Source organism: Mytilus trossulus, chromosome 5, assembly GCF_036588685.1.
Source record: "Mytilus trossulus isolate FHL-02 chromosome 5, PNRI_Mtr1.1.1.hap1, whole genome shotgun sequence".
NCBI classification, from domain to species: domain Eukaryota; kingdom Metazoa; phylum Mollusca; class Bivalvia; order Mytilida; family Mytilidae; genus Mytilus; species Mytilus trossulus.
Window position 1 is genome coordinate 22193754 of NC_086377.1, and position 72089 is coordinate 22265842.

Sequence of the window (72089 nt, forward strand, 5' to 3'; positions counted from 1 at the left end):
CGGTCATCGGGGTGATCTTACACTGACACACCACGTCATCCTGGGATAATTTTTGATAGTCTTTTTTTGGTTATAAATATTCACTTAACGCTGCTCAGTTTTTTGTAACAATATCATATAATTGGTGTTTAAAAATACATACTTGTGTGCTGATATAACACTAGTTTAATGTTAAAAATATTATGAGGCAAATGCTGTAGTTGTGGGTTTTTTTTTTTGTTTTCTTTTTGTTGACTGTTGGAAACACGATGTCTTCATATCATGTAATATGCAAACAGTTTATTTTATGCATCTTGAAGGCATTGGGAACCAAAAATTTGTATATATCATCATTAAAGAACTCTAATGAGAAAGCGACAGACATTTTTATTTTAATCTTCGTTTTTTTTTTAATGTCAAATACTTAGTGATAAGTAATGAACCGTCTTTTATTATTATTCGAAGATGATAATTCAGAGTATTGGATATTTTTAATTTGAAGATTATTTCTTTGAATACATTTATAATCTGTATTATTAAATGATATGAGCAAATAAGCCCTAATACGGATAAATCAGCATGTGCAATACTAAAAACGTTCCACTGTCGATATAAATCAAGATTTAATATTGCTCTTCAAACAGGGTCAATACGGAAAAAACAGGGCCAATACAGAAAAAAGCGGGAAAAAAGCCGTATTAGCCCTAGGGCTCATACAGGACGTTCACTTCCGGTTTTCAATTTTCTCACGCCATTACTTAACTTTGGAAGTACTATCGTTATGCATAAAAACATTTGAATAATATTTTTTAAATTAAAGTCATAAAATAAACAGGTTAAATGATGTGCAATGTTTTGTAACGTCTTAAAGTTTTGAAACGGAAAAAACAGGGCCAATACAGAAAAAAGCGGGAAAAAAGCTGTATTGGCCCATGGGCTAATACAGGACGTTCACTTCCGGTTTTTAATTCTCTTATAATCATTTAATAAAAGTGTTATGAACTGGCTGTTTCTGTATTGGCACTGGTATAGATTCTCGGTCAGCTGTATTGGCCCTCGACCCTACGGGTCTCGATGCCAATACAGCAAACCTTGAATCTATACCAGTGCCAATACAGAAACAGCCAGTTAATAACACTATATTATCTCCAGCTTTTCATAATCATATTATCATATTATGTTCTGTAATGCCAGTGTGCGGGTTTATTATATTTCTTTACAGTAATTAGCAACACATCTGTCAGTTAAAATGAAAACAAATAGTGTTGAGACTAATTAGCCGTCTTTTTACTGTTACAAAATATCATAGTCTCCCGTATCCTGTGGTTATCATCCTAGTTTTTATTATACTTTATATATTCATGGCTTTCTAAGTAATATTTTAAAACGTAGATACAAAACTAATTACGTGTTCTTGTATGTCCGTTAAAACTTGTACAAGAAAAATCAGGTGAACATTATCGTTTGATTAAATTATCTAGTGTTTTTTGCGGAAGTTTAATTATTTTAGTTTTAAAAATATAGGGGTCATTACAGGTTTGGCTAGTAAAAGTTAAATATCAAATGGCAATATTTTATGAACAAAAAATAAATCAGAAATTATTTTCATTTCCAAATAAACGTTGACACTTAATTTGTAGAACTAACTTTTCTGGGTTTTAAAACAAAATTATTAAAATATAAGGAATTTAAACATAGCACTTTTAAATAACATGTGTTCACTATTTATTTTAAATGTAAAATATCTAACATATAAAGTCACATATAACTGAAAACACAATCCCTTATATAGGCACTTTAACCTCAAGGCTGACTGGTAAAGGATAACCTGATTATAGAAATAAAATCTCTTTTATTCTGCATCCGACCATAAGTGCAAAATGGCTTTAATATATATTCACATCGCTGCATTCTTTTTTCAGACAAAATGCAATTAGAAATAAATAATATTCCGCAAAAAGTTTAGTAGACTGATTTGACGCTTGTAGATTTATTTTTGTATGCATCCTGTCTAGAAGATAATACTATTTAGTTCTGTTGCGATATTAGACAAATTAAATAACTGGAAAATGACACAGAAATTGGTTATAGGTCAGCTAATTTTATTTATATTACACTAAAGGCTGCACCACATTAAGTGTCTGTCAACAGTAATGCCATATAGTTATAATTGATTGACATTGGAAGGAATTCTAAATAAATCAGATTTTTATTCGGCGTCAATTGATTTTAGATAGTGACTTCTTCGTAAATCTTATGGTAGGTCAGTTATAATACCTTATTTAAACTAATCTTCTTATTCGGCGTCAATTGATTTTAGATAGTGAATTCTTCGTTAATCTTAAGGTAGCTCATTTAATATTCCTTATCTAAATTTATCGTCTTATTCGGCGTCAATGGATTTTAGATAGTGGCTTCTTCGTTAATCTTTTGGTAGCTCAGTTAATATTCCTTATATAAACTAATTTTCTTTTCGGCGTCAATCGATTTTAAATAGTGACTTCTTCGTTAATCTACTGGTAGCTCTGTTATAATTCCTTATCTAAACTAATCTTCTTATTCAGCGTCAATCGATTTTAGATATAGTGACTTCTACGATAATCTTATGGTAGCTCAGTTGATATTCTTTATCTTAACTTATCTTCTTGTTCTGCGTCAATTGATTTTAGATAGTGTCTTCGTCGTTAATCTTATGGTAGCTCAGTTAATATTCCTTATCTTAACTAATCCTGTTATTCGGCGTCAATTGATTTTAGATAGTGACTTCTTAGTTAATCTTATGGTAGCTCAGTTAATATTCCTTATCTAAACTAATCTCCTTATTCGGCGTCAACTGATTTTAGACAGTGACTTCTTTGTTAATCTGATGGTATCTCTGTTAATATTTTGTATCTAAACTTATCGTTTTTTTCGGCGTCTATTGATTTTAGATAGTGACTTTTTCGTCAATCGTATGATGATTATTTAAACCACTGGGTCGATGCTACTGCTGGTGGACGTTTCGTCCCCGAGGGTATCACCAGCCCAGTAGTCAACATTTCGGTGTTGACATGAATATCAAAAATGTGGTAATTTTTATAAATTTCCTGTTTACAAAACATTGATTATTTCGAAAAACTAAGGATTTCCTTATTCCAGGCATAGATTACCTTAGCCGTATTTGGCACAAATTTTTGGAATTCTGAATCCTCAATGCTCTTCAACTTTGTACTTGTTTGGCTTTTAATATTTCGATATGAGCGTCACTGATGAGTCCTATGTAGACGAAACGCGCGTCTGGCGTACTAAATTATAAATCTGGTACCTCTGATAACTATTATGATAGCTAAGTTAATGTTCCTTATCTAAACTATTCGTGAACATATAAGATATTTAGAAGCAAAGAAGAGAGTTGCAAATAAAAAAAACCAGAAAGACTGGTTCGTCTAACAGTAGCATTGATACACATTACTCTAAAATCAACATTAGTAAAAGAAAACAATTGCATATATGTACATATGTACTTTATGATATATTCTGGGTTTAGCTTGAGCTGTTCGTAAACAGTATTGTTTAATTTTCTTGCAAAGGTGTAATACCACCTGTTTTCTCTATTAGTCTTTATTAAATTTGCTGTGTTTATAAAACTTTACAGAAGTCATCTCTGTTTTAAATAAGGAGATACTTTGCATGACTTAAGTGTTATCCTGTCCAGTACTATGGAAACAAATTAACATATAGTTTCTTTACAAATAAGAAAATAACCATCACCTATACAATTTCTACTTCTTTTAACTTTTGTACCAGCTTTAGTAACCATGTAACCTCAAGCTACTGAAACATTACATAACAAACCCAAGTAAAACAATAATAAAACATGTGTAATGCATTTTTTAGTAACTTAATTAATTTTTTGAAAAGCACTGAATACTTTTTATGCGTTTAATATTAAATTCGCTTCAGTTTCTAGACATAAAACCTTATACAATGACATTTACAGTTACTTCATTTTTTGTATCTCATAAACAAATTTTATTTAAACAAAACAAGAATCATCTATCTTTTAACCCACACGAAATATTTTAATGCAATTTTTCGTAACTTAAAACAAATAAAACAGCCCTTAATAGTTTTCACGCGTTTCAAATTAAAGACATTTTAGTTTTCCAGACATATCAAATCTTTTAAAAGGACAATTACAGTTATTCCATCTATTTGATATCAAAAACAAATGTCGTTAAAAAATCCAATTTGAAGCCATTGGTATGTGGAAGCTTTCAAAAATGATATATTAAAATAGATAAAAAGTTCCGCCTAACTTTAGCATTGATATGACTTCTTGTTCATAGAATAATAGTACATAATTTTACTCATAATTTGATATCAATTTAAGTTAATTTGAGATCAAATGTTTCACGTTTTCTAATCATGCTCGTTACACGTATAATTTTCAATTTGCCAAAAAAAAGAAGGAAGACAGTAAAATGAATACTTTTGGCTAGTAATGTAAATGACAGCATCTGTTTCCATTAGCTTTTCTTTTCTTTATTTTCATTTGCACTCCTAATGTTAATTTTGTATAATGTGCTGTTGTCAAATCTTTAGTAAACTACTTCACTTAATACAAATAAAGTTGTAGGAAGAATGACAGCTCGATAAATGATATATACCTTTGTCTATTGTTGAAAATGACTAGTTGATGATATATTCATATGTTTAGATTAGTACAGTCCTGTGATGAAATTGAGGTTTGTTAAACAATCGATGCCACTGTTGGTGGAGTCTAAATTCCCTGAGGGTATCACCATCTCAACAGTCAGCAATTATGTGCTAACATGATTTATCATTGATATATTCATACTGATAAAATAACTGTTTACGAAACTTTTCATTTTTTGAAAAACTAAGGCTTTTCTACCTCAGGAATAGATTACTTTAACTGTATTTGACAATTTTTTAGGAATTTTTGTCCTCAATGCTCTTCAAATCCGCATTTTTATTTGACCTTTTAAACTTTTTGGGATTCGATGGGTTTTTTGTAGACGAAACGCGCGTTTGGATAAGTATAAATTTAATCCTGGTATTACGAATGCGTTAATTTATTTCTTTTTTCTATCTTTTGTATCCTTTAAAGGTTTAAAAAATTATTTTATTCTATCTATGAAAAAGAATACTTATGCAATTTTAAAATATGCAGTAACAACATTTATCTCTTTATTCCTGTTACTTGAAGGGTGTTTTCTAGAAACCCAGAATTTGATAAAATAATCAGTGAAGAATTATAAAAATAGTCAATATTGCAAAAAACAGCTAGGCGCCATCATCAAATGTGAAACAATAAAATAATGACACAAAGGACGAATATTTTACAAGAAAATCTATTATCTTTACTGTTTTGCAAATTAATTGCTGTGTGATGTTTATGAATGATCATAACACGCACGTGTCGATTGCTATCCACAAACAATTATCACTGATTTATGGGCCTCAATACACAATATTGTAATGTTCAGTTTCAAAGAAACGTACGTATGTGTTATTTTGCTATTTCCCTATTAATTATCAATACGTAATGCAAACATTATTTACTTTAGTTTCGATGTTAATATTGTTGGTATTTTTTTTTTTTTTGTCTCCCTGGAAATTACCAATTCATAATTGTTCCAATATTGCATGCAACAGTCAGGGAGAATTACTATTGAAGTTATCACATAACCAGTATTATATAACCTCTATAAACAATTTAAAAAAGGGGTTTGGCTTTGTTGTAAATTGACTCGTAAATGCAGAAAGACCAGACATCTTTTAAATGTCCATTCTGGAGGCAGTAATCATATTTTCTTTCAAAGTCTGTATATCTAAATGATACATGAAATATTTCATGATATATTTTTGTGGTAGGGTTAGTGTTGCTGGATCTTTAGTTTTCAATGTTGTTTCGTGTGTACTATTATTTGTATGTTTGTCTCTTTCATTTTTAGCCATTGTTTTGTAAGTTTATTTTCGATTTTTGTATTTGACTGTTCCGCTGGTGTGTTTCGCCTCGCTTTCATTGCATTTTGTAATTGATCATTCTTGTAACTAAGAAAATAATGAAGGAAATGATTTAAACTGAAAAGGCATTCAGTCTAATTTCATTTGTGTGACTACTTTTTTAGATTGAGTTAAGCCATTCCAATTGATATTTTATAGTGTGTCTTTGTATGTTGTGATATGTTATACAATTGTTTCAGATAAGGAAGAATGTTTTGTTCAATTAAAACGTTTAATCCCGCTGCAATCGTTTGCACCTGTTCTTAGTCATGCATCTGATGTTCAGAAGATGTCGTTTGTCGATGTTGTTCATAAGTGTTTCTCGTTTCTCATTTTTTTATACAGATTATCCCATTGGATTTCCCGTTTGAATGGTTTTAGAATAATAGTTTTTAGATCCGTTAAAGCTTGCTATTCGGTGTGAACCAAGGCTCAGTGTTGAAGACCGTATCTTGACATGTAAAGGTTTAACTTTAAAAATTACGACATGGATTGAGAGTTGTCTCATTGGCACTTATGCCACATCTACCTATATCTATTTATATGTTGATGATTTAAGCAGACGTCCATATTCACTAAACAACTACAAATGTTTGGGTAGGGGCCAGCTAAATCATCTCCGGTTGTGGGATATTCCCACTGTTTTGAAACTGATTTGATTCTCCAATTTACAATTATAAATTGTATGGTGATATTTATCATTACATTAGATCACACATTCAAAAAGAATGTACTATTGTGGCTGTAAAGGTATTGATTACAATTACCACGCATCTGTATCAGACTAATCAGTAGTGCTGACAAAAATAAAAAGGGCAATATTGCCAAAAACAGCTGACAAATTCTAGGTCTGGCACTTATTATTAGGAATTTGAAAACTTCTTAGTTTATTACATGTATGCTTTGACAGACAAATTTTGATTATTCATGAAATAACAAAGCGCGGGGTACGCATACAACCCACTTACGATTTTGAAACTAGTAAATCATATTTGAAAAATTAGAACCTCATTTTTTTCAATTTTAAATTGTTCCACATTCCACTTAACGGGACTTTTCATAACGTTGTCTATTTGATGTAGGTCGTATAGTACATATACTTACTTACAATCATTTCATTTGAACTTTGGCGGTTACTGTTGTTTTGTTTTGTGCAAACAAGGCAAATTAATTACAAATACCGAGCGTTTTTAATATTTTAAATTTAACTGTAGAGAATGAATAAATAGTGTATTGCACGAGATTTGATGTTAAATCCGGACTTTTAGACGATAAACAAACAATCTTAAACCGTCTTTTCGAACGACATGCAACAATTATGTGTTCTTTCTACATGGCGTCATCAGGCATGGTCGCCTTTTTTCGTGACATCACAATTGGAATTTCAGAGGAAAATTAGAAAATTGAAAGTAATAATCGAATTTTAATCAATTGACAACTGAGATCAAACGAACCACACGTTGATTAAATAAAGATATTCAATAGGTCAGGAAAGTGATAAATCGAGTAGAATTAGAGAAGGTTTTTTTTAATCAATTTATACAAATCACACAAAAAATTAAGAAAAAAACAAAAGAGACACATAACAGATCTGGAAGTATTATATTTATATCACTAACATGTGATACATGGTTGGTACACAAATGTGACAACACAGTTTCGGTTCACTGCGTTAACTTAGTTAAACTATTCATAATAAACCTTCCCTTTGAACTTAAATATTCAAAAACTCATACATTGAGGATGTTAACATGCACTTGGAAATAACACATACCTTTTTAAAATAAGTGAATCTTTCATGCGTAAAATAAACTATAAAATCGAATAATTTAAGCAAGATCACTTACTATTAACGGTGTATTTGGTTAATGATTTTCCAACGCAGAAACAGGCACACAGAAACACTATAGTGCCTACATCATAAAAAAAATACATATAAGTATTTGTCTTTTAGAAAAAACAACAATTATTTACCAGATCAATCCTATCTTTCCCAAAGTTGATACTTCTTTTCTAAGCTAGAACGACGGTCCTCGATGCTAGAATCATTGGAACAAAAATCAATATGTTAAAACGTATACCAGTATTGAAATAAAATACCTATTTTTACAGGAAAGAGACCAAAAGCATGAACCATATACCCAAGAACCATATACCCAAGAACTAAACAAATTAGTAACACAAACAATTTTTGAACCAATGATATGGATTAAATATTTCACACGCCGTGAGCTGGCATACTGTTCATGAATGCTATAATAATTTAAAACAAACTAACCGGTATGTAATAACATAGATTAAAGATGTTTAAGAAATGCAGATTAGCTTTTTTTAACAAAAAAAGACAAAAAACAAAAACCATTTACCTTAGAATTGAAAAAAATATAGTTATACAAACAATATTTAAACAATTGATAAAATAAAATGAATGAAAGTATAAACATCAATTATAATGGGATATTCCTGTTCCATCGTTACTAGAACCATCGTTTTCTATTTGCAATTTGAAAGTAATTGTGTTGCAATGATTCATTACGTGCTTCCAGTGTGGTATTCTCTAGTAAATCGTACCATCACACAATCTAATGGACGCCAAATCTTTATGTTACACAAATTACCATTGATTAATCACGTGACAATCATACAAGCGTTTTAATACCAAACAAGATATATCAGCAATGAGATAAGGACAATTGCCAAACAAAACAATATGTACACTATATATGTGTTGGTTATTATATAATATGTCTTGTTTCACGCCTTTATATCGTGCAAAACACTTCGAAAAGATAAAATGAATTCAAAGTTAACATTTGTTAAGGTTATTTCTCTGATATTCCTTAATAAACACTTACATAGTGGAGCCTTCATTTTTAAAACTGTCGTTATAAGGTCAGTTAGACCAGACGTGATAAGATAACCACAGTTCAACAACGAGGTGTCATGTTTGAAATGGACATAAGGTCATAGTTTTGATAAAAGTTTATCAATTCCATTCTACAATAACGTTTTAGAGAGTCAGTTCTCTATTATATAAAAGAGTATTAAACAAATAAGCTTTGAAATATAAGAAAATAATTGTTTCAAACATTTTACAGCCACATAGCACTTCGACAAATTATGCTCCACCTCATGAAGACATTTGTAATAACTACATTGTTCATAGAGCGTTGCCTTTACTTCAAACAGATTTTCAAATATATTATAAAGAAAGTACAAATAACTTCATTCCTGGGAAATACTGACGCATAGGCCGGTAGATCACACAAACATGATTTAACAATGAAGCTTATTTAAAAAATTGCAAACTCAAAATATAAAAAAAAAATAAAAAATAAGAGAATTCAACCAAACATTTTGGGTGATCTTCTATGCTCAGAAAAGTTCCAATACTTTTTCAGAAACTATATAACTTATGATCGATTGTGTTTTTTTAATTTTGTTTGTTTTACTGTAAAAGAAACGTCTTTTGGGTGTAGTAAATTTTGTAGATTGCTGTTTTGCATGTTCTAATTTAGAACGAAAATAAGTCACGTGTTTCCAAAATTGACGTACGAAAGTCAACGAATACTTTATCAAATATTAGTATTTTATCATTGGTCTCAACACATTAAAACATACAGTCGTATTAAATATTGCAATTGTTTATTGCAACCTAGTATGTGTAAAATGTGAATATTAAGGTAATATGGAATATAAATAAAACCTCCATTCATTATTGTTATTTACATTGCGCCATCTGTAATATATATGGCTTTGTTACCATTTGTATAAGTTACAACTTGTAGTTTATTGCTTAAAGTTGCAATGATTTCTAAACTAATGTGAGTTTTTTTTTAACCTTGTTTCGTTTGCATGTCTATAAATAATTTAAATTATCAACAGTCAGTGCATTTCTTATTTTTATTTTATAAACCGTCTTGTATATGTATATGAAGATTCTATATATTTTGCAGCAGGAGTTTTTTTTTTCTTTTCTTGCAATTATGATATACATCACCATTTTAAAAGCATCAGCAAGCTAACAGATATGATGAATATCCATTTGGTTATGTGTGTATTTAAATTGATTTGATAATCACAATTAATTAGCTTTCGAAAATTACAACAAGTAACAACACCTGAACAAATTAATAACAAACACATTTTTTTTTTTTTTAAATTTCCAACATGTTGTCATTCCCTGTCAAGATTACAAAAAAACCCCGAGATAATGAAAAGTAGACTTATAAATTCAAAAACAATTAAACAAGTTCTTATGATATAATCATATCCATGCTATATACATAACAGATTAGAAAACAATTAAAGATATTATAATTTAATCTGTAAGTGAGCTTTATTGGCTTTCTAAATATGTAAAAGAATAGATTTTTATCAAACGTTTTTTTTCCCGTTTTTTGTTCTCTTTTAATACTTGCTGATAACGGCTAATATTATCATGTTGACAATGGTTCCATATACTTTTCTTTCTAAAACATGTTTTATAACAAAGATAAATAAATTGTATACGACTGCAATGGTTGTATGTCTAATCTAAAATTATTTTGAAATGTTGTATTTTCTTTAAATTTCACCTCAGATTGAAAATGTGAACAAAGTCAACAGGATATTGTCTGCTATTTACAAACATTAATTGTATTTACTGCAACATTACGTACTTCTATACTTTAAAGACACAGACCCCTTTTTCATGCAACTTAACATTCTGCGATGACAAGTTTTCATTTAAACGTAGACTAATTTGACTTACATTGTTATGTAATCGGTTGTTTTATCGTCTTGAAGGAAACGAAATTAGAAAATGTCTGACTATTAAGTGCATCAAATGTGTCACTATTTGTTTCAATTACCGAGCATGGTTTACGTATGGGCAGCTGACAACACAATTCGATTTGTTTCGTCTGTATTTTTAAATTAAATTATATCTGTCTGCAAATGACTATAATTGATTTTTGAAAGATTAAAGTTTTATTTTCAAATTGATTAGGTACTGCCACTTAACATGCGGTCAACATAGTCAAATATCATACTTTGTGTCTAAATAAAAAAACAGATAAAAACCACAGTTAAAGTAAAAAAAAATATGTACAGTATTTCTCTGATGATATGAAAAGGAAGATGTAGTAATGAGACAAATCTACAATTGAGACCAAGCAACACATAAATTAACAACTGTAGGTCACTATACGTTCTTTACTACCAATCAGTGAAGTTAATACCACATAGTCTGCTATTAAAGGCCCAGAAATGACATACCTCAAACAGTTTGAAATAGAAAACTGACAACCTCTTATAAGTAAAATGTCAAAAAATTGTTTTTTAAAGATCATTATACTAAAATTTAAGCAATTTTAACAGTAATGACGACTAATAAAGGTCCTATCTGTGCCTTTGTTCCTGGTGTCAGTGATATCTATTGAGTGTTTTGTCACACAGATGAGTAATTAGTGCATTGTATCTCTTCTATTTCTGCTTACTTTCACTTCATAACCACAAAAGATAAGCCAATGGCATTTTTCTCAGAATATCTTCAAATTGTAAACTTGATATCAATAGCGAAGACGGTTTTAAAGGGATATTTTTCTGCATGGCGCACCTTTTAACGGTTTGGATATATGCAGCGTAGTAATGATGCCTTATGAGCCTAAAGGCAATATTTTGTTTTCGTCTCCAACGTACTTTTCTGTAATTTTTATAATTGAAAAATGTATTTATAACCCTTAACTAAATCAAAAACCTCATGAACATGCGACGAATCAATAACATATGTTGAAACACAAAATGCTCATTAAATATTACTGTGGATTCATCATTATTCGATGGAGACAAGTGTTTGTGGGTTTTGTGGGGGAACTATGACTTCATATGTTTAAGAAATTACAAATTATCTATAGTCTTTGTATGCAGAGATTGTCTTCTCGATATTCGTCAATATATTTGATGATATTCATCAGGATTTTCACTTCATTTTGAGTATTTACCTTTTTAAATTCGAGCGTCAGTGACAAGTCTTTATTAGACACAAATCTAGTATGGCATGCTGCTAGTAAATAATAGGTAGATCGTTACTATTTAATGGTAAGCCTTTAAAGAGTTTGATGAACATATACACTCGAGAGAACATATGGACCAAGAAGGTGACAATATTTGTTTACATTGTCCATGAATGCTTTTATAAATTGTAGTTTGATGAAAATGTACAGTTGTGTTAATGTAGTGTTTTTTTTAAATAATTTCAACATTAAGGAAATACGAGAGATTGTTAAATTATTGAAAATGCATAGTATTGTTGTGTATATTGCCAACTAAAGTAAAACATTATTCAAATAAAGGCAACAGTAGTATAACGCTGTTCGAGACACATAAATCGATAAAAATCAAAACAAATCCGGGTTATAAACTAAAACTAACCGAGGGAAACGTATTACAGATACAAATATATATTTACCTTTAAATAAAATTAAGTAACTTGTTCAGCTGTATGATAGTTTAAACTTGGCAGAATGCATAAACGTTTGAATTAACATGCTGAATCAAAACTTGTTGCATCAATATTGTAACCGTTGTCTGCTTTTCCATAACGCAAGGTACATACATTTATTTGTTTGATAAATGTAAAAAAACACCAAAATTGTGGTTTAAGTTGGAACCACAGATTCAATTATGGACAAACTCAACAACAATCCATTAGGTTTATAAGTGTGCATATATCTTGGACTGTTTTGTTGTCACTTTGATTTAAGCGGGATTGTTTAACATTGCTATATAAGCGGAAGTTTCTGGTAGCCATATAACAATTTTCAAGTCATATATACGTTTCCTAAATCGATGTACAACTTTGAACAGAGATATGCTATTGTTACCTTTAATCAATGGATTTTTGATAAACATGTAGCATTTCATATACATTATATGTTGTATATACTTTTTGAATAACAATATGATTTGTGTTTCGTATTTTTTATTGCTTCAAAACAGTTAATGAAAATATTGACACAAAAGAAAGTATCAAATGTTATCAATTCTTAATTGAAGACCTTAAAAAAGATAATTACAACAAGGATAGTCAAACCTATCAAGACCTTCGGCAATTTCTTATTACACTTTCATTGTTCGTTATGTAATGTACTTTTGGAAGATGTCATTTCAGATTTGATAACACGATTGACTGAAACCAGACACATTGTAAATTAAGTTGCCGAAATCATTTCATCGTATTTCGCCATGAGAAGTTAAATAAATAAAAGATAAGTAGATACTTGATGGTATAAATCAATCCTAGTTATCATATACGATCCCAGTAATGGAAAATTAATGTAATATTCATTTGCTACATAAACATATGTTTTATATCAATTATCAATTACGTAAAACGGTGATGACTATTTTTCCTAAAACAACAATAGTGTTGCCAAATTTGGAGGGTTTTTTATTTGTAGACCGTGGATAACAACATTCACCAATCATCGAATGTGAACAAGTGTAACACGTGATAGTTAACAGAACATGATGGGATGGGATGTAAGGATCCTGTTCATATTCAATTAAGTTTAGAACAAATTATATCACAGGGATCCTTACGTGTATCACATGTGTACATTTCAAACTTGTAAACTTGTAGATAAAATGTGATCTACGTATTAGCGTAAAATTAAGTTCAACTGAATTGTACTTAGTGATTAATTATGTTATATCGTACTTGAATTAAATCTAAATTCATATGTGGTTTTCTTGATTTTGAAGTAAAGCAGCATTATCGATAGTTTTCAATAAAAAACAATCAGTTTTACATGAAATTTGAATTAAAACAAATTGAAAGGTTAATTGCGTTCCTTTTTTCAATATACAAGTTCTTTGTCAGCTTACATAAAGAAATATCCAAAGGTGATTGATAATTACTACTAAACATATTGATTGGGGTGTAACATGTGAATTCAAGCAATTTAACAGGTAGTCCGAGGGATCTGTATATGTTGTAATCAATATGAAATTTAATCATATCTGACGACTAAGGATATAACATGTATAAATATATATATTTGTCATACTGAAAATTAGTTGCAAGTATTGAAGGAAGTTTAGCCGTTTAAATAATTATGTAAATTAGCTAAATGACTAGTTTAAACCGTTCGAGGCTTTTACGGCAGAATAACATTCGTGTTAGGTTTGCATCTTTTTTATATTTAAGATTGACAAAATTTAGAAATTGCTAGTATTGTAAGATATACTATCGTGCATGGAAGACAAAAACATATGTGGTGAATATATATCATATTTTCAATATAATGTAAAGTACTGTTAAAAATGAAATATTAAGCTCTACGCCATACGTTCCTCTATCGCCGACGAAAAAAAGATCTCCATGGCGCATTAGTCCGTTTTTATATCTTTAATAGTCCAGCTCTTGATGCTTTTTCGTTTCTGTGTTTGTTAGCGTTTGTATTTGTTACACTTCAGTATTGTTTGTTTGTCCATTGTTTTTCTCTTATAGTTGAAATATTTCCCTCGACTTTTGTTTATAACCAAAATGTGTTTGTTATCAATTCACTTATGTCTTTTTAACAGTGTAATACTATTGTAGCCTTTGTGAATTCATAGGTAAGACCATTAGTTTTTCGAAAAACATCAGGAACTTGAGGACGTTACTTTACAATTAAAACTATAATAATTATTAACTTCATGTCAACACATAAATACCGATTACTCATAAATATTATCAATGATTTTAAAACACGTGTATTTTAATCGTGTACGCTTGAAAAGTAAAATACCAAAATACACTATTAAAAATATTGACAACTGTATAAGTATTGTATCAAGAAAAACGAAACCATTTTAATAGGAAATTGATTGATGAGATGAAATCACTGATTCATTCAATGATGTTAATTAAAAGCAGTAAATACGCTAACTGTAAAGAAATGTTTTATTGTTTGAATATTGCTGATTCAAAAAAGATAGATTTAGAGATTAAAGAGTGCACGTTTTTTGCAAAAATGAAAAAAAAGATGAGATGAATTATAACAGTTTTATGAAGTATTACCTACCGATTTATCGGATATTGCGATACTATAATTTTATATTTACCAATTCGTGCATTAAAGTGTATCACTAGTTTATATACCGTGAAAAGCGTCAGGTGTAATAAAACTACATTATGGATAGCAGCAAATATTTAACTTTGACAGTTTTTTAAATTGTCAGTTAACAAATTGCAAAATAAAAAAAAAAGAAAAACCTTTATCAAATAACTTAATCAAGAGCAGAAACACATCAAACGAATGAAACAAAATATGTTATATTCCTATCATGTGCAGGCATTTGTTCGTGTAGAAAAAGGGTGGCGTTTCATCGTTTTATTGCTAGTTAAAAATCGAATTTGTATGCCAATCATATCAATTGCGTTATATTGACAAAATAGGCAAAATGTCAATGATAAGGGCACAGCAGTCAATATTTTGTTGTAATCTTACTCACCATAATGTATATTCATAGTTCATCAACACCAGTATGATACAGTTTAAGGACATAAGAACGGGGACGGTCAAAATACTTAGAAATTATAAGTATTCTGTCTGCATTGATAAGGAAATGACATGTATCCATGGGCAAATTTTATCAAAATATAATTGTTTAATCTTATTTTCCATTATTTTGTCAATCATACGTTAAGATACATAAAAAAAAAATATATACCAGGGGATATTCAGTTAATAACCGTAGAAATTCACATCATAGTTGTACTTAATGTGAGTTTTAAGGAAGTGTTATTAAAACTTCACATTAGCGGTTGGTCAAGTCAAAATGATAATAATTTTTCTACATTATGATGTGTCCGTGGATGTAAACTTTTCGTTGTTGTTTCTGTTTCATATCAATTTTTTCCTATGTTGGTCTTATGAAATAGTGTGTGGGTGGCATTAATTTGTCAACATCTGTATCGTTCTATCTTATATAGGCTAGACATGGTGAGAGTTAAAGCTTGAGATATAATGATAATTCACCGTTATCTCCTTGAATAAAATTGAGAATGGAAATGGGGAATGTGTCAAAGAGACAACAACCCGACCAAATAAAAAACAACAGCAGAAGGTCACCAACAGGTCTTCAATGTAGCGAGAAATTCCCGCAGCCGGAGGCGTCCTTCAGCTGGCCCCTAAATTTTTATATTTTATATATTAAAACAAATTACTATTTAGCAGATTATAATCCAAAAGCATTATGGCAACGTATGAAAAACGGAATCACGAACACAATTATAGAGGTTACTTAATCCCGTCTGTAGTATATCTTGATCTTTAAAAATCGTTTTATCTAGTCTCTTTTGTTGGTTAAAGTTTTGTAATCAAATAATAACACAAATTAATCTGAACACGTGTCCCGAAGCAACATAGATAGTAAATATAGTGATAATGTATAATCGTTTTTTTTTATGTTTTCTGTTTAAAATATCATTTAACCGTATGGTTCATGTGTGTGCAGCAAATACTTCTCTCTCTAACAATTGCTATCATTTCAGATATTAATATAAAATCGTTGTAGCCGCTCATTGGATAACAAAAAAGACTCATCAGTGAAGCTCGAATCAAATAATGTTGCATGGCCAAATAAAGAACGAAGCTGAAGAGCATTGATGGCCAAATATTCCTTAAAGTTTTGCCATATACAGTTAAGGTAATCTAATCCTGAGGTAGAACAGCCTTAGTATTTACAAAAACTCAAAGTTTTGTTAACAGTTAATTTATAATTATGAACATACAATGTATCAATGATAACTCAAGTCAACACAAACGTGCTGACTACTGGGATGTTCATACCCTCGGAGAACTAAATCTCCATCAGCAGTGGCATCGACCAAGTGGTTGTACAAAAATCATCATTGATACCAGGAATAAAAGTGCTGACTACTCAGCTGGTGATACACTCGGGGATCCAAGATCATTCTTGACATTTTGCAGAGTTTTATTGCATTATACATTTATATTTTAAGTAGAGATAAAGATACAACAGATACAGTTTAGTCTCCCTTATATATTGACTTACATCTATAAATTATTAATGAGGGTTGGTCGAAAACTAAACTTTCCAAACAAATCTTTCCAAACTTTGAACTTTTCATGTTTATGAAGCAACAATCCATCAGCGCCTGCATGTGGAGTATGTATATTCCAATTGATACAATATGCTCGGGCTTGTTTCTTCTATCATGATTTCATGAAGAAAGCTTTTAAACCAAGTGTGACAAATAGTAAAGTTTAAAACATCTCTTTGTAAAGACGGACACCATCACGAGTTGGTTGACCGTAACGTACTATTTGTTTCACAGATGATATCTGATATGTTCCTATTGTCGTTCCTACAATCCTGTTCACTTTCCATGAATGCAACTTAGCGAAAAAATACTATTTACTGACTTTGTATTACCATGGGCAACAAGACGGGTGCCTCATGTGGAGCAGAATCTGCTTACCCTTCCGGAACAACTGATATCACCCCTTAGTCTTTGTTTTTTTTCTGTATTATGCACTGCTGTTTGTCTGCTTGTCATTTTTGTTTTTAGCCATGACGTTGTCAGATCATTTTTATCTATGAGTGTGAATGCCCTCTGGTATCTGTTTTTCCTTCTTTCTTGTTGCTAAGCTATTTGTTTGTCATATATTTAAAACAAGAACAACATTGATGAAGATTAATATTTTTTTACACTTAAAGAACTGATGCATTCGATTTGTTTCATCTGAAAGATCGTCTATATACCAGCAAATGTAACGTTTGATTCCTCTAAAAAAACATTCGATATATGATGTGATCGCAGTTACTCCATAAGAAGCAAGATCAGATTACTGTATTCATCATTAATAGCCTTTCGAATGCACACTCAAATTATAAAGGTAAAATTATAAAACTTCGGAAATCAAACAAACAGTTAAATTACGGAACAGACGAATATATTGGTGTCTAAAGTTCTATAAAAACCGTAAAAATATTTATAACAAATGATCTAATAAAGAAAGTTCTTGTAAGTTTTGAAGTCGACACACTCTAATATAAATAGAAAAGTCAGAAGAAAGAACTCACGAGTATGCACTGTGCAAAAAATACAATTTGCACATGATGAGAACGAATACTAGAGTAAATTACTCATAATGTGTTCCATCAAATGATTACCTTTTTGCAAACGTATTGCCGAATATAAAATGTACACGACTGGTTGTCTCGGTTTAAAATGTCTTATTGGTGTCGTCTTTCGATTTTTAAATTTTCCTCGTGACATTGATTGTGTAACAATTTGGATTTGTAATTATTCCAATGGAAAATTAAGTCTACACTTGATTGACAGGGTACGACGTATTTCATTTTTCTTTTGTGACTATTTAAAGAAATACGTACTCAAAAACAAACAGAAAATCAGACTTATCATTCGTTGAAGACTTTAACGAAGATATTAACTGTAAGTATAGCAAGACCTATCAAAATTTTCGACAACTATAAATATCTATAAATTCGTTACTGGAATATGAAATGTACTTTTTATAGATGTAATTATAGATTAGCAAATCAGACTGACAGAATTCGGAAAAAATGTAGATAAAGTTGTTGACATAATTTTATCGTATTAGTCTGAGGAATTAAGATAAATATAGAATCATTCGATAGTTAATGATATTCATCAATCTTAATTATTATAGAAACAAATTTAATACTAGATTCACAATAAACATAGACATTTATAAGAAGATCAATTATAATTTGTTGAATTGAAACGACTTCTTTCAAAATCATTATTAAATTGTCATCGAACCTTTTTTAAAGAGAACAAGCTGTATGATAAATTGACTTTGAAGTGCCGCACAATTAGGAAGAAACAATATACCACGCCCCTCATATTTATGATTACAAGGTGCTGTTTGTAACACGTAGCTAGAAATATATTTTAATTGACAATGGATTGATGTAATAAAATCACATATATATATAGTAATGATTAGTAGAAGAGAACAAGTTCTAAGTAGGTTGAATTCAAATATGTTATATAGATAAACCAGGGGATATTGAGGTTAATGACAAAAGAAAGTCATTGGTTTGATAAATGTGAATGTTCAGGTAGTATGATTATAATTCATCGACGATGTATATAAAGAAATGTAAAGATACTAGCAAATATCTGAAGAATACACATCGATCACACCATCGCTAATGGAGCATACATTTATCTCATTACAATGTGTCGGAAGGCAACCTTCCGCTTTATGACGTACTACAGTAAGTAAAGGTTGGTCTTCCCAGGTTTGTATGTACACACAATAAGTGTTGTTCCTTAAATAAAGCAATTTCGGAATATTATCAGATAAAAACCCAAATTCATACGTATCTAAACAAATAAAATAATTGATTTAACAGTGAGTATAATTTTCTACCATAATTGTTTTCGATCAGTAATTAATTCTTATTCTTTATCTGAATCTGGCTACTCTATAGTTTTAATGTTGGTTGTAACAGCTCTTCAACATTTTCATAAGTTTTACAATAAGTTATTCAATAGTTTTCGCCCAAGCATAACCGTAGAGAAAAAAGAACTGCCAAAGTGCACATTCCATGCGTACAGTCGAAGTAAACGAAGTACTATTGATATAAAAACTATGACCAGGTCAAAACATGTGCTTTCAGATTGTTCTTTAAAATCCTTAATCAAGACTTTTAGTACTTATATGAAAATACAGATTTCAGTTGGTTTTCATGTGCTGTTATGAATAAAAAAAAGATGAAATCAATTTGAATGAATTAACATTGGCGTCAGTAATCACTTAACATAAATTAACTTCCAATTCTTGCATCTGTAGTAGCAGTAAAAACGGATGCTGGTAACATTTAATATTCTCCGTCTTAACCTGAAAAGATACATGTCTGTATATAACACCGTAGTTAAAGTAACATTCAGAAAGTAAAATTATTTATGTGGTTAATACAAGTATTAACAAGATTTACATTTATAATTCCAATGTAAAGTTTTGTAAATGATACCATGAGAATTGTTTTCAATTAAACGATGACTCACTGATAAGTATTGGTATTTGATCAAATATAAAAACTAAATAATGTGTGCAGTGAGGTAATCTGCTACGTAAAAAGGAGGTATAAACAAGAATTATTTTTCAACTTCCAATTCCTAGTTATGTAAAGGACACCCGTCAATATATAAGAAATCACATTAGTGAGGAGGTACGCTTAAAAACAAAAAAAATAGGTTTTGTTCAACTAAGTTTATCTTTATATACAATTTAATACTGCTGTGTCTGCTGTTTTTGTTTTATATTTTTTGAGTGTATGCAATATGTAACTGGTATTTTGTTTCTATTAGATTAATAACAAATGATTTGTATATCATCAGAGTATTGTATGTTAATGTTTAAAAAAGGTGAACGAATAAATTTGTTCTCAATCATAAAAAACAAAATTATACTGCAATGTGATAATGAATATGAGCTATACACTGCTCAGGGTATTTTTGTAATGGGTATCACAATAGATAAAGATAATTGTTTAGGAAAAATGTTGATGTGAAATTCACGTAAATTGAGATACACGTAATTCGCGCGTGCAATTGTTATCTTTAATTTCACGCTTATAATTTTAATCAATTAATCATTTTAATTTATTTTTTAAGATTCATGTGAATTTAAAGTAAAGAAAAAAAATCATGTGATTTTCATGTCAAATTCACCTAAGTTTCATCTGAGATTGACGTGAAACTCAATTAAAATGATATCACGTGGGTTTGCCATACATGTATAAGCTTGTTTAAGGTAAAATTCACATGAATTTAGTGTGAGATTCACATGAATGTAAATTCATGCGAAATTGATCTGAGTGAAATGTTCCTGTGTTAATGAACTGCACTTTGTTAGTTTGTATGTTCTTTAAATCTTGTAGACGAATAATAAAGTCAACATGAGCGTTTGGTTCAATTTTCTAGTTGTTTTTTGGGAACTGCAACTATGTAACATTTCAAAATATAAAAGGTCATATTAGGTTTGACTGGTAAAAAGTTCAATAATAAATTGCGATGTTCTATAAAAAAAAAAGAAATTACGAAATTATTTTCTTTTTCAATATACATATTTGCACCTAATTTTGTAGAAACATACTACTTTCCATATATAAAAAGATGTGGTGTGAGTGGAATAAAAGTTATTTCACAAAATTACTGAACTCAGAGGAAAGTTTAAAATGGAAACTCTCTAATCAAATGGCATATTCGAAAGCTTAAAAAAAAGATGTGGTATGATTGCCAATGAGACCACTATCCAAAAAAGTAACACATCAAATAAATGGATAACAACTGTAATATTCCTGACTAGGTACAGAAATTTTCTAACGTCGAAAATGGTGGAATGAACTTGGCTTTAAAGCTAGTTAAACCTCTCACTTGTATAATACAACTCTCCATCTAAGTCAAAATTTGCAAATGTCAATCAGTATAGATACAAGTACTGACTTAAACGCGGCGCCTTTGCTCACACCGAACGGGAAGTGATAAGGAGCTCATAAAATTACTAGGGTTCCGTGAGAATAGAAATATTAATCCTTTTTATTCTACTTTCGCACAAAAGTGTAATGCTATGATAACTATTTGTAAACTATCAACGTCGTTGTAGTCTTTTGTCAGACAAAATGCAATTACAAATATAATTTATCCGGCTAAAAGGTCAGTAGAATGATTTGACACTTGTTGATTTATTCATGAATGCATCTTGTCTGGAAGATAATAATATTTAGATACACTAGTAACCCGAATTTAGCTTGAACGGACAAAAACGTGTTAACGCTATTTAAATGAGATTAATTGTTATTTGATAAAGATTGACAAAAATTAAAAAATATTTTTAATTCATTTCAATTCATTTCAATTCATTTTAACGCCAGTCAAATAGATTTCTTTGCGGTGAATCAATTGAAATCAAGTTGCTGGTAATGTACGTCAAACTATTAGGCCACGCCCCCGTTAAACTATTTCAAACAGGCATCAATTCGTTTTAAACATCGATGAGACCCGAGCTTTGTACAGGTAAATCACTCAAGCAAGACAAACTTTATTTATTTATCGTTTTTTTTTCATCAAATTTTATCGAATTCAGTTAAAGGTGTGTATTCTTAGTTAAGTCGCATGCTTCACAATTGTTAACAAATGAATGAACATTAGATGTGACATTTAAGAAATTTAAATAAAAACATTAAAATATTGATGCACGGTTTAAGAAATGTGAATCTGTTGAAAATAAAATAGTAAACTTGCAAACTTTCAATCCATTTGTTCTCATCGAGGTCCGCGTTCATGTTTCAATGCGATACGTAACATGAAAGTCCAATATGTTACAAATGTATAGACTCTACGATGTCCGAGTTCTGTCCGAAATAAATAATTGATAGCACTTATAAGACATAATGTTGGAATATTTGTCTTTTTTTGAAGTCGACACGTCTCCCGTTAGATGGCTTTCGGTTATTTCCGTAGTTCGGTTGCTGTCTCATTGGCGTATATCTTACATCTCTTTTTTTTTTTCGTGCATCGCTTATTTATCATGTTCACTGATGGCTGAAAAAAATCTGATCATATACCTCGATAGCACTGCCTGTCACGTTTCTTTTGCATCAAATAGAGCGGTTTGATTTGGATTTGACTGGGTTTTACTAAACGTCTAGTGGCAAATATTGCACCCATAATACAGCCAATATGTCAGTGGCACATCTGACGAAAATTCAAACCACAGATTACAAATGGTACTGCCTTATACTCTAATATCAGTTACCCATTCGTGAACGTAATGGACGTATGATAAATGAAGTTCCATGTTTTATCTTTTATATACAATTTAAAAGGTTTAACCGGGTTGAATTATTACATTTACAAAAAACACATTTTATTTTTTAAATAAATTCAACAACAATACAAGTATATTTTAAAAATTTAATTGACAGTTTATATTGACCATTATATACATATAAAGACCGATGTCGATAACTCCATTGATCTTTTTTATCGTTATATTTTTAGCACGAAATAAATACAGGAGTTAATTATATCATAGAAAAATATCAAACAACGTTAGTTAAGACACGATTGATAAAATCTAATGGTTTATATTTCAGTTTCGAATCAGATTTTTTTAGGCACCAGTGTTACTACTCATTTTGATAAACAGTGAGACGCTTACTTGTAATTCGGAATTGACGAAATAACGTAGCGAAATTACTTATAGATTATACTTTTGTTTTCCATCTTAATTGTATTGTCATTTTAGGGGCCGTTATAGCTTGCTGTTCAATGAGGACCAAAGCTCCGTGTTGAGGCCGTACTTTTGACCTCTAATTAAATTATACCATGTGACTTGACGGAGAGTTGTTTCATTGGCACACATACCACATCTTCTTATTTATATTAAACGGGAGCAGTTTATTACATTTTCATTAAGATAAAAAAAAATATAAAAATTCAGTGAATCAAATGAATTTGTAGCATATTGTTACATTCAAAAGTATTTAATTTTGATTGATAGTATACATTATTTTTATTGCATTGGTCCACAAATAATGCCCAGTGTCAAATATTACACATCGATGACCACTTAGATTAGTTACTTTAATTAAACTCATTTCCTTGGCTGGTAGTACACGCTTGTATTTTGTCCTTTAAAGTTAGTCTGTCAGATTATTCATGGGAGTAATATTAAATATTAATGAATCACAGTTTAGGGAGAATTCTTCGTCATTTGCAAATAGATAAAAAAAAATATGAAAATTTGCTTACGACTGAATTCAGGCCGAGAGAAATTTGTTTTGTTTTATTTCAGATTACGATTGAATTCAGGCCGAGAGAAATATGTTTTGTTTTGTTTCAGATTATTTAGTACATATACAAAAATATTCTTAATCTTTTACAATTTACAAATAAAATTTGATAGTGCTTTTTATGCACATGGTAGATGAAACCTGTATGATCTAATTTTTTTCAGAGGTCTGTGAAATATTGAAAATAGTACATTCCGGAAAACACAATTCGCTATATAAAATGCTTGTAAAATTCCGTTACATGTGGTACGCTCATATTTAAATACCTTCCTATAAGAAAGTGAAAAAAACAGTTTTTGAAATTCACCTAAAATGATTAAACGAATAGTTTAACTTATTTTTCAAATATCGAATACACAAATAAATCTCTAATTTATCCACGCTTGAAATTTGTTTTTTTTTCTGACAGGTGTCTGCTGGTATTCGATTGGACATCAGTATCAATGTAGGCGTAACAGCCTATCATATTTATCCAATCAGCTGTCTTGTATGCGATGACATACGGTCCACTTAGTTTAGTTTTCCTTGTAATGAATTATAAATTGATTGCAATAAAAATTATTCAATTCACTATAAAGCAAACAATGTCTAGCCCAAAAATGACTTACACGACGCTATACTATATATATATACACATATTATACTTAATAATTATTTACAAATTAAGACAGCATAAAAAATAAAATAATAACATTAATAATAATTACTATTTAACGGTAGAGCTCTAGATTTAACGGGGTCTATTGTGCTATTAGTATGATAGTCCCAGCAATTAAAAAAAAATGATCATAAAAAAACGGTTGTGCTATTGTGGGCAAGGGACTTGCCGGTACGTCTAAAACCCACCCAGGCCGCTTTGGTGCACTAAGCCCTAAGACATTTATGGAACACTACAGCGAACTTTCTAGACAAATTTGAAATTGTCAGATAAAAATAGCCAACGCTTATATTGAAGAATAAACAAGTCATGAAAAGAAATATTACTATACATTGTACGGACATTTTGACTAATTCACTAGCTTTGATACAGCGGAAGCAAAAACATCGAGCGTAGCCAAGATAAAAAAAATTAATAATGCTAAAATTATGTATTTTCAAATCAAAGGACAAAGCGTACGCAATGTCACCGGAATCCGAATCTGACTGACTAGCAAATTACTACAAAATTAAACCAAAAAAAAAGGAACAACGTATGTTAGAATCACAAAAAAAATGGATTTAGATTAGATTTGTGATCATTCGAATTTATTAAGACTTTTTAAAATATCTATTTCTAGGAACTTTTTTTTAGATCGAAATTAATAAAGTTCATATATAAGTATGAGGTACAGCTCACACCTTTCAATAATGAATTCTTATAAGCTGATTTTAAAGCTCACAATATAAGAGATATGGGATATAATTCAATTTGACGGCAACCAAACGACAAAAACACTATAGGTAAATCAAGACCGCATGTTTAGTCTTCAACAAGAAACATGTGTCTACACGAAATGCCAAGCTCTAAATCGTCATGAGTTTGTAGATACAATATTCAAAAAGTATAAATAATATAAATATTCATTATTCACACATATTCTAGATTTTCTAAATCGTTTGAGACACGTATGCAAAGCCCATGTATTTTCCGTTCACATAATGTTTTGACGGTTTTCCTTTTTTATTTATAACGTCCTACAAACATTGCTCAGACTAGACAGCATGAAAGACTAAAACACTTTTATAAGTCAGCGTATAGGTTTATTCCTTGAATGCCAACATCCTTTGATCTACCGACAATTTACCTATAAATAATGTTGGCTTTCGAGGAAAAGGTGCAAAAAGTTAGCACAACACAAGATAAAGAGCATGCTTATCAAAAATGGACATTTAGAGCTATAGGGGGAGGGTTGAGATCTCACAAACATGTTAAACCCCGCCGCATTTTTTGCCTGTCCCAAGTCAAGGAGCCTCTGGCCTTTTTAGTCTTGTATTATTTTAATTTTAGTTTCTTGTGTACAATTTGGAAATTAGTATGGCGTTCATTATCACTGAACTAGTATATATTTGTTTAGGAGCCAGCTGAAGGACGCCTCCGGGTGCGGGAATTTCTCGCTACATTGAAGACCTGTTGGTGACCTTCTGTTGTTGTTTTTTTTTATTTGGTCGGGTTGTTGTCTCTTTGACACATTCCCCATTTCCATTCTCATTTTATTTAATTCGAATTGAATTCGAATCGAATGCGAACCGAATTCGCTAATCGCGTACACACACTCTTCTTTTTTAATTCGAATTAAATGTCCGTGTGAACGAGGCATTATTAAACAGATAGTTAAAATCTAATTCATGTTTGTTACGTTGTTGAAATTTTTTTCTGATGATACTACTTGAACGAATATGGATTCTCTTAAAATGAAACTTTGAAAAGTGTTGCATCACATGTGCATATTGTGAGAAATTCCAGTTTACACAAATGTGAAGCCTCTTTGGACTTTGAAGTTTTTTTTCAATATTTCTATAGTTGTGTGTGCTGTAACATCCTACCATATTACTTGATTAAATTTCTTGAAACTTTGTATCACGTGTTAGAATACTATTGATGTATTATGTTCAGTTTGTTCAGGATATTTTTCTTGGTAATAATACTACACACTTTTTTGCAAGTGATTCATGAAATGATACTGGTAAGGGGTTTATCGTGTTCGCAAATCATCGGTGTTCTTATAAAACAAAGTAATGTAGTTTGATTGGAATTGAGACAAATTTCCACAAGAGACCAAATGACACAGAAATTCACAAGTATAAGCCACCGTACAGTCTTCAACTATGAGCAAAGCCCATACCACATAGTGGAACTAACTATACAAATCAGATGAAACCGGTTTAACTCATCAGATGTAAATAAATAGAAGTACTACACAGAATAGACGTGGTCAGGTTCTTGTATATCCAAACAAACAAAAAACACTTGTAAAGTACATCCTCTGAGAAAACTTGCAGTTTACTGACAGCTAGTTCAAAGCCACAAACAACTAACAAAATCAATCCGCTATAGGCTAAATTCTTGTTTCCCTATTTTATGGTTAATTGTTTAATTAAAATATTCATATAATTCATGTATATATACTTAACAAATAAATATTTATAATAATATGGAACAAAATAAATCTCTAATATCCTCTTTTAGTTTGAAATAATTATATTTAACTAAATATAAATGTTATATTTATATATATGTCTTATGTTAATAAAACTTGTTCATTCCCAAATTTATTTATTTTTTAATAAATAGTAACAAAAATCATTTTCTTTCTATCTTTATATTCATAATTATTTAACCCTTAAATGTTGCTACTCTTCTGAACAAAATGGGATAAAATGTTACAATTTCATCAAGTTCACTAATTATTTTTTAAAGTTAAATACTTATAAAAACAGAAATATTTTTGTTGGCATTCAAGGAATAGGTAACATATAAAATGTTGGCATTCGAGGAAGACACCAGTGTAAACACGGTGTTTTTTTTAACAAATCGATAATTTCTTTGCCCATGGATATGAATTTGACATTAAAAGTCCCTCAAACCTTTACAATACCCGGCCGTGTCATTTCCGTTTTAGCAGATCGAGAAGGTTTAGTCACGTTTCTCCATTTGATAATTAGACTAAAACAACATTAGGGATTAGGGGGTCCTCATAAGGACTGGTACCTGTAATTCACCTATATCAGGTCTTAACTAAAATATTGTAAAAAGGGATATTGTTAAAAAAAAATTATATCAAAACATTAACAAACCATATATTTTTGGTCGAGTATAACCCGAAACTGTTACATAATTATTTTCATCCGTATTTGATATACAAAATTAAAAAGTTTATTGAACAAGAAAAAATCTTATATATATAGACAATGGAAATATTAATCAAACTGAAAATTTCATAAAAAAATATCAAGAAATAATCTCAAAATTATTTTTTTTAAAGATTTTTTTTTATTAAAAGTAACATGAAAAATCGAAATGTTCAATGGCTGCATCTCATTTTTGTAATTTATTCTATTACTTGATATATTTTTGTATTTGTGTTACATGAAAAAGTTAAAATCTAAACCAATGCAAAACAGTTAAGTTTTATTTATGTAAAAAGTCACCGAAAGCTATTGTCTTCTAGTGCGAAGAACAATATATTACTTAGTCGTTCTATATATCACAAGAGCCGAAGCCAGTTTTCATGGTATGCTTATGTATGCGCCTGTCCCAAGTCAGGAGCCTGTAATTCAGTGGTTGTCGTTTGTTTATGTGTTACATATTTGTTTTTCGTTCATTTTTTTTACATAAATAAGGCCGTTAGTTTTCTCGTTTGAGTCGTTTTACTTTGTCTTATCGGGACCTTTTAAAGCAGACTATGCGGTATGGGCTTTGCTCATTGTTGAAGGCCGTACGGTGGCTTATAGTTGATAATGTTTGTGTCATTTTGGTCTTTTGTCGATAGTTATCTCATTGGCAATCATACCACATCTTCTTTTTTATATTAGCAGATGAAAAAGTCAGTCGTATATCTGTCCACTTTTTCCACGAAAACGGAGCTGATACAAATTGGGTACATCCCGTCGTGTCGTGATCTATATAGTGTTTAACTGTGGGAACTGGCTTGGTGAATATTGTGCACTACTAGTATTTTCGATGTGTACAATTACTGCAAGTTGACTGAGAATTTTCAATAACTGTACCGGTGATAATAAGCTGCGTTTTGTACTTTTATATAAGCTTCATAACTCAAGATAAATAAATTCTTAATAGCTCTCAAAATACAAAATGTTAATTTTTATTCAAGATCGAAACATTGTAGTCTATTGGCACTTACACCACATCTTCCTATATCTATATAATACATTACTATAAAAAATAGACAAAATTAAAAAAAAAAAAAAAAAGCCAAAAAATTGCTTCCGGCCGTGCGGTAACAGATACTGGATGTGTAGTGATTGATAATTTAGTCTTAAATTATGTGTTGCCTATTTATGTTTGTACAGTTCTTTTATTGTTCTATTGCACCAATGTCTCAAGATAAGGGGGAGTGTTGGAGCCAGTAATTCAGTGGTTGTCGTTACTGTGTAATATATTCGTTTTTCGTTCATTATATTTTACATAAATTAGGCCGTTAGTTTTCTCGTTTGAGTTGTTAAACATTTGTCTTAAGCTTCTCGTGTCCCTTTATAGCTGACTATGCGGTATGACTTTGCTCAGCGTTGTTAGGCCGTACGGTGACCTATATTTGTTTTAATATCTGTGTCATTTGGTCTCTTGTGAATAGTTTTCTCATTGGCAATCATACCACATCTTCATTTTTTATGTATAATTGTTAACTTCAATGTCATTTGGTCACTTGTAGAGAGTTTGTCTTATTGTCTATCAAACCATGCACATCTTTATTGATATAAAAGAAAAAATACATCATTGCGTTAGATAATATCGACTTTACAATTTTAGGAGACTATTAAAAAACATATATATCTTTAAAAAAAAAATACCCCTTCAACAATATTTTGATTAAGAACAGGTGAATTACAGGTAGATATCAAGATCCAGTCCTTAAGAGGACCCCATAATCCCTAATGTTATTTTAGTCTAATTACCAAATGTTGGAGAAACGTGACCACACCATCGAGAACACGATCTTTTAGGATATGCATGAATTACCATACGTATGTCCGAGCATTTGTTATAATGTATTAACGTGTGACGTAATTTATTTTGAACTCTTTTTTTTGGGCGCTATTTTTACCAATCCACTTAACAAGAAACAATGCATGATGGGCTACAACATGTTTACAATCAAACGAAAAGAAGTGTTATTTACTGAAATACAACACATTTATTCATGCTTTGCGGTATTATCAATTTCGCTTAGATTTTTTTTTGTATCCATATTTATAGCTTGTGATATGAAGTATTCTTTCAATGCTCAGATTAACGAAGAATTATTTCTATGCAAAGAACAGAGTATTATATAACCCGATATAAAGTCACTTCTGTATGATTGCTGATGACACAGAGATTTCGGGTATTCGTCCGCAAGACAGCAACGTAACGACAGTTTTAACACAAAGCCAATTATCTTTAAGACAAACTTACTAGTGTAAAGGTAACAGTCGGTGCTAACTTTCATAAAGACAGTTAAAAAAATTAGGGATCCTTGAATTTTGTGCTCGTAAACACAGGAAAGATTAAGAGGGGTTCAAATTTATATTGGGTTCACTAAATTTTCATCGCTTTTCACCAAATTTTATGATAGTATACCCTTTTTTATGATGTAAAAAATAATTTAAATCAATAATTTATTTCTCTATAGGAAACAACAACGTATAATCATCAAGCGGGACAATTTAAAGCCGATTATACGTTATGTTTTCTTCTCATTATTGAAGGCATTGCGGTTGCCTATCATTACTTGCATCCATGCACTTCATTTGAAACTTTAAAAAAAATTATTCACACAGAAATCACAGCTTATTAGTGTGGGTGTAAGGGCAGGGAAGTTATATAAAATACAAAACTATTGAACCGTTGTTTTTCTCGTTTGAATGGTTTTACACTAGTAATTATGGGGCCCTTTATAGCTTGTTGTTCGTTGCGAGCCAAGGCTCCGTGTTGAAGGCTGTACATAAGCCTACAATGGTTTACTTTCATTAATTGTAATTTTGATGGAGAATTGTCTCATTGGCACTCACACCACATCTTCCTATATCTATATTCTATACACCTTAAGGGCGTTAGCCTGAATGTGTGTGTCTTTCTTACGCCAAAATAATGCAGAACGACAAATTGAATTATTAAGGACAGGGATTGATTGAATTATTGATTGATTGTTTGTTGCTTAACGCCCAGTGGCAAATATTTCATGCATATTTAGGACGAGAACATTGTCAAGTTCACAATATATACACTAGGTATGTTGATACGATAGAGGCCATCTGGGATGATGGTCAGGGAAATTTGGACTGCCACTGGAAAATGAGGATACCTTGTATAGGGACAGAAATTTTGCCTTGCAACAGGCCACCTACGGACCCCTCAAAAGAGTTGTTGCAAGGATTCTAAACGTGCAAAGAGCAAAGAGCGTTGCAGTCTCTTTACACGAGGCATTAGATTTCACGTCCCCCTTCTGACCGGACGTGACTGCGAACTTGATACATCCCGCACAGCCAAACGGATGCCCCATTTCGGCAAGCGTTTTACTGCCGGTCGGGAGAAAACTGGCCAAGTGACCATATTTCTATACCCCATTCACCTAAAGGACAGGGGGTTTCAATACTAACGGATTCCCTGTTAAGAAAATGTAGGTGATCTTTCAGCAATTTGATAATATGCTATTGAAATGCATATCCAATTTATTTATCGACAACTTTATGTCAAAAAAGGTAAATCATTTTAACAGAAAACAAAGACACTTTTCCTTGCATAATTTAATCTTAAATATTTGAAAATTGTTATAATAAATGGGTATTTCTTTTTAACATTTTGATCACAGCCAAATTTTGTACAGTGTGTAGAAATACCACAAAGGACTTCTTAGTGCACTGAAGGACTATACAAATCATTGGTGCATTACGAACAAAGTTTTTGCACTAAGGACATTAAAACGATGTTATTAGACCACAAACATGGATATGAGAAGATATAAGTATATAACTCATAAATATAAATTTGGGTATCAATATGTATCATAATTTTGAAATTGACTTTCTTTTTTATCAGCGCATGCCATGTGACCGAAGGTTTATTGCAAATTCCCAAACATCAATGTTCAGTCAACCTTATCCAATAAACAATTGTCATTTGATCGTTTCTAATTGATAAGTTTATGATAGTTGTAGAATAAACTTAATGATTTAGCGTAGTTTATTTTCAACTTGATGAAAGAATAATTTTATTTTATGTCCTTCTTAACAACACAGGAGTTTACATCTGTACATAATTTCATAAGAGATTGATAGACATTAAGATGGGAAAATGTGGCATTCGTGGGGATCTTAAAAACCCGATTACATCATTATTATATTGTGTGGGAACGGAACTGTACGGTTTCTACATTTTCGACATTCGAAAATGTAACAAGTTGCAACATGGAAAGTTTTCCAATAGTGAAACAAATGATACAATATAACGTTTCTTCTAGACATTCAAAACATTCTATATGTATATATGAACCAATCAAATAATAAACGACGTATGCATACAAACGTTTTTCGTCGAATGGAGGAGCTTTTAATATATCGATCAGAACTGTCACATAACAGCGATAAAAATGTCAATAATCATTGAAATGCACATCGTTGAGTCCAGAAATTTTAAAAGTACTATTTTTGATGTATGATCTTACCTGTCTGAAAGTTTGAAAGCCATTGCATCAGTAGAGATTCACAAATTATAATGTTTTCAATATCGGATAAATTAATTGACTGTACAATCGCTTACGAGTTTACTGTACTATCACTTGGGCCTTTCCTGTACAATTGCTTGTCCAACTTATCAAAGCTTATTTTCAATAATGATGTGATATGATTTGCAATTATACAACTATCCATCAAATTAATTGGATGTACACATGTAAGCTATATTAGGCGACCATACCTTATAATAGGCTATATATAAATATATATATATAAAAGGTCCCAACATAAACAAATTTTGAACAATTAAATTCGAAAACAAACGGCATTATCTAGAAAAAACAACAATTTACAAAAACAAAAATAAAATAATATGCCAGACATGAACCAACGGCAACCACTGAACTACAAGCCACTTACTTGGGATTGACCCTGGATTTAAATTAGATCTGATCTCGCGTTTTTTGTCTTTTTTTTTCAAAATACATGTTTTAAATTGTGACTATCTTTAGTTCCGAATTTTTCTATCATTCTAATTAATTTAGTTTGAATGAAAATAAAGAACTTGGAATTAATACACTGTTAAGGAGAAACTACATTTTCGGGTTATATTCACCTTAGTTCGTTTATTCAAGTTTGACATCTAACATCTTAATCCGTAATCCACATTTACCTGGCGTCCTTGTTTATTGTATTTTATCAATAGAATATCCTTACTCAGGAGACCAAATATGTTATTTGTAACAGTATTTATCAAAACTAAATGATTGAAAATATTTTTGTAGAATATGAATATGCCTAATAAGCGAATAATTATAATACATAGATTTCAACATTGGAGAGATTACTGATAAGATGTCCAAAATATATCTTTTTTATGTACATGTATATTGCGATTAGTGCTTTATAGTATATCAATGATATTGAATGCCCGCTGACACTGCTGGTTTGAATTTTCTGACGCAAGTATAAATTTAAGAAAAGTTTATAGTTTCTGAATATTTTTAGATTCAATATTGTATTATTATTAACATTTTAAAGTCTCACCACTTACAAACATAAAATGAGAATCACAGAACTAAACAAAACATATAAACATTTGTATTGTATGCATCAATCTTTAAAAGATAAATGAGAGCCGTATAAGACACAACATATACATATACATTTTTTTTTACTCATTTACATTCAAAATTTACAGTGTCCGTATACTAAATGAAATGAAACATCTTTTTTTCTTTAAGAACAAGTGAAATAAAATGCCGTTTCTTTTCAATTAAATATTGTTGATGTTTTTTGGCACCTATTGCAGCAACATTGTCGTTATTGAATAAGTATAAAAAAATCGCTATTTGACATTTATAAGATATAAATGTAAAGCTTAATGTATCATGATATGTCTATAATGGGCATTTTAAAGGACAAGAATATAAAAAAAGAAGATGAGGTATGATTTCCAATTAGACAACAGTCGCAAGAGACCAAAATGACAGAGACATTAACAAAATTTAATATAGGTCACCGTACGGCCTTCAACAATGAGGTAAGCCCAAACCGCATGGTCAGCTATAAAAGGCCCCGATATGACAATGTAAAACATTTCAAACAAGAAAACTAACCGCCTTATTTATATAACAAAAAACAAAATGAACGAAAAATAAATATGTAACACATAAACAAAGGACAACTACTGAATTACAGACTCCTGACTTGGGACAGACACATAAATAATGTGGCGGGGTTAAAATTGTTAGCGGGATCCCTATTCTCTCCCTAGCTAATCTCGGTCAGTGGTATAACAGTACAACATAATAACGAACTATAAAAATCACATGTTTATAAGGTTGTACTTAGTTGAGGTTTTGGAATTTGTGTCGAATGTTCGGACTCCTTGGTGTTTTTCCATACAATACAATGTAAAATATTTTGCCCAATAACACCCTTTTATTTTTTCATACAAGACTTAATAGCTCATGAAAGGTCATTTACCAAAATTTTAGAAGATTCTTAATTTTCTTTCTTTTGTTTTGAGACCTAATAATAATAATGCAAATATAAAGTAAAAGTCCGAGTCATCCTTTTCCCGCCATATTTTAAATCTCAAATATCTCGAAAAAGAAGTCCATGACCTATCAATATTTTTAGCTTATTTGTATGATGATCTACCGGCTTAAAGTATCAATTTTAACTTATTATTTAGATATTGACTTCTTAGTTAATCTTTGGTAGCTCAGTTAATATTCCTTATCTAAACTAATCTCCTTATTCGGCGTCAACTGATTTTAGACAGTGACTTCTTTGTTAATCTGATGGTATCTCAGTTAATATTTCGTATCTAAACTTATCGTTTTATTCGGCGTCTATTGATTTTAAATAGTGACTTTTTCGTCAATCGTATGATGATTATTTAAACCACTGGGTCGATGCTACTGCTGGTGGACGTTTCGTCCCCGAGGGTATCACCAGCCCAGTGGTCAACATTTCGGTGTTGCCATGAATATCAAAAATGTGGTAATTTTTATAAATTTCCTGTTTACAAAACATTGATTATTTCGAAAAACTAAGGATTTCCTTATTCCAGGCATAGATTACCTTAGCCGTATTTGGCACAAATTTTTGGAATTCTGAATCCTCAATGCTCTTCAACTTTGTACTTGTTTGGCTTTTAATATTTCGATATGAGCGTCACTGATGAGTCCTATGTAGACGAAACGCGCGTCTGGCGTACTAAATTATAAATCTGGTACCTCTGATAACTATTATGATAGCTAAGTTAATGTTCCCTATCTAAACTATTCGTGAACATATAAGATATTTAGAAGCAAAGAAGAGAGTTGCAAATAAAAAAAACCAGAATGACTGGTTCGTCTAACAGTAGCATTGATACACATTCATTACTCTAAAATCAACACTAGTAAAAGAAAACAATTGCATATATGTACAGATGTACTTTATGATATATTCTGGGTTTAGCTTGAGCTGTTCGTAAACAGTATTGTTTAATTTTCTTGCAAAGGTGTAATACCACCTGTTTTCTCTATTAGTCTTTATTAAATTTGCAGTGTTTATAAAACTTTACAGAAGTCATCTCTGTTTTAAATAAGGAGATACTTTGCATGACTAAAGTGTTATCCTGTCCAGTACTATGGAAACAAATTAACATATAGTTTCTTTACAAATAAGAAAAAACCCATCACCTATACAATTTCTACTTCTTTTAACTTTTGTACCAGCTTAAGTAACCATGTAACCTCAAGCTACTGAAACATTACATACCAAACCCAAGTAAAAAAATAATAAAACATGTGTAATGCATTTTTTAGTAACTTAATTAATTTTTTGAAAATCACTAAATACTTTTTATGCGTTTTATATTAAATTCGCTTTAGTTTCTAGACATAAAACCTTATACAATGACATTTACAGTTACTTCATTTTTTGTATCTCATAAACAAATTTTATTTAAACAAAACAAGAATCATCTATCTTTTAACCCACACGAAATATTTTAATGCAATTTTTCGTAACTTAAAACAAATAAAACAGCTCTTAATAGTTTTCACGCGTTTCAAATTAAAGACATTTTAGTTTTCCAGACATATCAAATCTTTTAAAAGGACAATTACAGTTATTCCATCTATTTGATATCAAAAATAAATGTCGTTAAAAAAACCAATTTGAAGCCATTGGTATGTGGAAGCTTTCAAAAATGATATATTAAAATAGATAAAAAGTTCCGCCTAACTTTAGCATTGATATGACTTCTTGTTCATAGAATAATAGTACATAATTTTACTCATAATTTGATATCAATTTAAGTTAATTTGAGATCAAATGTTTCACGTTTTCTAATCATGCTCGTTACACGTATAATTTTCAATTTGCCAAAAAAAGAAGGAAGAAAGTAAAATGAATACTTTTGGCTAGTAATGTAAATGACAGTATCTGTTTCAATTAGCTTTTCTTTTCTTTATTTTCATTTGCACTCCTAATGTTAATTTTGTATAATGTGCTGTTGTCAAATCTTTAGTAAACTACTTCACTTAATACAAATAAAGTTGTAGGAAGAATTACAGCTCGATAAATGATATATACCTTTGTCTATTGTTGAAAATGACTAGTTGATGATATATTCATATGTTTAGATTAGTACAGTCCTGTGATGAAATTGAGGTTTGTTAAACAATCGATGCCACTGTTGGTTGAGTCTAAATTCCCTGAGGGTATCACCATCTCAACAGTCAGCAATTATGTGCTAACATGATTTATCATTGATATATTCATACTGATAAAATAACTGTTTACGAAACTTTTCATTTTTTTTAAAAACTTAGACTTTTTTACCTCAGGAATAGATTACTTTAACTGTATTTGACAATTTTTTAGGAATTTTTGTCCTCAATGCTCTTCGAATCCGCATTTTTATTTGACCTTTTAAACTTTTTGGGATTCGATGGGTTTTTTGTAGACGAAACGCGCGTTTGGATAAGTATAAATTTAATCCTGGTATTACGAATGAGTTAATTTATTTCTTTTTTCTATCTTTTGTATCCTTTAAAGGTTTAAAAAAATATTGTATTCTATCTATGAAAAAGAATACTTATGCAATTTTAAAATATGCAGTAACAACATTTATCTTTTTATTCCTGTTACTTGAAGGGTGTTTTCTAGAAACCCAGAATTTGATAAAATAATCAGTGAAGAATTTTAAAAATAGTCAATATTGCAAAAAACAGCTAGGCGCCATCATCCAATGTGAAACAATAAAATAATGACACAAAGGACGAATATTTTACAAGAAAATCTATTATCTTTACTGTTTTGCAAATTAATTGCTGTGTAATGTTTAAGAATGATCATAACACGCACATGTCGATTGCTATCCACAAACAATTATCACTGATTTATGGGCCTCAATACACAATATTGTAATGTTCATTTTAAAAGAAACGTACGTATGTGTTATTTTGCTATTTCCCTATTAATTATCAATACGTAATGCAAACATTATTTACTTTAGTTTCGATGTTAATATTGTTGGTATTTTTTTTTTTGTCTCCGTGGAAATTACCAATTCATAATTGTTCCAATATTGCATGCAACAGTCAGGGAGAATTACTATTGAAGTTATCACATAACCTGTAGTATATAACCTCTATAAACAATTTAAAAAATGGGTTTGGCTTTGTTGTAAATTGACTCGTAAATGCAGAAAGACCAGACATCTTTTAAATGTCCATTCTGGAGGCAGTAATCATATTTTCTTTCAAAGTCTGTATATCTAAATGATACATGAAATATTTCATGATATATTTTTGTGGTAGGGTTAGTGTTGCTGGATCTTTAGTTTTTAATGTTGTTTCGTGTGTACTATTATTTGTATGTTTGTCTCTTTCATTTTTAGCCATTGTTTTGTAAGTTTATTTTCGATTTTTGTATTTGACTGTTCCTCTGGTGTCTTTCGCCTCGCTTTCATTGCATTTTGTAATTGATCATTCTTGTAACTAAGAAAATAATGAAGGAAATGATTTTAACTGAAAAGGCATTCAGTCTAATTTCATTTGGGTGACTACTTTTTTAGATTGAGTTAAGCCATTCCAATTGATATTTTATAGTGTGTCTTTGTATATTGTGATATGTTATACAATTGTTTCAGATAAGGGGGAATGTTTTGTTCAATTAAAACGTTTAATCCCGCAGCAATCGTTTGTACCGGTTCTTAGTCATAAATCTGATCTTCAGAAGATGTCGTTTGTCGATGTTGTTCATAAGTGTTTCTCGTTTCTCATTTTTTTATACAGATTATCCCATTGGATTTCCCGTTTGAATGGTTTTAGAATAATAGTTTTTAGATCCGTTAAAGCTTGCTATTCGGTGTGAACCAAGGCTCAGTGTTGAAGACCTTATCTTGACATGTAAAGGTTTAACTTTAAAAATTACGACATGGATTGAGAGTTGTCTCATTGGCACTTATGCCACATCTACCTATATCTATTTATATGTTGATGATTTAAGTAGACGTCCATATTCACTAAACAACTACACATGTTTGGGTAGGGGCCAGCTAAATCATCTCCGATTGTGGGATATTCCCACTGTTTTGAAACAGATTTGATTCTCCAATTTACATTATAAATTGTATGGTGATATTTATCATTACATAAGAGCACACATTCAAAAAGAATGTACTATTGTGGCTGTAAAGGTATTGATTGCAATTTCCACGCATCTGTATCAGACTAATCAGTAGTGCTGAAAAAAATAAAAAGGGCAATATTGCCAAAAACAGCTGACAAATTCTAGGTCTGGCACTTATTATTAGGAATTTGAAAACTTCTTAGTTTATTACATGTATGCTTTGACAAACAAATTTTGATTATTCATGAAATAACAAAGCGCGGGGTACGCATACAACCCACTTACGATTTTGAAACTAGTAAATCATATTTGAAAAATTAGAACCTCATTTTTTTCAATTTTAAATTGTTCCACATTCCACTTATCGGGACTTTTCATAACGTTGTCTATTTGATGTAGGTCGTATAGTACATATACTTACTTACAATCATTTCATTTGAACTTTGGCGGTTACTGTTGTTTTGTTTTGTGCAAACAAGGCAAATTAATTACAAATACCGAATTGAATATATATTGTCGAACCTTATTAATCGAACATTTTTCAAAACGAGCTGTAGTGTACAGACACTTTCAATTGTCTTAGAACCAGGAAGTAAGACCATGAATCACCCTTTTAAGTTATGATTGTTATACACTGGTTTACACACGTAACTAATTAAACATAATAACGGAAGACTGTTTGATGAAGTGAAATTCCTGACTTTAGAAGTAATGTGAACTTGTGGAAATAAGATTAGTATAATGAATATAAAGAACTGTATGACTTGATATCATTTGCATATCGCTTATATAAAACTAATATGGGATTTGTGTCACAAAGTTAATAGTTTTGTTATATAACAGTAGCACTGAACGACTTTATGCGAGTAGGATAAGATTTATGTTGTTTACATCTGGCTGTGAGAATTGTGCAAGCGTATCATGATACCTTTAACACTGATATACCCTATTAATCAATACATTACGGAACTACATTTATAATCTTCGATTAACAAGAGCTGAAAAAGACAAAAAGTTAACATTCATATATAAAAAGCTAAAAAAAACCTTCAATGGTCTAAGGAGGTCTAGAACGACTGTAGTATCTTTCGACTTCATTTTTATAAAATACTAAAAAGGTTTGAGAAACTTTACCTAAGTAATTGATTGAATAATAAAAATATATGAGTTTATTGCGTTCCTCTTGGTGAAATGTCCAGCTCTACTTAACTGCACTATTCTGGAAGATATGACATGAACATTCATCATAGTATAAAATATTACTAAATTTTACTATTATATAATCAGTATTAACACAACAGATAGTACTTAAATAGTGACAGACTAAAACATTGAATACTTATAGCGTCTGCTTGTGGAATACAGGGGCATTTCGTAATCTGGGGAAAGAAAACAATACGACATATTTTTTCGGTAAAGTAAACGTGATATCTTAGCTGGCCCGTATAGTATAAATGTCTAATTAATAATTAAAATCAATATGTTTACATTCGGGCTACAAATATAAAATCGAAATAAAGTATGAAATAACTCTGGTCATGTATATGATATATTTCACGGATTTGGCTATACTTTATGGACCTTATGGATAATAGCTCTTCATCTTTTATATAAGCTTTGGATTTGAAATATTGTGGCTACAATCATCACTAAAGAAAGCACATCGTCGTTTGTTAACATCATTTGATGTTATTTAAAGATCAAGTTTACTCTCAATTAAGGTACCATGAATTCTGCAGAGAATTGTGAATACGTTACTTCTATTGCAATTTAATCGCTGAAATAAAATATTGCCTGCTCCATTTATGAATAAACACATGACAAAAACACTAATGCTACCAAACATAACAGCAATTTTGAGTGGGGAGATATTGTGTTGACTGAACCCAAAATCGATTTTGTTCATTCAAATATATTTAGGTATTTGGAATTTATATATGAAGAAAATTTTACAATAAAAATGTAAAAGACGTTATATTGAGTAGAAACCAATCACATGTCTGTCTGAAGTGAGATGGCCAATTCCACACCAGGTCAACAATATCCTAATTACGACAAAAGGACGAACAAATTCATGGTAGAAATGTTCTTTCTATAGTAAAGTTACGTTTTTGTTAATTAAAGGCTGAATATAACATGTATAATAGAAACTAAAATAACTAAATTTCATTATCTTTTGAGGCGAGATGTATACAGACACAGCCACGTTAACTTTTATTTCTATAGAAGTCGCTCTTCAATATACCACTACTACCTGTCGATACATTTATTTTTGGCATTGCACAAGTCATGTCTTCTTTGACTATTTATGACGTTACAATACTAAATCCCTGTTATGTGTTTTAGTCGAGTTTAGTCTCTGCGAGGATGCATGATTTTTTTTATTATTAATTGGTTTTGGCTTTTAACAGCTGTCAGTAACTGCGAGTACTCTCAAATCGTATTTTCTTGTTAATTCGACCTGTTGATACTGTTTATAATGCTTTTTTGTTATTTTTTATTTATATGGATCTTGTTTGTACACCAGCTTTGATTATTTGTAATATCTTCAATTTTTCACTTATTCTTACAACATTTGTATAAATTTCAAGATGATGAAAAACCGTTTTTTTTTCTAAAGTGAACATTGATTGGTTAAATATTTCTCAGTGATGTCCTGTGTTTGAACTTGTTTGTTAGCTTTTTGGTCATGAATGTTTGTTTCTAATATTTGATTAACTGTGCATTTGTATTCAGATATCGCAGATCAAATTTATTCGTTCATTGTGAAATCATACGTTTTTTGATTGAGTTAAGTCTGCCAATTGATATTTTATCGTATGTTTTTCTTTGTTGTGATGTAATGCTATTGTTTCAGAAAAAGGGAGAAGGTTTGGATCCATTAAAACGTTTAATCCCGCTGCAAATGTTTGCACCTGTCCTAAATCAGGAATCTGATGTACAGTAGTTGTCGTTTGTTTATGTAATATATACGTGATTCTCATTTCTCGTTTTGTTTATATAGATTAGACCGTAGGTTTTCCCGTTTGAATGGTTTTACACTAGTAATTTTGGGGCCCTTTATAGCTTGTTGTTTGGTGTGAACCAAGGCTCCGTGTTGAAGGCCGTAATTTAACCTATAATGGTTTACTTTTTAAATTGTTATTTGGATGGAGAGTTGTCTCATTGGCACTTAAACCACATCTTCCTATATCTACATACACAATTGAAATCTATGTCATCGAACCTGATTTGAAGATCAAATGTCAAGAAAAGCTTTATGATAAAAAATGACCGTTCATTACGATAGAGTCAGACATTTAAACTATGTACTTCCTCTCATACTTAAGATGGATATGTGCTGTTTAAAAACACGTTAAATATGTACTTCCTCTCATACTTAAGATGGATATGTGCTGTTTAAAAAACACGTAACTATTAGCGCATTTTAATTGAAAATGGATTGTTGTAATTTAACCACTTATTTATTTAGTAATGTGAAATAGAAAGATATGAGTTCATTGATAGTGCAGAACTGTGTGACTTAATATGAGTTTTATATTGTAAATATTAATACTGTAAATTCAAAATATATATGATGCATATATTATTGAGAGGTTTGACGAATGGACTGAAATAAGAGATAAATGACTACAATTTCAGGAAATATTGCATACAGATATTTACATCATATATCAGAAAAAACTACTTTTTACTGCAATACTCACCGAATCGCAGTATCCACATTACTAAGAAATTAGAAATAATTTCTGATTTTTCTCCATGCAATTGGTGTAATAAATTCCACATACTTATAGGTTGGTCAGACAATTTATAATGCGTAGTCACTAGCTTCAAGGACTACTTCATTTTTTAATTGTGATAATCACACAAAGATATATGAGTTTGGCTGGTCATTTGTTCAACGGCTATGTATAGCAGACACTCAACTCCGATGGATAATTTACTACTTGAAAATACTTTTCAAGCAGAAAAATAGTTTATAAATTATCCGATTTGCAATTATATGTATTTGAAGGAAACCGATAAAATGCCATTTGTCAGAATTTTTTACTTGAAACAATAAAGCAACTTTTGTATTCGTTAACTCATTATAAAAGTTATTCATTGATTTTCCATATACACTGAAAACAAACGCGTGTTAAACATATAGTAGGTTGTCTGTAAAAAATAGTATTTGAGTACAACAATTTTTCAAAACAAAAATAATACTTCAGCAAAGATGTACAATGCTCAAGCATACATATGAGCTAAAAACACAAGTGCGATTATAGACCGCGAATTGTGAAAAAAATCGTGTATTTCAAACATAGTTCTGGTCAACGCTAATATATATATATCTGTATTGATAAAATGGCAAATGTGGGGTACAGGACGGGATGCCACATTGTAGTCAATAGGAGCATTTGTTGCACAACGCTAACACAACCAATAGTAAGTTATAAAGGACATTTGTAATAGATATCTACTAATACAGTATCATGCTTTAATAGTTCATGTGGTATATCTATTGTTTTTCAATTGAGAGAAACAAAAGTTAACTATGTTTGTCCTAAACCAAGTTTTCATAAATAACTCTATTCAATAGGTATCAAGATTTGGATCAATATTATTTGTGTTTTAAGATAATGAATATAATAAGCCATGGAGATTGTTTATACAAAGGCGACCATCTCCTTTAATCGAATTTTAAAGTCAAATGATTATGATAGATATAAGAAGATGTGGCAAGAGTGCCAATGAGACAGTTGTCCAACCAAGTCACATTTTTTTTTTAAATTATACCATTATAGCGTCAAAGTACGGTCCTCAACCTTGAGTCTTGGCTCACATCAACCAACAAACTAAAAGGGAACATTAATGACTATTGTGAAACAATTTCAACAGGAAAAAAAACCGGATTAATCTTTATAAAAAAAACGATAAACACGTATGAACCGAATCAACCAACGATAACCACTGATCATCAGGCTACTAACTAAGGACAGGTGCAAACAATTGCAGCTGATTCACACGTTTACCTTATTTGAAACCATAGTATAAAATTTCTAATTGCAGATGTCATTTAAGCATGATTTAAACTAACGATATCATTTATTTGTATTTCAATTTCACGAAAACGTCGTCGTTTGATTGAACGAAAAGGGTTGGTATAACTAAAATAATGAAGTTTTGCTTTTCCGTGACATTTGCAATCAATCAAGATATTTTATTCCCCACATGAGACTTATCTGGCAAATAACATGTATTACCTAATTAAAAAAAAGCGCTCGTTAAAGTGCATTACAATAGATAAAAGAAAGAAAATCATCAATGAAATCAGGAGCCACAAACCAACAATATATAGTAATCTATGCCTGCGAGCTAGTTTTTGATTTATTGAATCGCAATGTCGTTGCCGTGTGCATGTGATTGAATATATTTACATGTTATTTGAAAATAAATTTGAAGTTTTTACTTCAAATATGAAAGAAATGAATAAAACAATACTTTTGAAATATCAAAATCAATCTTTTACACTATCGTCACTGTTGAAGAAGAAATAATGCATTTAATATTATCATTTATTTCAATTTCACGAATACGGGGTTGTGTGATTAAGTGCAAAATGTTGATACAATTGAAATTATTTGCATTTTAAAAACTTTGAATATCAATCAAGATGTGTTACTCTTCACAAGGGATTTTATGAGCACATTACATAATCAAGAGAAAAACCTCACAAAAGTGCAGGCTATACATATTGAGTAGCCATCAACGACACCATGTATAATCATCTGTGATAATAAGTAATGTTCAGTGTTGTTCTCTTTGTATTGTAGTTTCAAAGGTAAAACAACAAAATAAAACGGCAAACAACATGTATCTGGTTAAAATTGTGTCTAACATTTATAAATGGTCGACAGACTATTCTGGTTAAAATTGAAAAAAAAATGTTTATCGTGACAGTTTGAGCATGTTTGCTCAAACAAATTGTGTTTCTCTTTAATAGTTGTCAGAATATTATACAAATTTATTTTACACAATTGTCCTTTTATAACCGATAATTTTCAGATTGGTAGGCCGATTCATCGGGCGACTGTATTAAATCAATTATTCCTATATCATTGAGTATAATTTCAGTTCTGATTGACCAATGAATTTCATTATAAAAGATATGTGTTAAAGTGAGCAAACTACGACTGACAATGAATGGAAAGAGATGACAATAAATCGATCAGTGTTAGGCTTTTTTGTACATATATTGAATAATTGCAAGTTGTTTGTTGATAATCCAGTGCATGTGTTTCTATTCGTTATGCCGATGTTTTGATAAAAAAAAAGAATAGTCTAACATATAATTGCTGTCTGCTTCTTACGTACTAGATATTCTACTCAAAAATAAATGTTTTGCTAAAGGGTATCTAAAATCTTGGTCAACTATAAATGAGTGTATACATGGTATATGTAAAATTCTTAAAGACATGATTATATTGCTCGACTTATACACTTTTTTTTTATCATAGTTTTATATATCAACTATCTTTGTGATTAATTTTGATATACTATTTGTTCCAGCTGTTTATAGTATGTCTTTTTCTGATGCTGCTGGTGTACGGAAATTGAATTACATGAGAATCATCAGGGAATCAAAATAGAGCATTTCTGACAAAAACAAACCGACTCTTTCATTGTAGTGTCCTTTTACTTGTCGACATTGTCCTAGTGTTTACGACAGTTGATATGACCAAGGCGTCAAATTATTATGTTAAAGCTTAGATATAGTACTGTACTTAGTGACCTATTTAGATTAGATTAAAACAAATATTATCAGGTAAATAAGATTGTTTTATATTATTTTTTTTTATTATGTAATTTAATGAAAATGCATGTTGCCTAGTAGTAACGCTAAGTTTTGATCATTGCTTTAGATAAAAAAAAAAACAGAAAACACTTTATATCACAAATATTATTTTAGTTAATAAAGAACTACACGCCATTATGTGGGGATATACTACTCTGGGATTGAAATAAATCATGGAGTGTTTAAGACTATTGAATGACAATATACAAAGCGCAATGTGTCAACTTCTAACTTCAAATTCATAAGTTTATTAATTAATGTAACTGACAACTAGATTATCAAACTTGTTAAGCAACATATATCAGAACAAATACCAAGGACAAACAAAAAGCTAAGGTTGACTAAGTAACAAAAACATGGTTTCTTTCGTTCTTCTTTCGACTTGAAGTTAAATTCTTGGAAAGGAAGTTTGTATACATCCTGTCGTGCCGCATTCCTTTGTCAAAGCGTAATGTCTTTAAGAATTTAAATTGTTCAGGCTAAATTTGAGTAGACATATTTGTCGTTTGTTAATTTAATTCTGGGTGCATCTTATCTATTCAAATAAGTTACAATGATCTGAACTAACTGGGAGAATGACATCGTAATTGGATATCATTCTGTTAACTGTATGTGTTATAAAATAGCCTGCTGCGCCAGATAAAGTATGTGCAAAAGGTGATGCCATGGATTTTATCTGATTGATCATGTAGACTTTCTGAAGGAACTAATGCATTAACAAGATCTTCATTTAACTTTTATCACTTTTGCATATTTACTTGCCACAAAGATGCATTTCACTAATGATCAGGAGAGAGTTGTACGAAAATGTATGTATGCCGTTAAGCTAATTCTATTTCTTATAAAACAGAAGGCTTCACCAGATAAAGTATTATACACAATGATTTCATTGAGTTATTCCTGATTGAATTAATAAAGCTAAATCAATTCTTTAAACCTTTTCAATTAACTAATATCATAACAAAAAGCTTACGTATCTGACTCAGAAATATATACCATACTAAAAAAGAAATTAAAAAAAGACTAATGCGTACATGTTTGTATGCGTTAACGGTTATCATTCAGCTACTTGTATTTGTAATATAACAGCAGGCTGCGCCAGATAAAGTATGTGTAAACAGTGATGACATCGAAGTATAGCTGATGGATCATGTCGACTTTCTAAATGAATTATAAATAAATAAGATATTCATTCAACTTTTATTACTTTCAGATATTTGCCTTCAACGCAAAGGCATTTCACTTATTATAAGTTGGGTGGTGTGATCACAAAACCACTTATGTGTGCATCTTAAAACCATAATAAATGATTCATTTTTTTAACCTGATTACTGTAATTGACACGAGTTGGTTAGCCGTTTTGGAATAACCGTTTCACAACTGATATCGGATATATTCCTTACGTCAATTTGTTTTGGTTTTATGAGTTTGACTGTCCCTTTGGTATTATTCGTCCTTCTTTTAAATAAGTCTCAGTTTCAACATTAAATTCTTACACCAATTGTGACCAGTGTCGACCAACGTATTGCCAAAGTAGGCAAATTCAATAAGAAACAGTCTTAATATAACATAAAACAACCAAATCGTCGTATTTTAAGATCATTTGGTGTTATGTAAAGTTCCATTCTACTCTCAATTAAGGTACAATGAATTCTGCAACAGAAGAATGGTTAGTGCATTTTATCTCTTCTATTTCTGTTTTTTTTACTTCTTCACTACAAAAGATAAGCCAATGGCATTTTCTTAGAATATCTTTAGATTGTAAACTTGATGTCAACTGCGTGGACAGTTTTGACGTGATATTTTTCTGCATGGCGCACCTTTTAACGATTTGGGTATATGCAGCGTAGTTATGATGCCTTATGAGCCCAAAGGCAATATTCTGTTTCCGTCTCCAACGTATTTTTCTGTACTTTTTTATAATTGAAAAATGTATTAATAAGTCTTAACTAAATCAAAAACCTCATGAACATGCGACGAATGAATAACATATGTTGAAACACACAATGCTTATTGAATATAACTGTGAATTCATCATTATTCGATTGATACAAGTGTTTGTGGGTTTTGTGGGGGCACTATGACTTCAAATGTTTAACAAATTACAAAGTATTTATAGTCTTTATAGTCTCTCGATATCTGTCAATATATTTGAGGAGATTCATCAGGTTTTTCACTTCATTTTAATAATTTACCTTTTTTAATTCGACCGTAAGTGACATGTCTTTTATAGACACAAATCAAGTCTGGCATACTGCTAGTAAATAGTAGGTAGATCGTATTAATGTAATGGTAAGCTTTTAAAGAGTTTCATGAACATAGACACAAAAGAGACCACATGGACCAACAAGCTGTCAATATTTGTTTCCATGGTCCATGATTTTTTTTATAAATTGTAATTTAATGAAAATGTACAGTTTTGTTAATGTAGTGTTTTCTTATAATTCCAATATTAAGGAAATAAGAGAGATTGTTAAATTATCATAAATTCATAATATTGTTTTGTTTATTGTCAACTTAAATAAAATCATAATTCAAATAAAGGCAACCGTAGTTTACCACTGTTCGAGACTCATAAATCGATAGAAAAAAACACCAAATCCGGGTTATAAACTAAAACTGGGGGAAACGCATTACAGATACAAATACATGTGTACCTTAAAATGAAAATTAAGAAACTTCTTCAGCTGTTTTGAATTACTTTTTGTGCAGCTGTATGATAGTTTGAACTTGGCAGAATGCATACACCTTTGAATTAACATGGTGAATCAAAACTTGTTGCAACCGTTGTCTGCTTTTTCATAACAAAAGGTGCAGACATTTGTTTGATTAATGTAAAAAACAAAAATTGTGGTTAAAGTTGGAACCACAGATTCAATTATGGACAAACTCAACAACAGTCCATTAGGTTTATAAGTGTGCATATATCTTGGACTGTTTTCCTGTCACTTTAATTTAAGTGGGATTGTTTTATATTGCTATACAAGCGGAAGTTTCTGCTAGCCATATGACAATTTTCAAGTCATGTGCGTTTCCTAAATCGATTTACAACTTTTAACAGAGATATGCTATTGCTACCTTTATTTAATGTATTTTTTAAAAACATGAAACTTTCATATACATTATATTTTGTATATATTTTATGAATAACAATAGAATTTGTGTTTCGTATTTTTTATTGCTTCAAAACTGTTAATGAAAATATTGACAAAAAAAAGTAAAAAAAGATAATTACGACAAGGATAGTCAACCCTATCAAGACCTTCGGCAATTTCTTATTACACTTTCGTAGTTATATTATGTAATGTACTTTTGGTAGATGTCATTTCAGATTTGATACACCATTGACTGAAACCAGACATATTTTCAATTAAGTTGCCGAAATCATGTCATCGTATTCTGCCTGAGAAATTAAATAAATATAAGATAAGTAGATACTTGTTGGTATAAATCAATCTTAGTTATCATATACGATCCCAGTAATGGACAATTAATGTAATATTCAGTTGCTACGTAAACATATGTTTGTATATCAATTATCAATTACGTAAAACGGTGATGACTATTTTTCCTAAAACAACAATAGTGTTGCCAAATTTGGAGTTTTTTTTTATTTGTAGACCGTGGATAACAACATTCACCAATCATCGAATGTGAACAAGTGTAACACGTGATAGTTAACAGAACATGATGGGATGGGATGTAAGGATCCTGTTCATATTCAATTAATTGTAGAACAAATTATATCACAGGGACCTTTACGTGTATCACATGTCTACATTTCAAACTTGTGAACTTGTAGATAAAATGTGATCTACGTATTAGCTTAAAAGTTCAACCGAATTGTACTTTGTGATTAATTATGTTATATCGTACTTGAATTAAATCTAAATTCATATATTATTTTATGGATTTAAGCAGCATTATCGATAGTTTTCAATAAAAAAAAACCAATCAGGTTTACATGAAATTTGAATTAAAACAAATTGAAAGGTTAATTGCGTTCCTTTTTTCAATATACAAGTTCTTTGTCAGCTTACATAAAGAAATATCCAACGGTGATTGATAATTACTACAAAGCATATTGATTGTGGTTTAACATGTGAATTCAAGCAATATAACAGGTAGTCCGAGGGATCTTCATATGTTGTAATCAACATGAAAGTTAGACATATCTGACGACTTAGGATACAATATGTATAAGTATATTTTTGTCATATCGAAAAATGGTTGCAAGTATTGAAGGAATTTTGGCCGTCTAAATAATTATGTAAATTAGCTAAATGACTAGTTTAACCCGTTTGAGGCTTTTACGTCAGCATTACATTCGTGTTAGATTTACATCATTTTTTTTATATTTGAGATTGACAAAATTAGAACTTGCTAGTATATGAGTATTGTAAGATATACTACCGTACATGAAAGTAAACAAAAAAATATATATGGTGAATATATTTCATATTTTCAATATAATGTAAAATACTGTTAAAAGATAAATATTAGGCTCTACACCATACGTTCCTAAAATACAAAAATACACTATTTAAAATATTGAAAAACTATATAAGTGTTGTATCATATATTTTATATTTAACAATTCCTGTATTAAAGTTTATCACTAGTTTATATAACAGTTAAAAACGTCAGGTATACGATAACTACATTATGGATAACAGCAAATATTTAACTTTAACAGTTATTTAAATTGCAAGTTAATAAATTGCAAAATAAAAAAAAATAAAATAAAAGACCTTTATCAAATAACTTAATCACCAGCAGAAACACATCAAACGAACGAAACAAAATATGTTATATTTCTATATTTGTTTAGGCATTTTTTTCTTGTAGAAAAGGGTGGTGTATCATAGTTTTATTGATAGTTAAAATTGTACTTGTATGACAACCAGATCAAATTCATTATATTGACAAAATGGGAAAATTTAAACGATAAGGGCACAGCAGTCAAAATAATGTTGTACATGTAATCTTACTCACCATAAACTCAAATAACTGTTTCAGCAAAGAAAACAAAATGGCAAGTAAAAACACCATATAGACATCAATACAAATTGTAAAAAAAGAATACGAATCGATAGCACAATAACACAAAAGTAGAATGTGAAGTACCAAGCAATACTTAAAAGTAATTACCAAATAAAAACTATATAATAACTGCTGCCAATATACAAAAACTAACAAAATGAACATCCGTTATGATGATAAACAACGTCATTTCTTCTTTACTATCGAAAAAACGCCGATACATAGCAAAGAATCAGATATTTTTAAGAATCTGTATATACATAATCAGGATATTTTTTTCAAGTTAATCAACACCAGCATGATACAGTTTAAGGACACAAGAACGGGGACGGTTAAAATACATAGAATTTATACGTATTCTGTCTGCATTGATAGGAAATGACATGTATGCACGGGCAAAATTTTCAAAATATAGTTGTTTAATCTTACTTTCCATCATTTTGTCAACTATGTATTGTTATCATACGTTAAGATAAATCAAAGAACATGATATACCAGGGGATATTTAGTTTAATAAACATAGAAATTCATATCATAGTTGTACTTAATGTAAGTTTTAAGGAAATGTTATTAAATCTTCACATTAGAGGTTGGTCAAGTCAAAATGATAATAATTTTGCTACATTATGATGTGTCAGTGGATAGAAAGTAGTCATTGTTGTTTCCGTTTCATGTCAATTTTTTCCTATGTCGGTCTTTAAAAAAAAGTGTGGGTGGCATTAATTTGTCAGCATCTGTATCGTTCTATCTTATATTGGCTAGACATGGTAACATTTTAAGCTTGATATATAATGATAATACACCGTTATCTACTTGAATACCTATATTTTATATATTAAAACAAATTTGACTATTAACAGATTATAATCCGAAAGCATTATGGTAATGTATGACAAAGGGAATCACGACGCACTTATAGAGGTTGATAAATCCCGTCTGTAGTGTATCTTGATCTTTAATAATCGCTTTATCTTGTTCCCTTGTTTGCTTAAAGTTTTGTATCAAATTATAACGCAAATTAATTTAAATGAATATAAATTGTGCTTTGTAATCGACATTTTGTGTCCCGACGCAACATAGATAGTAATTATAGTGATAATGTATGATCGATTTTTCTGTTCAAAATATCATTTAATCGTATGGTTTATGTGTTAGCAGCGAACACTTCTCGCTCTCGCACAATTGCTATCATTTTCGATTTTGCTAGTTTAATCTTCCAGTGAAAACTAAAATTTATGAAATATCAACGTAATTATAATGAAATACACGAAAAAAGATCTCAAAATATTACCATATCGTCGCTGGGCTTCCAAAATGTTATAAATTAAAAACAAATGAGGAAAAACAATATCAGGCTTTGAAAACTTTGACAAAATGCATGCTTCCAAAATGTCGTATGTGAACTTGAATATTTTTGTAGATAGCAGTGAAATAAAAACTTTGACATTTCTGGATTATCCGCGAACTTAAATCATTATCACAAAAATAAAGAAATGTACAATTATTCAATTTCCAAAGCCATTATATAACGACTTGCCAGTTTTTATACAACATTTTGTAAGCAAACTTTACAAACAACTGACATTGGCAATTTTGTGATGTGTCTTATTTCAGACGTTTTGATTGGTCTAACTGATACATTTTTGCAATACCAAATTTTTTTTCTCCCGCCCAGACCATTGGTGTAAAAAAGTGTTTTAGCCAAAAAAGTCATATACGACATATACGAAGCCCACCGACGATATGTTCTTTTGACTTTTCAAATTACCTTCAAAGAACTATGTATCCTTCAAACCCACACGCAATAATAGAACGTTTTTCTCCTTAACTTCAAATACAATTTACAACAGCACTTAAATGTTTTTCATTCGTTTAATATTAAAGAAATGTTAGTTTCTAGACATATTGATTTTCATAAAAAGACGTTTACAATGTGTTTGCATCTGTGTTGTCTCCTCATCATAGATACCAGTTAAGAGAATATATTCCTGAGGTAGAAATATTTATGAACATATCAATAATAACTCAAGTCAACACAGAAGTGCTGACTACTGGGCTGGTGATACCCTCGGGAAAATAAATCTCCACCAGCAGTGGCATAGACCCAGTGGTTGAAAATACACTCAGCATAGATACCAGGAATGATTTTCTCATATTTACGCCAGACGCGCCTTTTGTCTATACATTCATGACACTTTGCAGAGTTTTAGTGCATTAAACATTTTATTGTAAGTAGAGATAAAGGATACAACAGATACAGTTTAGTCTTTCTTCTAGAAATAATCAATGAGGGTTGGTCGAAAACAAAACTTTCCAAAAAAAACTTTCCAAACTTTGAAATGTTCATGTTTATGTAGCAACAATTCGTAAGAGCATATATCTTCAAATTAATACGATGTGCCAGCGCTTTTTTCTTCTACCATGCTTTCCTGAATAGAGGGTTGTTATTCAGAAGAAAGCTTTTTCTCAGAAGAAAGCTTTAAAACCAAGTGTGACAAATAGTAAAGTTTGAATCCTCTCTGTGTAAATTTTACGGACACCATCACGATTTGGTTGACGTTACGAAATATTTGTTTCGCAGATGATATCGGATATATTCCTATTGTCGTTCCTACAATCTTGTTCACTTTCCATGAATTAGACCTAGCAAACAAGACTATTTAGCGGCTTTGTAATACAATGGGCAACGAGACGGGTGCCTCGTGTGGAGCAGGATCTGCTTACCCTTCCGGAACAACTGATATCACCCCTTAGTCTTAGTTTTTTTTATTCTGTATTGTGAACTGTTAATTGTCCGCTTGTCATTTTCGTTTATACCATGACGTTGTCAGATCATTTTTATCTATGAGTGTAACTGTCTCTCTGCTATATGTTTGTTCTTCTTTTATACTGGTTGCTAAGCTGTATATGTTGGCATATATTAAAACAAGAACAACATGTATGCGGGTTTTTATACCATATTGTTTTTAATAATTTTGCATACTTAAGGAACTGATGCATTCGATTTGTGTCATTTGAAAGATTGTCTATTTACCAGCAGATGTTATGTTAAATTCCTCAAATAATCACCTTAATGCAAACGTATTGACGAATATAAAATGTAAACGACTCATTGTCTTGGCTTTTTAACTATTTTGATCTGAGCGTCACTGATGAGTCTTATGTAGACGAAACGCGCGTCTGGCGTATAAAATTATAATCCTGGTACTTTTGATAACTATTTACACCACTGGGTCGATGCCACTGCTGGTGGACGTTTCGTCCCCGAGGGTATCACCAACCCAGTAGTCAGCACTTCGGTGTTGACATGAATATCAATTATATGGTCATTTTTATAAATTTTCTGTTTACAAAACTTTGATTTTTTCGAAAAACTAAGGATTTTCTTACCCCAGGAGTAGATTACCTTAGCCGTATTTGGCACAACTTTTTTGGAATTTTGGGTCCTCAATGCTCCTCAACTTTGTATTTGTTTTGGCTTTTTAACTATTTTGATCTGAGCGTCACTGATGAGTCTTATGTAGACGAAACGCGCGTCTGGCGTATGAAATTATAATCCTGGTACTTTTGATAACTATTTACACCACTGGGTCGATGCCACTGCTGGTGGACGTTTCGTCCCCGAGGGTATCACCAACCCAGTAGTCAGCACTTCGGTGTTGACATGAATATCAATTATATGGTCATTTTTATAAATTTTCTGTTTACAAAACTTTGATTTTTTCGAAAAACTAAGGATTTTCTTACCCCAGGAGTAGATTACCTTAGCCGTATTTGGCACAACTTTTTTGGAATTTTGGGTCCTCAATGCTCCTCAACTTTGTATTTGTTTTGGCTTTTTAACTATTTTGATCTGAGCGTCACTGATGAGTCTTATGTAGACGAAACGCGCGTCTGGCGTATAAAATTATAATCCTGGTACTTTTGATAACTATTTAAAATGTGTTATTGATGTCGTCTTTTGGTTTTTTTTTTTCTCGTGGTTTTGATAGTTTAACAACTTAGATTTGTAATCATTGCTATGATATACTAAGTCTACACTTGATTGACATGGCACGACGTATTTTTCTTTCTTTTATGACTATTTTAGGAAATACTTACTAAAAAAAAAACATAAATTTAGACTTATCATTCGTTGGAGACTTGAACGAAGAGATTAACTGTAAGGATAGCAAGACCTATCAAAATTTTCGACAAGTACAAATATCTATAAATTCGTTACTGGAGTATGCAATGTACCTTTCATAGATGTAATTATAGATTATCTAATAGGAATGACGGAATTCGGAAAAAATGTAGATAAAGTTGCTGACATAATTTTATCGTATTAGTCTGAGGAATTAAGATAAATATAGAATCAATGATATTCATCGATCTTAATTATTATAGACACAAATTTATACTAGATTCAACATAAATAAACATCTGTAAGAATATCAATTATAATTTGTTGTATTGAAACGACTTCTTTCTATATCATTATTGAATTGTCATCGAACCTATTTCAAAGAGGACGAGCTCTATGATAAATTGACTTTGAAGTGCAGCTCAATCAGGAAGTAACACTATACAACGCCTCTCATATTTATGATTGCAAGGTGCTGTTTGTAACAAGTAACTATTAAAGCATTTTAATTGAAAATGAATTAATGTAGTAAAATCATCTATCTATACAGTAATGTTTTATAGAATAGAACAGGTTCTAAGAAGGTCAAATTCATTTATGTTCTATAGATAAACCCAGGGATAATGAGGTTAATGACAAAAGAAAGTCAAACCATTGTTTTAATAAATATGACCGTTCAGGAAGTATGATTATAATTCATCGGCGATTTAAATACAGAAATGTAAAGATATTAGCGAATATCTTAAGAATACACATTGATCACACCATCGCTAATTGAGCATACATTTATCTCATTACAACATATCGGAAGGCAGCCTTCCGCTTTATGACGTACCATAGTAAGTAAAGGTTGAACTTTTTCAGACGTATCTAAACAAATAGAATAATCGATTTAACAGTTAGCATATTTACTACTATTTAATTCTGCCAGTAACTAACTATTATTCGTTATCTGAACCGCTGTGAATTGTTTCCCTAATGCGGCAACTCTATAGTTTTAATGTTGGTTGTAACAGCTCTTCAACATTTCCATAAGCTTTAAAAGAAGTTGTTCAATAGTTTTCGCCTGAGCCTAACCGTAGAGAAATATAATTGCCAAATTGCACATACCATGCATAAAGTCGAAGTAAACGAAGTACTATTTATATAAAAACTATGACCAGGTCAAAATATGTGCTTTCAGATTGTTAATTAAAATCCTTTATCAAAACTGTTAGTACTTATCTGAAAATACAGATTTCTGTTGATTTTATGTGCTGTTATGTTAAAAAAAAATGAAATCATTTTGAATGAATTAACTTGGCGTCAGTAATCACTTGACAAAACATTACTTCCAAATCTTGCAGCTGTAGTAGCAGTAAAAAGGGATGCTGATAACATTTAACAATCTGCGTCTTAACCTAAAAAGATACATGTATATATATAACACCGAAGTGAAAATAATATTCATTAAATTTATTCATGTGGTTAAAAGTAGTATTAACAAGATTTACATTTATAATTTCAACGTGAAGTTTTGTAAATGATACTATGAGAATGGTTTTCAATTAAACGATGACTCACTGACAAGTATTGGTGTTTGATCAAATATAAAAAATAAATAATGTGTGCAGTGAGGCCATCTGCTACGGAAAGAGGAGGTATTAACAAGATTTATATTTCAACTTCCAATTCCAAGTTGTGTTAAGGACACCCGTCAATAACTAAGAAATCACATTAGTGAGGGACGCTAAAAAATAAAAATTTAGGTTTTTTTTTCAACTAAGTTCATCTTTATTTCCAAATTAATTCTGCTGTGACTGCTGTTTTTTTTTGTTTTTTTTTGTGTATGTCACTTTATCAATATGGTGCTGTGGGCGGCATAATTATGGTTTTTTTACATTATATTAGCTAGACTCGCTCGGGAAATGTTATAGATACATGTTTTCGTTGTAAAACATCCATATCATCGTCTAGATAAGCATAATACATGTAGCCGGTATTTTGTTTCTTTTAGATTAATAACAAAAGATTTGTTAGCAGTATATTATCAGAGTATTGTATGTTAATGTTTAAAAAAAAAGGTGAACGAATAAATTTGTAAAACTAAATTCATAAAAAGACAAACTTATACTGCATTGTGATAATGAATATGAGATATACACTGTTCAGGTTTTTTTGTAATGGCTATCACAATAGATAAAAATAATTGTTAAGAAACTTATTTTAAAGCATATACACCATGTACACAGGCAAAATCAATTGAATCTAACATGGAATTCACAGAAAAAACTTCATATGAGATTTACCTAAAAGGAGCTAATACATGGAACTCACGTGAAATAGTTCATGAAAAATTCACGTAAATTGAGATACACATAATTCTCGCGTGCAATTGTTATCTTTAATTTCACGTGAAACTCTTATGATTTTAATCAATTAATCATCTTAATTTATTTTTTAAGATTCATGTGAATTTTAAGTAAAGAAAAACAATCATGTGATTTTCATGTCAAATTCACCTAAGTTTCATCTGCGATTCACGTGAAACTCAATTAAAATAATTTCACGTGGGTTTCCCATACATGTATAAGCTTGTTTAAGGTAAAATTTACATGAATTTAGCATGAGATTCACATGAATGTAAATTCATGTGAAATTGATCTGAGTGAAATGTTCCTGTGTTAATGAACTGCACTTTGTTAGTTTGTATGTTCTTTAAATCTTGTAGACGAATAATGAAGTCAACAGGAGCGTTTAATTCAATTATCTAGTGTTTTTTTACGGAACTGCAACAATGTAATGTTTCAAATTATAAAGGGTCATATTAGGTTTGACTGGTTAAAAGTTCAAAAATAAATTGCGATGTTCTATAAAAAAAAAAAATTACGAAATTATTTTCTTTTTCAATATACATATTAGCACCTTATTTTGTAGAAACATACTACTTTAGGTTTGAAATAAACTTTATGAAAATGACAGCATAGAAAATTAAATATCACTTTTCAAATTCAAGCATTCTATATATAGAAATAGATGAGGTGGAAAAAAGTAAATTCACAAATTTAATGAACTCAGAGGAAAGTTCAAAACGAAAAGTCTCTAATCGAATGGCATATTCGAAGGCTTAAAAAAAAGATGTGGTATGATTGCAAATGAGACAACTATCCACAAAAGAAACACATCAAATAAGTGGATAACAACTATTCCTGACTAGGTACAGACATTTTCGAACGTCGAAAATGACGGATTGAACCTGGCTTTGTAGCTAGCTTAACCTCTCACTTGTATTATACAACCCTCCATCTAAGTCAAAATTTGCAAATGTCAATCAGTATAAATACAAGTACTGACTTCAATGCGGAGCCTTTGCGTACACCGAACGGGCAGTGATAAGGAGCTCATAAAATGACTAGGATTTCGTGAGAATAGAAATATCAACCCTTTTTATTCTACTTTCGCACATTAGTGTAATGCTTTGATAACTATTTGTAAACTATCAACGTCGTTGTAGTCTTTTGTCAGACAAAATGCAATTATAAATATAATTTATCCAGCTAAAAGGTCAGTAGAATGATTTGACACTTGTTGATCTATTTATGAATGCATCTTGTCTGGAAGATAATAATACTAAGATATGTTATAATCATATTAAATAACTGGAAGATGACACAGTAATTGGTTATCCGACAGCTAATTTTATTTGTAACAATACAGTAGATTGGTCCACGTAAAAAATCTGTCGAAAATAAGGACATAGAGAATAACTGATTCACTTTTAAATGAATTATAAATAGATTAGATCTTTATTCGGCGTAAATTAATGTTAGACAGTGACTTATTAACAAATCTTATGGTAGCTCAGTTGATATTCTTTATCTATAAAAATCTTGAACTATCAAGATATTCATTAACAAAAAAAGAGAGTTGCAACATGTATGGGAAAACAAGACAGACTGGTACGACTAGCAGTTGCATTGATACACTCTATTTTAAAACTCAAGATACACTTCAAGAAAGGAAGGCAATTGTAAATATATAGTTAATACTATTTTTTGGATTGAGATAAGGCAGATTCGTTGAAAGTATTTTCTTGTAAACGCTATTAAACATTCAATTATTATGATTTAGGCAATGGTGTGTGCCATTTAGAACCAAAGTGTTGGTAACTGGCTGTTTTTGTATTGGTAACAGATACAATACACCAAAGGGACGTTCCAACACGAAAGTCGAAACAAAAACGCAACTGCTAACAAGACAAATAGCCAAACTAGGGTTCATAAATCACAACAAAACAATCAGAAGACACACACTTTGGGATCGCAGATGCTCTGGAAGTATAATCAGGTCATGTTCCGTATTTGCAACCGTCGTGCAAACCCGGTAATATGTTTAGCTCTTTAGGTCAAATGACGTTTTCAATTTGTTTTCGATTTATGAGTTTGACTGTTCTTTTGGTATCTTTCGTCCCTCTTTTTTCACTATTCTTACTCATGTTTTGCCTGATTTTCTAGTGTGGCCATTACTGAATATGCACATAGACACCAGTGAACGACACGACCTCTACTTATATACGTGTGAAAACATCCACGTCAAACCAACTTTAAGTGAACAGAATTACTTTTTAGCATGAAAAAACAGTCCAGACATAATTTCGAATTCACTCGTTAAGCTGAGAAATTACAAATCATTACAAGAACTATTGGCGAAGTAGTTGTTTGCATATGGCAAAAACTAGAAAACTAGAAAAGTTCAGTGAAAAACTGAATCAGAGTTGTTTTTCTCACAAAAGCATACCGTTTAGGCGGTCATCCATCCTTTTAAATAGGCGTAAAAAAGATCATCTATCTTGTAAACCCACTCGAAATACTATAATGCATTTTATCGTTTCTTAAAACATTTAAACAGCACTCAATAGTCTTCACGCGTTTAAAATTAAAGAAATTTTAGTTTTGTAGACATATTAAGTTTTATAAAAAGATATTTACAGTTATTCCATCTGTTTTGTCTCATAAAAAATCTCATTAAAAAAAAACATTTTGAAAGGCTCGTAATGTCAAGCGTTGTAAGCATGATATATAAACAAAATAAAAATTCCGATAGTCTTATCTCCAGCTATATGACTTCGTGTCCATAGAACAAAAGAAGTATATAGTTTTCTTCAGCATATCAAAATTAAGATTATCTTACATCAAAAAAACTTTATTTTTTTTAATCATGCTGGTTTCACGAATACTTCTAAATTTAAAAAAAAGTAAACTGAATTATTTTGGGCTTGTAGTGTAATTAACAACATTCTTTTCATATAGCTTTTGTTTTCTTTAATATAAATTTACACTGTATTTGTTCTTATTGTACAATGTACAGTTGCCAGATCGTAAGTGCACCGCCTTAATATATACAATCAATCTTATAGTCTATAGTGGTAATAAAAATTCACTTACCGCTGCTCAGTTTTCTGTAATGGTATCATATAATTTGTGTTTAAAAATACTTACGTGTGTACTGACATAATACTAATGTTAAAAATGTTGTGAAGCAAATATAATAGTTTGTTGCCTATCATGTCATGAACTCCAATGAGAAAGCGACAGACAGATATAAGTTTATTTTAATCTTCGTTTTTTTTATGTCAAATTTTAGTGAAAAGGTGTTAACCGTCATATGTTATTATTCGAAGATGATAATTCAGAGTCTCGGATATCTTTGATTGAAAATTATGTCTTTGAATATATTTATAAATTGTATTATCTCCAGCTTTTCATAATCATATGATTTTCTGTAATGCCAGTGTGCGGTTTATTATATTTCTTTATAGTTATTAGCAACACATCTGTCAGTTAAAATAAAAAATGCTAAGATTTATAAGCCGTCTTTTTAATGTTACAAAATATAAAAATCTTCCGTATCCTGTGGTTATTATCCTAGTTTTTATGATACTTTATATATTCATGGCTTTCTAATGAATATTTTAAAACGTAGATACAAAACTAATTACGTGTTCTTGTATGTCCGTTAAAACTTGTACAAGAATAATCAGGTGAACATTATCGTTTGATTAAATTATCTAGTGTTTTTTGCGGAAGTTTGATTATTTTAGTTTTAAAAAATATAGGGGTCATTACAGGTTTGGCTAGTAAAAGTTAAATATCAAATGGCAATATTTTATGAACAAAAAATAAATCAGAAATTATTTTCATTTCCAAATAAACGTTGACACTTCATTTGTAGAAATAACTTTTCTGGATTTTAAAACAAAATTATTAAAATATAAGGAATTTAAACATAGCACTTTTAAATAACATGTGTTCACTATTTATTTTAAATGTAAAATATCTAACATGTAAAGTCACATATAACTGAAAACACAATCCCTTATATAGGCACTTTAACCTCAAGGCTGACTGGTAAAGGATAACCTGATTATAGAAATAAAATCTCTTTTATTCTGCATCCGACCATAAGTGCAAAAAGGCTTTAATATATATTCACATCGCTGCATTCTTTTTTCAGACAAAATGCAATTAGAAATAAAAAATATTCCGCAAAAAGTTTAGTAGACTGATTTGACGCTTGTAGATTTATTTTTGTATGCATCCTGTCTAGAAGATAATACTATTTAGTTCTGTTGCGATATTAGACAAATTAAATAACTGGAAAATGACACAGCAATTGGTTATAGGTCAGCTAATTTTATTTATATTACACTAAAGGCTGCACCACATTAAGTGGCTGTCAACAGTAATGCCATATAGTTATAATTGATTGACTTTGGAAGGAATTCTAAATAAATCAGATTTTTATTCGGCGTCAATTGATTTTAGATAGTGACTTCTTCGTAAATCTTATGGTAGGTCAGTTATAATACCTTATTTAAACTAATCTTCTTATTCGGCGTCAATTGATTTTAGATAGTGAATTCTTCGTTAATCTTAAGGTAGCTCATTTAATATTCCTTATCTAAATTTATCGTCTTATTCGGCGTCAATGGATTTTAGATAGTGGCTTCTTCGTTAATCTTTTGGTAGCTCAGTTAATATTCCTTATATAAACTAATTTTCTTTGCGGCGTCAATTGATTTTAAATAGTGACTTCTTCGTTAATCTACTGGTAGCTCTGTTATAATTCCTTATCTAAACTAATCTTCTTATTCAGCGTCAATTTATTTCAGATCGTGACTTCTTCGTTAATCCTATGGTAGCTCAGTTGATATTCTTTATCTTAACTTATCTTCTTGTTCTGCGTCAATTGATTTTAGATAGTGACTTCGTCGTTAATCTTATGGTAGCTAAGTTAATATTCCTTATCTTAACTAATCCTGTTATTCGGCGTCAATTGATTTTAGATATTGACTTCTTAGTTAATCTTTGGTAGCTCAGTTAATATTCCTTATCTAAACTAATCTCCTTATTCGGCGTCAACTGATTTTAGACAGTGACTTCTTTGTTAATCTGATGGTATCGCAGTTAATATTTCGTATCTAAACTTATCGTTTTATTCGGCGTCTATTGATTTTAAATAGTGACTTTTTCGTCAATCGTATGATGATTATTTAAACCACTGGGTCGATGCTACTGCTGGTGGACGTTTCGTCCCCGGGGGTATCACTAGCCCAGTAGTCAACATTTCGGTGTTGCCATGAATATCAAAAATGTGGTAATTTTTATAAATTTCCTGTTTACAAAACATTGATTATTTCGAAAAACTAAGGATTTCCTTATTCCAGGCATAGATTACCTTAGCCGTATTTGGCACAAATTTTTGGAATTCTGAATCCTCAATGCTCTTCAACTTTGTACTTGTTTGGCTTTTAATATTTCGATATGAGCGTCACTGATGAGTCCTATGTAGACGAAACGCGCGTCTGGCGTAATAAATTATAAATCTGGTACCTCTGATAACTATTATGATAGCTAAGTTAATGTTCCCTATCTAAACTATTCGTGAACATATAAGATATTTAGAAGCAAAGAAGAGAGTTGCAAATAAAAAAAACCAGAAAGACTGGTTCGTCTAACAGTAGCATTGATACACATTCATAACTCTAAAATCAGCATTAGTAAAAGAAAACAATTGCATATATGTACAGATGTACTTTATGATATATTCTGGGTTTAGCTTGAGCTGTTCGTAAACAGTATTGTTTAATTTTCTTGCAAAGGTGTAATACCACCTGTTTTCTCTATTAGTCTTCATTAAATTTGCAGTGTTTATAAAACTTTACAGAAGTCATCTCTGTTTTAAATAAGGAGATACTTTGCATGACTAAAGTGTTATCCTGTCCAGTACTATGGAAACAAATTAACATATAGTTTCTTTACAAATAAGAAAAAACCCATCACCTATACAATTTCTACTTCTTTTAACTTTTGTACCAGCTTTAGTAACCATGTAACCTCAAGCTACTGAAACATTACACAGCAAAGATCAAATGTCAAGAAAAGCTTTATGACAAAAATGACCGTTCATTACGATAGAGTCAGACAGTTAAACTATGTACTTCCTCTCATACTTAAGATGGATATGTGCTGTTTAAAAACACTTTAAATATGTACTTCCTCTCATACTTAAGATGGATATGTGCTGTTTAAAAAACACGAAACTATTAGCGCATTTTAATTGAAAATGGATTGATGTAATTTAACCACTTATTTATTTAGTAATGTGAAATAGAAAGATATGAGTTCATTGATAGTGCAGAACTGTGTGACTTAATATGATTTTTATATTGTAAATATTAATACTGTAAATTCAAAATATATATCATGCATATATTATTGAGTGGTTTGACGAATGGACTGAAATAAGAGATAAATGACTACAATTTCAGGAAATATTGCATACAGATATTTACATCATATATCAGAAAAAAAACTACTTTTTACTGCAATACTCACCGAATCGCAGTATCCACATTACTAAGAAATTCGAAATAATTTCTGATTTTTCTCCATGCAATTGGTGTAATAAATTCCACATACTTAAAGGTTGGTCAGACAATTTATAATGCGTAGTCAAGAGCTTCAAGGACTACTTCATTTTTACCAGGGGTATGTCAAAGAACGTCTCGTCCTTTTTCTAAAAAAGTTCATCGGAAGATACCAAGAACTTGTTGATAAATATTCCGTATCAACTTCACAAATAATACAAGATGGTCTTGAAGGATAGATTTTGAGTACTGACGTTTGTTATCATCTTAATTACGTATTATAGAATTCTTTTATAAGTCTTTTTTAGATAATCATTTGAAGTGACTCAGTGGTTATGTAAAACCACATACTTTGAACGGCAAAATTATTTCATTGATTGATATTACTTTTACTTAAGGATCTTGAATACTATGAATGACAAAACTATTTTATTCAATAACACTACTTTTTCTGTTTAGTCTGTTTTTTATGATATACATTTGACGTGAAACTGTACTTATGTATCCCGTCATACTTTGAACCACACCATTATTTTATTTATTATTATTACTTTTACTGTTAAGTCTGGTCTTTGGTATATCTACTTTACGTGAGTCTGTATTTATGTATTTTATTATTTCATTGTTATAACAAATCATTGTAATCATTGTATGAAATTTAAAACCCGCAAGGGTCCATAATTGGATTAATAAAGTATTCTTATTCTTATTCTTATTCTTATGCCGACATACGACAAAATTATTTTTATGTCTACCTGTGCGAATTTCAAACGCGCTATTTTACACCAGTAATGAAAACCTTCTATCATTTATGGGTAGACTTTACATAGATAAATTCAGCCGTATTTGACGTGAAACTGTTCTTATGTATCCCGTCATACTTTGAACCACACCATTATTTTATTTATTATCATTACTTTTACTGTTTAGTCTGTTTTTGTTATATAAACTTTACGTAAGTCTTCATTTATGTATGCCGTCATACGACAAAATTATTTTTATGTCTACCTGTGCGAATTTCAAACGCGCATTTTTAAACCAGTAATGAAACCTTCTATCATTATGGGTAGACTTTACATAGATAAATTCAGCCGTATAAGAAAAGCAAAATGAGAATGTTAAATTAATGTATGCCTTTTTGTGCTTCTTTGTTACATTTGTTGTTTATGTAGAGATATTAAGATGATAACACAATATTGACTGTTGTACCCCTATTTTTGACATTTTTACTCTTTGAGTATGTTTGTTTTGTTCATGCATCGTTGACAATTTAATGGAATTTGATGCGACTGTCATATAAGTGAGAGGTTTAGCTAGCTATAAAACCAGGTTCAATCCACCATTTTCTACATTAGAAAATGCCTGTACCAAGTCAGGAATATGACAGTTGTTACCCATTCGTTTGATGTGTTTGGACTTTTGATTTTGCCTTTTGATTTTTGATTTTCCTTTTTGAATTTTCCTCGGAGTTCGGCATTTTTGTGTTTTTACTTTTTTTTTAATTGTGATAATCACACAAAGATATATGAGTTTGGCTGGTCATTTGTTCAACGGCTATGTATAGCAGACACTCAACTCCGATGGCTAATTTACTACTTGAAAATACTTTTCAAGCAGAAAAATAGTTTATAAATTATCCGATTTGCAATTATATGTATTTGAAGGAAACCGATAAAATGCCATTTGTCAGAATTTTTTACTTGAAACAATGAAGCAACTTTTGTATTCGTTAACTCATTATAAAAGTGATTCATTTATTTTCCATATACACTGAAAACAAACGCGTGTTAAACATATAGTAGGTTCTCTGTAAAAAAATAGTATTTGAGTTCAACAATTTTTCAAAACAAAAATAATACTTCAGCAAAGATGTACAATGCTCAAGCATACATATGAGCTAAAAAAACACAAGTGCGATTATAGACCGCGAATTGTGAAAAAAATCGTGTATTTCAAACATAGTTCTGGTCAACGCTAATATATATATATATCTGTATTGATAAAATGGCAAATGTGGGTACAGGACGGGATGCCACATTGTAGTCAATAGGAGCATTTGTTGCACAACGCTAACACAACCAATAGTAAGTTATAAAGGACATTTGTAATAGATATCTACTAATACAGTATCATGCTTTAATAGTTCATGTGGTATATCTATTGTTTTTCAATTGAGAGAAACAAAAGTTAACTATGTTTGTCCTAAACCAAGTTTTCATAAATAACTCTATTCAATAGGTATCAAGATTTGGATCAATATTATTTGTGTTTTAAGATAATGAATATAATAAGCCATGGAGATTGTTTATACAAAGGCGACCATCTCCTTTAATCGAATTTTAAAGTCAAATGATTATGATACTGTGGATTCATTTATTTTCGTGGGTACCAATTTTCGTGGATTAAGAAAAACTTGCATATTCGTGGATATTTAATTTCGTGGTTTTGCTGAAGTTTGCATACAAACCTATAGAAAAATTATCATTCGTTGATTATTTAATTTCGTGGTTTCACTGTGCAAACGAAATTCACGAAAATTGGTATCCAACGTATAATAATGAATCCACAGTAGATATAAGAAGATGTGGCAAGAGTGCCAATGAGACAGTTGTCCAACCAAGTCACATTTAAAAAAAAAATAAACCATTATAGCGTCAAAGTACGGTCCTCAACCTTGAGTCTTGGCTCACATCCACCAACAAACTAAAAGGGAACATAAATGACTATTGTGAAATAATTTCAACAGGAAAATAAACCGGATTAATCTTTATAAAAAAAACGATAAACACGTATGAACCGAATCAACCAACGATAACCACTGATCATCAGGCTACTAACTAAGGACAGTTGCAAACAATTGCAGCTGGTTCACACGTTTACCTTATTTGAAACAATAGTATTAAATTTATAATTGCAGATGTCATTTTAGCATGATTTAAACTAACGATATCATTTATTTGTATTTCAATTTCACGAAAACGTCGTCGTTTGATTGAACGAAAAGGGTTGGTATAACTAAAATAATGAAGTTTTGCTTTTCCGTGACATTTGCAATCAATCAAGATATTTTATTCCCCACATGAGACTTATCTGGCAAATTACATGTATTACCTAATTAAAAGAAAAGCGCTCGTTAAAGTGCATTACAAAAGATAAAAGAAAGAAAATCATCAATGAAATCAGGAGCCACAAACCAACAATATATAGTAATCTATGCCTGCGAGGTAGTTTTTGATTTATTGAATCGCAATGTCGTTGCCGTGTGCATGTGATTGAATATATTTACATGTTATTTAAAAATAAATTTGAAGTTTTTACTTCAAATATGAAAGAAATGAATAAAACAATACTTTTGAAATATCAAAATCAATCTTTTACACTATCGTCACTGTTGAAGAAGAAATAATGCATTTAATAGTATCATTTATTTCAATTTCACGAATACGAAGTTGTGTGATTAAGTGCAAAATGTTGATACAATTGAAATTATTTGCATTTTAAAAACTTTGAAAATCAATCAAGATGTGTTACTCTTCACAAGGGAGTTTATGAGCACATTACATAATCAAGAGAAAAATCTCACAAAAGTGCAGGCTAAACATATTGAGTAGCCATCAACGACACCATGTATAATCATCTGTGATAATAAGTAATGTTTATTGTTGTTCTCTTTTTATTGTAGTTTCAAAGGTAAAACAACAAAATAAAACGGCAAACAACATGTATCTGGTTAAAATTGTGTCTAACATTTATAAATGGTCGACAGACTATTCTGGTTAAAATTGAAAAAAAAGGTTTATCGTGACAGTTTGAGCATGTTTCGGGCGAATGTATTAAATCAATTATTTCTATATCATTGTGTACAATTTTAGTCCTGATTGACCAATGAATGGAAAGAGATGACAATAAATCGCTCTGTGTTAGGCTTTTTTGTACATATATTGAATAATTGCCAGTTGTTTGTTGATAGTCCATGTGTTTCTATTCGTTATGCCGATGTTTTGATAAAAAATAAAAAAAGTCTAACATATAATTGCTGTCTGCTTCTTACGTGCTAGATATTATACTCAAAAATAAATGTTTTGCTAAAGGGTATCTAAAATCTAAAAAAAACTATAAATGAGTGTATACATGGTATATGTAAAAAGACATGATTATATTGCTCGACTTATGCACTTTTTTTTTCTATCATAGTCTTATATATCAACTATCTTTGTGATTAATTTTGATATAATATTTGTTCCAGCTGTTTATAGTATGTCTTTTTCTGATGCTGCTGGTGTACGGAAATTGAATTACATGAGAATCATCAGGGAATCAAAATAGAGCATTACTGACAAAAACAAACCGACTCTTTCATTGTAGTGTCCTTTTACATGTTGACATTGTCCTAGTGTTTACGACAGTTGATATGACCAAGGCGTCAAATTATTATGTTAAAGCTTAGATATAGTACTGTACTTAGTGACCTATTTAGATTAGATTAAAACAAATATTATCAGGTAAATAAGATTGTTTTATATTATTTTTTTTTTATTATGTAATTTAATGAAAATGCATGTTGCCTAGTAGTAACGCTAAGTTTTGATCATTACTTTAAATAAAAAAAAACCAGAAAACACTTTATATCACAAATTTTATTTTAGTTAATAAAGAACTACACGCCATTATGTGGGGATATACTACTCTGGGATTGAAATAAATCATGGAGTGTTTAAGACTATTGAATGATAATATACAAAGCGCAATGTGTCAACTTCTAACTTCAAATTCATAAGTTCATTAATCAATGTAACTGACAACTAGATTATCAAACTTGTTAAGCAACATATATCAGAACAAATACCAAGGACAAACAAAAACCTAAGGTTGACTAAATAACAAAAACATGGTTTCTTTTGTTCTTCTTTCGACTTGAAGTTAAATTCTTGGAAAGGAAGTTTGTATACATCCTGTCGTGCCGCATTCCTTTGTCAAAGCGTAATGTCTTTAATAATTTAAATTGTTCAGGCTAAATTTTAGTAGACCTATTTGTCGTTTGTTAATTTAATTCTGGGTGCATCTTATCTAAAAAAAATATTATATTCAAATACGTTACAATGATCTGAACTAACTGGGAGAATGACATCGTAATTGGATATCATTCTGTTAACTGTATGTGTTATAAAATAGCCTGCTGCGCCAGATAAAGTATGTGTAAAAGGTGATGCCATGGATTTTATCTGATTGATCATGTAGACTTTCTGAAGGAACTAATGCATTGACAAGATCTTCATTTAACTTTTATCACTTTTGCATATTTACTTGCCACAAAGATGCATTTCACTAATGATCAGGAGAGAGTTGTACAACTCTGATCGAATAACTGCCAAAATTGTGCAAGGTACATCTGAACACAATCAACAATAAATGATTCATACATTAAGCAGTGAATTTGGCAAAGCTGTATTAATTCAATTAATAAGTAATAACACACATAGACAAAATTGTCAGTTGTCTTATACTTCTATATAATTAAATAAATCTTTGAAAAACAAAGACAATGGCGAAAATATATGTATGCCGTTAAGCTAATTCTATTTCTTATAAAACAGAAGGCTTCACCAGATAAAGTATGCATACACAATGATTTCATTGAGTTATTCCTGATTGAATTAATAAAGCTAGATCAATTCTTTAAACCTTTTCAATTAACTAATATCATAACAAAAAGCTTACGTATCTGACTCAGATATATATCATACTAAAAAAGAAATTAAAAAAAGACTAACGCGTACATGTTTGTATGCGTTAACGGTTATCATTCAGCTACTTGTTTTTGTAATATAACAGCAGGCTGCGCCAGATAAAGTATGTGTAAACAGTGATGACATCGAAGTATAGCTGATGGATCATGTCGACTTTCTTAATGAATTATAAATAAATAAGATATTCATTCAACTTTTATTACTTTAAGATATTTGCCTTCAACGCAAAGGCATTTCATTTATTATAAGTTGGGTGGTGTGATCACAAAACCACTTATGTGTGCATCTTAAAACCATAATAAATGATTCATTTTTTTAACCTGATTCTGAAGCAGTTTGTTTGGCAACGCTTTATAAATTCTTAACCATTTTTCATTGAATAAAAAACATAGAGAAATTTGATATATTTTTGGACAAACAACATGAAACCCTACGTGTCTAACTCATAAATCTATATAATACTAAAACAGTTGAAATATAAATCAAGTGCGTACATGTATGCATGCATTATTGGTTATTATTTAGCTATATTTTGAGGTAAATCAGCAGACTTTCTAAATGACCAATGACAAAGTAAAGCTAGACCTTTCAATTACTTCGACAAATAGGAATCTCTACAATTTTGAAGATGTAATAATAAGTGTACTTTTAATTTATGTAATCATAGATAAGCTTTCACAAATTATCGTAACCAGACAGAGTGAAAATATCATATAGGATTACTGTAATTGACACGAGTTGGTTGGCCGTTTTGGAATAACCGTTTCACAACTGATATCTGATATGTTCCTTACGTCAATTTGTTTTGGTTTTATGAGTTTGACTGTCCCTTTGGTATTATTCGTCCTTCTTTTAAATAAGTCTCAGTTTCAACATTAAATTCTTACACCAATTGTGACCTGTGTCGACCAACGTATTGCCAAAGTAGGCAAATTCAATAAGAAACAGTCTTAATATAACATGAAACAACCAAATCGTCGTATTTTAAGATCATTTGGTGTTATGTAAAGTTCCATTCTACTCTCAATTAAGGTACAATGAATTCTGCAACAGAAGAATGGTGAATACTTTACTTATATTTCAATTTGATCGCTGAAATAAAATATTACCTGTTCCATTTATAAATAAACACGTAACGATAGCATAATGAGTTGGATACTATTTTGTTCATTCAAATATATGTATGTTGTTTGAATTTGTATGTGTAGAAAATATTACAATCACAATACAATACAATCAAAATTTAGAAGTCGATACATTGTGTAAAAACCTACCAAAGTTCAAATGTATGAAGATCCGTACTATTATTTGTCTGTTTGTCCTTTTTATTTTTTAGCCATGGCGTTGTCAGTTTATTTTCGTTTTATGAGTTTGACTGTTTCTTTGGTATCTTTCGTCACTTTTTTATGTACAAAAAATAAACGGTAAACAAATATGTAACACATTAGTTAGTGCATTATATCTCTTCTATTTCTGCTTCTTTTACTTCATAACCACAAAAGATAAGCCAATGGCATTTTCTTAGAATATCTTTAGATTGTAAACTTGATTTCAATTGCGTGGACGGTTTTGACGCGATATTTTTTTGCATATCGCACCTTTTAACGGTGTGGGTATATGCAGCGCAGTAATGATGCCTTATGAGCCCAAAGACAATATTCTGTTTCCGTCTCCAACGTATTTTTCTGTACTTTTTTATAATTGAAAAATGTATTAATAAGTCTTAACTAAATCAAAAACCTCATGAACATGCGACTAATCGATAACATATGTTGAAACACAAAATGCTCATCAAATATAACTGTGGATCCATTATTGTTTGATGGATACAAGTGTTTGTGGGTTTTGTTGGGGGCACTACGACTTCATATGTTAAACAAATTACAAATTATCTATAGTCTTTGTATGCAGAGATTGTCTTTTCGATATTTGTCAATATATTTGAGGATATTCATCAGGATTTTCACTTTATTTTGATTATTTACCTTTTTAAATTCGAGCGTCAGTGACATGTCTTTATAAGACACAAATCTAGTATTGCATGCTGCTAGTAAATAATAGGTAGATCGTTACTATTTAATGGTAAGCCTTTGAAGAGTTTGATGAACATTTACACTAGAGAGACCATATGGACCAACAAGGTGACAATATTTGTTTACATTGTCCATGAATGCTTTTATAAATCGTTGTTTGATGAAAATGAACAGTTGTGTTAATGTAGTGTTTTTTTAAAATAATTTCAACATTAAGGAAATAAGAGAGATTGTTTAATTATTAAAAATGCATAGTATTGTTTTGTATATTGCCAACTTAAGTAAAAACATCATTCAAATAAAGGCAACAGTAGTATACCGCTGTTCGAGACTCATAAATCGATAGAAAAAAATCCAGGTTACAAACTAAAACTGAGGGAAACGCATTACAGATAAAAATAAATGTGTACCTTTAAATGAAAATTAAGTAACTTCTTCAGCTGTTTTGAATTGCATTTTGTTCAGCTGTACATGCTGTGGGATAGTTTAACTTGGCAGAATGAATAAACTTTTGAATTAACATGCTGAATCAAAACTTCTTGCCTAGATAGTGTAACCGTTGTCCACTTTTCCATAACAACACAAGGTGCAGACATTTGTTTGTTTAATAAATGTAAAACACAAATTGTGGTTAAAGTTGGAACCACACATTTTATTTATGGACAAACTCAACAACAGTCCATTATGTTAATAAGTGTGCATAAATCTTGGACTGTTTTCCTGTCAATTTGATCTAAGCGGGTCTCTTTATCATTGCCATATAAGCGGACGTTTCTGCTAGCCATATAACAATTTTCAAGTCATATACGTTTCCTAAATCGATTTTCATCTTTGAACATAGCTATGCTATTGTTACCTTTAATCAATGTATTTTTGAAAGACAAGACATGTAGCATTTCAAATACATTATATCTTGTATATACTTTATGAATAACAATAGAATATGTGTTCCGTATTTTTTATTGCTTCAAAACCGTTAATGAAAATATTGACAAAAAAAAGTAAAAAAAAGATAATTACGACAAGGATAGTCAACCCTATC